The following is a 72,089-nucleotide window of genomic DNA, read 5'->3' on the forward strand; positions in this document are numbered from 1 at the left end:
GAAAATAATGTATATATTTCAATAATATAGAACCTTCATAAATGAATACAAGCCACGTGACCGCTGAGCTTAGGCAACCAACTCTACACAGCTGGTACTGTCAACAAAAAATCCCTAGATTTTAGCATCATCGATATTGACGACTCGTTTACAATGAACAATGACAAACCGTTACGTTTACGCTCGAGTTAATGTGATCGCTGATTGGTTGAATAGAATCTTGTGGAAAATTACACTAATCACCAGACGGTAAAACAGAATGTTGTGTTTTAATGTGATCATTGTTTTAATAATTTTTAATTTCACCGAAATTCAAGGAAATTGAGGAAATAAAATTATTATTCCAAGCAAAATTACTGGTCACGTGGCTTGTAATCATTTACAAAAGCTATTTATTTTATGCACAACAGTTTTATACTTCAATCGATAAAGGGATTAAAAATCTTGAATTCCTTCCTTCTAAAATATGGACAGAAAATTATATATTTCTGAAAAAAAATTACGCTAACTTAATACCCCCATTTAGAATATATAATAATCCAAGTAGGTCCTGAAAATTTTAATAATTTATTATTAAAAAATCAATCCTTTCTTATTCATCTTTTATTTAAACATTATAAAATAGAAATATATACAGTTTTTTTATAAAAATATTGTTGGTATATCTTGATAAATAGTACTAAAAGCAAAACAGTTAACAATTACTTTTGGCTAAGCGTTTAATAATTTTTACACTTTAACAACTAAAACAAAAACAAAATATTAAATTAAATTGTGCAATATATACAGAAATCTTTTAGCTACAAGCTACTATCATGTTAGTAAGTTAATTTTGATATTTATAAGACTGAAAAATGGCAAAATAAAAGCAGGGCTATTCTGTTAAAATGAAAAAAAGGTGAGAAATTAAATAAACAACAACAAAAACGTGCAAGTGTCAAACTGCCACCACATAAAGCTAAAATTATTGAGGTACTCACCGTAGGTTTTTAAAATAATTTTACATATACCTAAGTACTGAAATTAAAACGTAATTTAATTTAAATATATCACAAAAATATAAAATGTCATTTAATAAGGAACATATACAACAGTTTCTGTTAATTTAGAGAGTTTTTGAATGTTTATTTTTCAAAGTCAGTTAAAGTTTTTCAAACTCCGTACATTCTTGTCGTTAGGTATGTTAAGAGAACACAGAATAGCCCTGAAAATAAAATTGTGTATTAGTATATACATCACGGCATATTGTATTCTACAATGGAATCCCAACCTTGTAAATTATGTATTTATTCTTTATAAAAATGACACAATGTAGTCACACAATGAGGAGTTTTATGTGGTTATTTATCGATGACGCATTTTGCTTTTTCTCAAAAGGAAGTATTACAATTTAAGGGAACAACTGCTTTTACGTTCTTCGAAAAGTAACTATGAATTTTATGAAACAATGATTAAGCAAATTGCACGTGTTTTTTTTAATAGTATTCTATGTTCATGGTTTACCAATATAGTCAATAGTCTCCCAAATAAAATACAAGTCAGTGATTTCATTCAAGAATACAATTGTATACATCACTAAAATACAGTAAATTATGTTACTGGATACTTATACTACTTTTTTAACAAGATCTTTTTGAGGTTCATATAATTTAAATAGATGTTGATTGACAGACGCTTTTTATACGAATTCATCAATAATTGTATATCAACTTTAATGAAAGTGTATATTATTGGTTCATAAATTTTATTTTACTAAAAATCATCAGTGGATATTGGCAAATTACTAAGACCTAATCAATTTAAAAAATTACATATTAAAAAATATGTCAAATTTACTAAAGTAACTAGTTAACTAATAAGTATAAAATATATTTGACCTACAATATTTATTATGTCATGCATAATTTATTTAAAAAAATGGAATAAATTTCTTGAAACATAATCTGGAGCTATTAATTCCAATATCACTATCATTTATGGCATCATAATCATCATATATCTCTTATTATTTAACATATTATGCAATTTTCTGAAGATAAGCAAATGTTAATTGCCTTGTTAGGGGAAACAATATGATAAATAATTATCCTAAATTTCTGAGTATTTTTTGGTATTACTACAGTTTACAAACTTGTTTATTCATATGTGCATATTCAGTAACAGTTTTAATTGCTAATATTGTCTTTTGTAACACTGAACACAATACCAGAACGAAAATTGAGGATTCTTAAATTTACTGCAACAACTGTTAACTTGACAAGTGGTACATTTTTTTTGGTCAAAATAATAATTATTGGCAAGATTTCGACAGGTAATATCACAATTTAGTTCCTATTTCCCGACAAGATCTTTCCTAACGCGTTTTTCAAAGCATCAGTACCTATGGATTTGAGACTGTTGGATATCGTGTCGGAAAATGATGACCCAGTGGACTGCTGCCCATATCTGTTGTTGTATCCTTGCTGATGTCCTCCTTGCTGATAGCCCCCATATCCCGGATGAGGTTGGTAACCGCCTTGGCCTTGGTAACCACCTTTAAAGTTTGGTTGAATTAGATGTCTTGGAAATTAGAAGCTACTATTAGCGAAATATACAGGAAGTTTTAAATATGAATCAATATGTCCAGAAAATTCATCTATGAAGCTTAGTAGCTGGCTCAAAATAAGTCAATTTATATCATACGACGATTGTTTTTTCTACATAATTTTAAAACTGTTTCCGTAGGATTTTACAATTTCTCCATTGTTTGCAATTAGTTATAAACAAAAAGCATAGGAAAACCCTGACTTTTCCCATAAAAATTGTTCTATGCGTAGTGATTATAAAATCTAAACACATTCATCTTTCTGAGCCTGTTGATTACGATCTCGGTGTCGATAAGCTGTTTTGATAACTGCCAACGGTCAAAATAATTCAACAGGTGGGAAATGCCATGTAAATGATATTCCAACATCAGAATATATTTTATCTGCTTCCACTATAGTAAATAGACTATTAATTGTTTAGACATTGTTTTTAAGGAGGTAAGTGGATTTTACCGAAGAAGTAGAAGTTGCTATGCATATTTTATGAACAAATAAATAGAAATATTTGATGAACATTACATTTTATTAATTATTGTGAATGAATATTTATAGTAATTGTGCAGTTATTACATTCAGTAACATTTATAAAATCTGGATAATTATTCCTCTCGCGTTTACTAATTGGCACATTTTTCTTAAAATAATTTGACCGCTCCATTTTAGTCACCGGGGGCTCAATATTGTCTGACTGATCCATTAAAACAGCATGATGCGATGTACTGCTAGAACCTGGATTGTAAAGAATCCTGTTAGTTATTTCATTTTTGATACTTAAACTCTCAGCAACATGTCTCTTGATTGCTAATACATCAACTCCTGTATTAGCCAGTAACGTTTGCCGACGTAACGTTTGTTCTTTGGAATGAATGCCCTGTATACAGGGTGATTCAAAAAACCGCTGACAGACTTCTAGGGTAGATAATACATAAAAAATTAAGACGAAAAGTTTTAATAAACATAGGGTCGCAGATGCCTCCTTAACGAGATACAGGGCGTCAAAGTTTCTGTAAAATTAAACATTGTCTGCAATAATTCCAAAATGCCTGAACATTTCTATTTCAAATTTGCTATGCGTAGTTAGCACCTTAAGACCAATGTTTGATGTACTGCTCAAAATTTTATGAGCAGCAGTGTCGTAGAGACGGGGTCAACGTGACCCTTTTTTAAAAATATTTTCTACGCCACTGCTAATTTTGTCAAACGGGCACTATTTTCGTGTAAAGTGTTCAATTGTCTATCGAATTGGTCTCTTGCAAAATTTGGATTAAAGCAACCATTTTTAAGAGAAACACCTTTGTAGAAAATTTGTAAATCCAATTTTATTTTCATTCATTTTAGTTTCGCATAGTAGGCTTGTGCTATTCAAAATAAAATTAAACATCGCCTGTCACTAATGTCAATGTGTACAAGTGAGTTAAGTAAACTAGATTATAAGCTTCTTTTTGTCATTTTTACGCTTTAATTTTACAGAAACTTTGACGCCCTGTATCTCGTTAAGGAGGCATTTGCGACCCTATGTTTATTAAGACTTTTCGTCTTAATTTTTCATGTATTACTTACCCTAGAAGTCTGTCAGCGGTTTTTTGAATCACCCTGTATATTTCAGGATGCTCTAGTTTCAAAAAATGTGCAATCTTATTAGGAATCATAGAAAGGTATTCTTGCCGACTGGTTGGTTGTAACATCTACCTACGCATAAAAAAGCGTGAAATTTCAGTTTTAATTTTCAATTTAATCTTGATATACCTATTTCTTGAGAAATTCTAGGTGAGAAACAAAACCTATACGAATTGTAAACGTACGTAACATACCATCATTAGAATCTGGAACTGTAACTAAAATGTCATCAAAATATTTGAAATTGACGTTGTCCAAAGTAAGTTGGCATAAGTCAGCAGGACGGCATGCTCCTGCAATACCTAAGACCGTCACTTATTCTCTTGTAAAAACGTTTGACTTTTTAGGTGTATAGCCGTCGTTCTTACGTTTCAAAAATGCTCTCAGCTTAGGGTATTTTGATATATTCACGTTTTTCTCTTTGAAAATAGTTAACTTAATCATTGAGTATTCACTTCACAAACTCGCCGCATAGTGGGAAATATTGGACAAAATTCTCGCCACTCGCCAATTTTCATCGTCTCGTCGTGATTTATTTTTTAATAATCTCGTGGTAATCTGAATCTTCATATTCCGGGGAGGTTTTTTCGAAAAACCCTTTTTTTATTGCTTAGGGAGCGCCACAACCTCAATGTCGAAGAAATTTTTTTTAAATAGGTACTCGAGGTTCAGTTATAGAAAAAAATGTTTAAAAAGTATCTGCTATTAATAAATTTGATTATTATGACTTTTGATGATATATCTGATGTTTTTTCTTCAAAAACTTAACCTCAAGATTATTAATTCTAACCTAAAAGCCTTAAATGAAATTTACATTGGGAAACAAGTTTTTTACATGCCAAAAGTACGAAATAGATTAAGTAGAACCATACGTAACATGTTATATCCAAACCATGAATTTGAATCTAAAAAAACTAACCTCAAAACGAACATTAACTAAGTTTAAACTCACTAAATTAAGGATTTTCCGAAAGCACACACCTTGTGCCATACTGTACCCAAATCTGACACCTTAACCCAAGAACCTAACCTCAAAACTGGAAAGATTGTCAAATCAAATCATTAGAGTGAAAAAAATTGTCACAAAATTATTTTCTTTAACAAAAAGTATAAATGTATTTTTGTTGAGTGTTCATCATCGCGATCGCCAAAACCTTTAGTCAAAACTGAAAATTTAACCTAAAGACCCTGAAATTTTGTTTAACTCGAATTTTTTGCTAGAAAAATTCCATAAAAACATCTACATAGCAATAAAACGTTTGTAAAACATTATTGCGGCGTATTATTACTAACCATTTATTAAATTTGCAATGAAGCCTGATAGACTAACCTAACCTCAAATTCAGGAGTTAGGAGAATCAAATATTATCTAAAAAAATTAAAAAAAATTCAATAGATTTGATATGCAGTCATTCTAAATACACATTCCTGGTTAGGTTTTTGAAGAAAAAACATCAGATATATCATCAAAGGTCATAATAATCAATTTTATTAATAGCAGATACTTTTTAAACATTTTTTTCTACAATTGAACATCGAGTACCTATTTAAAAATTTTTTCTTCGACATTGAGGTTGGGGCGCTCCCTAAGCATTAAAAAAAGGTTTTTCAAAAAAACCTCACCGGAATATGAAAATTCAGATTACCACGAGATTATTAAAAAAAAATCACGACGAGACGATGAAAACTGGCGAGTGGCGAGAATTTTGTCCAACATTTCCCACTGTGCGTCGGTGACTTTAAAGTTCTTGACTTCTCCATGACATATGCAAGCTGTGACATTTCAGAAACACCAGTATTTTTATTCTGGCACCATTCTTTGAAATTTCTATATACTCGTCCGTAGCGCACTTTCAACTTCTCGGGCAATAAAAATTCGCAGGCAGCATTTGCTTCACTTTCTATTTGAAAATCACTCATTTAGAAATAATAATTCAAAACCAACAACATTGCAACTTTATTTATAAACAGTTTAGAAACGACAAAATCCAAACAACCAAGGTGACTGGCCAGATTTCGAATAATATCAAAATGAATTGATTAAGAAATGTCAAAAAATAAAACCTAATATTTATTTCATGAACCATAAAGAACTGTGGGAGCAGATAAAATGTTATACACCACGCAGCAGTGAAGTAAAATTTAATAAGAACCACTTCTTATTTGTGGAAGGGCGAAATGGGCGGTGACTATTAGACGCCTTCATTATAGCCATCTGTCTCTATCACACGGATTTCTATGACTTACTTTATCGCTCTCACGTAACGGCCGATGAACCATGGGGACTTTCCGACCCTGTATATGGCTGTACACGGAAGTCCATCAAAAACGAATTAGATACAGGATATAGTTGTTATTCAAGTTCTGGCGGACAGCGAACTAGCGTTGCACAACCACCAGATAACAACGTAATCCGAATCTACGATCTCTTAGTACGTGTAGCGTGTGCGAAGATTTACTTTGCAATAATAATATAGTTAAATGTATAGGGTGAAGGATTATCATGGGAAATGCGTTTTTCTTCAAAATGATTGAAGAAAAATAAATTATGACAACAGTGTTATGTTTATAGTGGTTGTCAGTCAAATGTAGGATTAGTATCGTTGTGGTAATTTTTGATAAATACCTACACGCAAGTACATTTTTTAATTAAAAAATAAATTAGTGTAAAATTTTTTAGAATATATCTTCTTCTATTTCTTGTTATTCAATTAACAGAGCAGCGAGTTACGGTTAGACGAAATGGAGCGCTATATGACGGATGATTGTGAAAATTCATTACAAGTACGGAGAGTGTGTAGCAGAGGCTGTGCACAAATTGAGTGGAATTTTCGGTAAAGGGACCGCTCCGAATGAAACAACTATGAAAAGATTAGTTGCCAAATTTGAACAAACAGGTTCTGTTGCGGAAAATAAAAAAAACGGGTTGGTCTCGTACTCGCCTTTCAGCCGAAAATATTGCTACGGTGAGTGAAATGTGACGCAAATTTCCGTAACCTCAGTGCGTTGTCGGTCAGTGCAATTAAATATTTCAAAAAGCACATTGCAGCGGATTTTAGCAATAGATCTGCATGTGCATCAATTCAAGATTCAGCTAATAGTCCAACCAAATTACACTTAGAGAAAAAAAAATGTTACTTAGACTTTTATAAGTGGAAATGGTGAAGGGGCTTATAAGAAACGTAAAAAAATAAATGCGTGACCAGGGGAGGGGGAGGGTTGATTTGGAGGGTTGAAAAGTTGAGAAAAATTGTATCATTGGGATTTTTGGCAAAAGTTGACGTCAAAGAGAAAAGTATTCAATACAAATGTTGTAGATCATGCAAAAGTGTACAACTTTTGTAGAGGTCACTTTTTAAAATAACCTCAAAATTTCCGAGAAAAATGCGAAAACTTTTTTTTCTTATTTTTCGTTTTTTATTTCTCATTTCCGCAAAAATAATTTAATTTTGACGAAACTAGGTGAAAGTATACCTTTCCGAGATATTCATTTTTTCCGGTCTGAAACACTTTTTTTCAAAGAAACATTCTACTTAGAAAAATCATAGTCTACCGGTGATAATTTTTTTCGTTTTTACATATATGTACTTTTTGGGTGAAATAAAAAAATATGTAATCACAGTTCAAAAACATACTCAAAAATGTAAAAAAAATAAAAAATTACTTGAAACAATAAATTTTTCAGTAAGTTTAAATTAAAAAAAAAATTCAAGAACTGATTACACCATTCAATTGTACGGAAAAAAATACAAAAGAAATTGTTTCATTGTTTGACACAAAACTTTATTTCTGTATCTACAGTATTGCTATAAACATCTAAGTCGAATAGTGAATAAATAAATCTAAACAAATTTGTGGTTATTTAAGATACAGAAAGGTATATATTTTCACCAAGTTTCGTTAAAATTAAATTATTTTTGCGGGAATAAGAAATAAAAAACGAAAAATAAGAAAAAAACCGTTTTTCGCAATTTTTTCGGAAATTTTGAGGTTCTCTTAAAAAGTGACTTCTACAAAAGTTGTACATTTTTGCATGATCGACAACTTTTGTATTGAATACTTTTTTGTTTGGCGTCAACTTTCGCCAGAAATCCCAATGATACAATTTTCTGAACCCCTCAAATTAACCCTCCGCCACCCCTGCTCACGAATTTATTTTTTTACGTTTATTATAAGTCCCTTTTCAAATTCCACTTACAAAAGTCCAGGTAACAATTTTTTCCCCTCTAAATGAGTTATTTCAATCATAACTCAGAAACCAAACCCAATCAACAAGTGGACGGTGATTTTGTAAGAAAATCATCTCTATCCACTAGGTGCATTTCCATCTTATTGGGTATGTGAACAAGCAAAACTGTCATATTTAGAGAACGACCACTGTATGCCCAAAGAGTGACAGTGTGGTGTGAATTTTACACTGGTGAGGTGATTGGTCTGTTTATTTTCGTAATGAATTTTCACAATCTTCACTCGCTCATTCGTCGTATATCCATTTTGTCTACATTCATTCCGACTAGTGCTTTTATATTTTTTTTATCTCAGAGATGCAATTTTGTATTGGTGCCGCTGGAAATAACTTTTTCAGTTTAGTTTTCTTCGCTTTGTGATATTAACAGATGAAAATCACTTTCCTCAAATTAGCAGCATTGATATATGAAAAGCGGAGGTTTCTTCGAACTTTTTGCTTCAAAAAGCATGTAAAGTTATTTGTGAGTATAAAGATAATTTATGAACATCATTGATATTGCAAATCTTGTGCCAATTATAAAAATGTTTATAAATCATTCATCATAAATTTGATTCAAGCAAACAGTTCCACTTTTTTTCTTACCGGTATCTTACATTTTGTTTGAAATACGAGCCGTTTTGGAATCCTTAAATAGTATTTGTTAAAAATACTATTTAAGGATTTTTTGCTAATCTATTTTGTAATAATAAAAAAACTCTTTTTGTCCACGCGACTCATTTTACCGTTAGCTATTGTAGGCGAAATACAAAACATGCAGCGCTGAATTCCAGTAATCTTGAAGGATCAAAGAATAAAAAAAAATAAAAGACTACCTTGTGGATAACCCTGTGGGTAGTAACCTGGATAATAACCTTGTGGGTATCCGCCTTGTGGATATCCGCCTTGTTGTGGGTATCCGCCTTGTTGTGGGTATCCGCCTTGTTGAGGATAACCACCTTGCTGTTGAGGGTATCCTCCGGGATAACCACCCTGTTGTCCACCTTGACCTGGATATCCTGATCCTACGCGTCCTCCCTGATAACCTCCACCCTGACCCGATTGTTGTTGATGTATGTTAGGTCTCGGTGTAGTTTCACCTCTGTTCAATGTTGGGTACAGGTTCCCGCTGGGAGGGGCACTTGGTTGGTTATGTTGGCCCATGGTGTTCTGATTCTGGGTGTTGTATCCGACATGGCCAACTGGAACATAATAGTTTGTCTTTCACTGAATGCTACAGATTTAGTAGAAGTACAAATTCTGTACCCATACATACATACAGGCAAACGTTGCAATGTTAGTGTTTTTTTTTGTCAAAGAAGAAGGGAGAATTAACAAATTCATGATATATTCCATAAAAATTACTTATATTGCCTAGTTATTTGTATAGGAACGACTGTAAGTGTTACTTGAAACAAACATGAAACAATGAAGGTAACAACTAAGTTATATTAAAAATTATTGAATACTGAAATACTACTCAGACGAATAGAAGTATAACTCATCGATGCATCTTTCAAGAAGCAGCAAATAAAGTCATCATTGTCTCAAAAGAATTTATACGTTACTTATTAATAATTGAATACCTACTGGTGGAACAAGGTATGTCAGAAACATCCAGTTAAATATGCTCATACTTTTTGTATGGGAAACATAATTACTACCTACAACTTAACTGAACTCATTTTGTCTGCGAGATGTGTGGATCAAGAGAGTTCGCAGTAGAAATGACAAAGACAGGTGACCTTCATAGATGGGCAGTTTCCCATTCCTAACTTCTACGCCACTGGCGGAATTTTTATTTTGGTATAATTTTTCAATTCTTCAATACCTTCTATGCAATTAACCTACTAACCTTCATAGCGGTAAAGTCATTATTTCTTGAGATTTTTAAAGTTAAACATAGGCAGCACAATCATTATTATTTTATTATGTAGTTTATTTGTCATATTATTATCAGTCAAGTCGGTCACGGCAGTCAAGGGAATGAATTGAATTAGGTTTTACATTTGAGTACAGTTTTAGTAATGGACAAAAATCATTTAAAATTTTTTAAATAAAATACCCTGCAACTCCGTAAGGAGCCATATTTTATCTAAGCGTTATGTGTCAATTCACATATTTTCAGCCCAGGATTGTCCAGTTAGCGTACGTACAATTATTAATGAATCACCCTGTATATCGTTTATGCCTTCTGTTGTAATGATTATTTACTTAGACCAAATGCAGTTAGTCCTATTTTATTAACAAAAATAATAAGGTATTTTATAATAAGGCGGTTAAGGACACTTTTTTTTACTTTTTACGGTCCGTTACAACACTTTGAAGCGTTGTATTCAGATCGAAGAACAATTGATAATATTTTTTATTTTATTAACAAAAAACATTATACAATAGTACATTATTAATGTAATTTTTACTTTTTTTAAAGTCTGTTACAGTGCATCTTGACATGTTATACAACAAACGACGCCATTAGTTAAACGTATAATTGCAATTCTTTTCCAATTAGCTAATTCAAGGACAAATTATTTATATGTGAAGAGCGTGCTTAATAATATTTATAAGAAAATGTTTCATAATTTTTTCTTCATGTGTTGGTGACAGAAGTAAAAAAAGTATACAGGGTGAGTTTTTTTCGATGTTTAGTGTAGGGATCTGGGAAAGTAGCAGAGATACAAAAAAGCTTAAATGAGGAAAGATGTGCAGTTTTATGATCCTTATTAAATGTTACTTTTATTTTTTGAAAAAACGTCATGGCTGACTAGATATTTGGAAAAATCCGAATTCGGCCAATTCTTTCAGATGCGTATAGCTTCGTTGTTATTTATTTTACAAAAAAAAATTAAATTACAAAGTTTCAGGTTTTCAGATAGGTTGATCAAATTGTTCATGTACACTTTCGTTTCCAAGCTATAAATAAAAAATCTTTTAAATGTAAACTATAGTTAGCTGTGGGCTAGAAAAAATTGTCTTTTTTATGCTTTCCAACGATATAATATTCGGTATTGTTATTTTGAAAAATGGGAAAACTGTAGCTGTTTTTAATTTTTAAATTGCTCCCTGACGTAGATTTTTTTAAGAATTGGCCGAATTAGGATTTTTTCTAAATATCTAGTCAGCCATGACGTTTATTTAAGAAATAAAAGTAACATTTAATAATGATCATAAAACTACATCTTTCCTCATTTAAGCTTTTTTTATCTCTGCTACTTTCCCAGATCCCTTCACTAAACATCGAATAAAACTCACCTTGTATAATTTTAACCTAACCTCTAACCTGACTTCTTCTTTAAAAATAAAAAAAGTCATATATATTTTACAGATCTTTCTATAAATATCTTATACATTTAGTTAGTAGCTGATATATTAAATGGCATTTGTAAAAATAATTAACAAGTGCGATAAATTATTTCTTAATCTATAAACCCAAATGGATTACGTTATTATTTTTTGATTATCCCGCAGTTATTATAGAAAGTGTACAGTATCTAAATAATGAAAATTGACGTAATCTCAAAAAAACCTGACTATACAGGGTGATTCACAACTTATCCAAAAAATATTGGGATTAGATGCGATATGAGAAATGAAGTCATAGTAAAAAACATTTTTGTAAAATGCTTATAGTTTCCGAGCAAAAGTAATTGAAGTTATAATACTTTCAACCATTACATAACTGGACAACTGTAGTCTCTAGCGTCATTCGTAATAAGCCTGGAGAGCCGCGTGCCGCAGCGACTTCGAATACTAAATCCGAATTTATAGTCGTCGTTGCCATAGTGTTTACAATAGTTTTTTAGTAGTTTGTGTCAAAAATTGCTTGCGTGTATAGCAGCTCGGAATTGATGGATATCGTTTTAATTTATGACGAAGCAAGAAAACATTTGCATTATGGTGAAGCATTTGTGTTAGTTCGTAGAAACTGAGTAAGACGGGCCCAAAAGTTTTGAACAATTATTGTAACATCGGGTATTTCAAATTATTTTATTATTTAAAACCACAAATTAATTTAATTAATTAATAATAATAACAATAGCGACAAAAGCAGTTGAATCTGCTGATATATAATAGGTGTTATAAAATTCAATTTTCTATTTATATTGCTTTCCTTGCCAAATTTTTGTCCAGTGCCGTGCAGAAGTGTATTTTTAAATCATTTTCGAACTGCCCTTTTTGATACTTTCTTTACAAAATTGTATTTGTAAGAGTCCCCTGTACATCCAGATTTTTTTTTTTTGATAAGTTCTGAATCACCCTGTATAGTTATGCTTGTCACATATCAATAAAACAAAAACGATAAATGTAACTTTATTTACTTACTACACGTACAAAGTGTAGTACGTGATTTATATGAGATTATTTGTTAGTTGATAAATAATGTTTCGTCATAGAATAAAATATAATTAGCTTTTAGTTAAAGTACTAGAGAATTATTACTGATAACTTCTTACCCTGGCTGTGATCATCCACACATTTTGGGGTATCACCATCCATCTTACAAACTTTTGATGGAGGACATACATATGTAGCGCAGGTTCTTTGGGAATTGCCAGTCTTTTTGCATGTTGGATATCTAGAAAACGTAGACTTCATATAATCTATTTTCAAAATACTTTATTCTACTTTATACTTACGATCCACATTCACCCTGCCTCTGATAATAACTACAAGGGTCATTTTCCATTACACAAACTTCATTGCTTGGGCAACCTATGTCTTTACAGCTACGTCCATATTCTGAAAAAAAAAAATGTGTTCAGTTTCTACAATTGCTTACCATTATGGTATCTTGATGAAAGTATAATCGTACTAAAAAGGACTTCCCATTTTCTGGAGTTTCGTGAAACAATATTTTTTTATACAATTAGAGGCTTGTTAGTTGAAGTGGTATTTATATTTATGTATGAAACTGGTATATCTTCAAGCTGTTATTTATTAACCTCTTGATAGCCCGATTCATTTAGATACTTGGAATAGATAAATACAAGAAATAGAAGACTGTTTAAAAATATGTAGAGATATTTGAATTTGATTTTACAATAATAATAACTTATCCGAAAACGTATTTGTATTCACTCCAAATTCATGATAAATATCAAAACTTCATAAGAGGCCATAAACCTGAACATACCTTTCTGTTAGAAAATATAAATTAGATAGTTATCGGCGTTCGCATATAAAAGTTTTAAGGTGAAAATGAAAGAAAAATCGGAGGGAAAGAATAATACAGTATGTTATTTTCTTACATATTCAGAAATATTTCACTATAATGAACAAAGACTTTTATCAAATAAAATGTCCCTAACTAAAAGAGTTTTAGATTACATACATTGCATATTAAAAGTCGACATATCTCGAAAATAAGTAAACATAGGGAAAAACTTTATATTACAAATATTACTCAACATTTAACGATCTTTCAGATGGACTATATTTCCACGTTCTAGGGAACAAAAAATTTTTTAGTATCGCCACGCCATCTATACAGAAAGATTTGAACTAACAGTTCTAACTTCAATTTGGAGCTATCCGAGGAACCTAACAACCCCAGTTTCTGAAACTAAAATAAATTTCTTCATATCGGAGATATTGGCAGCGGGAATGTTAAATGGCACACCCGTGTAAATTGGAAAATTGCATTTAATTTTGGTTAGTATTTCTAACACAAACGGGTATTATATTTTATTTGAAAAACAAACCATTTTTGAGACAACAAAAATTTCATACAAATATTATTTGTGAAATGAATAGTTTTGAAGTTATTCTCGATTTATTCAAATATTTGTTGGAAATATTAACCAAAAGTAAATAAAATATCCAAAATGCGCAATGGTATTGATATGTTAAATATATTTTTATTGATATTTCTTATATGTATTTAGTTAGATCATTAGTTCAAGTTCGTATCTTCAAATTGAGACGTTCTACGACTTATATCTATGTGATCTTTTTATAATGAGGTTTCTATCGGTTAAAGGTTAAACTATCACCCTGTATATGTTTTACTTAATTCATTATATTTTTACTTATAATTTGATTGTAGGTACTTTGCTATTGTCTCCAATTGTAATTGTTTAGTCCTTACGGGATTAAGTAGTTTTTCTTTAGGTTTTACAAATCCTACAATACAATCAATAATTGTTACGTTTCAATTGTCATTACATTTAAGAGTACATTTAATACAGGGTGTGGCGTGTGTAATCTATAAAAATTAAACTACAGCTTCCTAGCGATATTTGTAATAGAAAAGTCTTATACGAAAAAGTTCCATTTTTGCGTTTTTTTTTCGTAAATTAAAGTTCAATTATGAATCAAAATATTTTCTCTGGAACGGTCCTGTCCGTATTCTGTACGATGAGTTACGTGCGGTAGACCAGCCGCGTAAACAAATCGTCGGTGAAAGATAGAAAGATACTTCTCAATTTTTGGGGAATTTTTCAGTGCAAAAGTTCAAACTAAGAAAAATAGATATAAAAAAAACAGATATTTTCTTATTATAACAATTAATAGTAATTACTATCTTAAATGCATTCTTGTTACTGCAAGAGTTCACAAACAAAACTACATCCGTAAGCATCTGTAGTTGCCAACTATGTGCACTAAACAAACTCCATTAAAATATGGAACAAAATGAAATAAAACTTTTCTTTTCTGGAGAAAATGTTGAAATTGATCCCCATTAGCGCGGATACAAGCATGGTACCGACGCACCCAATTTTGGCGAATATTTTCCCAAATTCCAGGTATTCCCCCAATTGTTGAACTGGTTGCAGATGATAGGGGTGCAACAGCTGGCGCCTTAAGATGCGATGTACGGTACGAGATGAGATTCCTACTTGCTGTGCGAGTCACCGAGTACTAATTGTACACTGCATCTTCAACATTAAGATTCACTTGCTACCACGTCCTTCCCACATCTCGCAGCCGTTGAACGCACTGTAGGATTGTATTTGCAATGGGAGGTGACGTTGTGGCCATCGTTCGCAGTACAACCTAGTCGCCGCGAGCGCATTTTCTCCGGCTGCACCATACACTAACACCATATCGACACGTTCGGAAATAGTAAATGCATTCTTTTCTCGGTTCATTGTAAAACCAGTTTGTTTACAAACTAAAAAATTAAGCAAATTAAGATATAAGAATGTCGTTTTTAATGTAATCGCCACGCTATTCTTATTTTTTACTTCTTTATAAAAATTACACTGTCACTATCGTAGAATTACAAAATAAAAAGTTTGGTCTGGAATCTTTCACTTTTTAACACTGATGAGTCGATGGACGATGCTTAATATTTAATAATTAAGTGAATAATGAATTCAATACAAATACAAAATCAGTTGACTGCACAATTTTTTTGATAATGTAACCTAACCTTCTTTTAGTATTACTAGTATTAGATTATACCGGCTTAAATTATAAAGTTGCATCTCAGGTCGCAAAAAACATTTCCAAAGTTATTAATAAATAACACAGGGTCGACCTTCAATTTTGTTGAATAAAGGAACTCTAATTTACAAAAAAAAACGTAAAAATAGAACTTTTTCGTATAAGAGTTTTCTATTACAAATATCATCAGGAAGCTGTAGTTTAATTTTTATAGATTATCACGCCACACCCTGTATATTTTGAGTAAAACGATAACATTTTATACGTACATCTGTCTGTAGGTATAAAAGTAAGCCATTGTTTAATTTCCCGAATGTATATGTATAATATACATCCTCAAGCAGTTTTCAAATCTCATTTCCATATCCATATTGATATTACATCTATACAGATACCGCTTTCTGTTTATTTTCAATATGAAGTACATGAAATTGCATTTGAAATCGAATACAATTAAAATGTGCAATACAGCTACGCCACATACAATCCAAATGGAAGAATAATATTCTCTACAATATTACTGTGTTATTAAAATATATATTTCAAATACCGCTTTTTTCTTCTAGGAATTCTAATATATCCTGGCATAAATTTCAATATCCATAAACTAGAGCGTTTATGAACGTGGATAGAGTGAAAGGTTCATTATATAATTCACGATTCTATAAACATCAGCGCGCATCTTCGTTAAATTAGCAATAATAACAGTGCGTTGAGGCGGTTTAATTGTTTTAATTACAAGGAACAAGTTAAAGCGATAAATAAGGGGTGATTTACTACTACACTAATTGCCTGTGCGATATTTACGCAGAAAGAAAATACAGTTTACATGATTTTCGTCTGCTTGCATGTAGGTTACATTATCTGTGAGGTAGTTGGTAGCGTTACGCTTAGAATTATTAAAACAACGATGAATATGAAGAATGCAATTTTTCTTAATAAAAATATGTAGAACTGTTGAACAGGCAGTCTGTTCAGAAAATAACCGAACTATATTTTTGTAAACTTTATTATTAATTTTATAAATTGTTGGTCCGGATAGCTTCATTTGAAAAGATCCTTAACGTCTGTGACAAATTTGCTTTGATGTCACCAATAGTCACAAAACGGCGTCCTGTCAGCAATGATTTACATTTCGGAAATAAGAAAAATCGCAAGGAGCCAGGTCTGGCGAGTAAGGAGGGAGAGGGAGGACAGTATTCTAATTCTTGGCACAAAATTGACGAAAATCGTCACTAACACAAACACGTTGCACTCAAATAACAATATCACACAAACTAAATGAGATATCAGCAATCTAAGAACATGTAGTTACAACGCAATGCTGCCAACCGCATATCACTAAATATATCCATTGCCGCGTAATTAAAAAAAATATTTTCTGAACAGAACTTATATACCAGGTTCGGTCGCTGACGCAGCAACTCGGCATTGAAATATTTAAAAAGTTGTTCCCATATTTATTTAGCCATACTCATATACAGGTCTGGTCACCCAGTTGAAGAATGAGCGCTCGGGCAAACGCGGCACAAACACAGCCATACTGGGCGACATAGCCATAAATTCAGTTGTCGACAAATGGCCTAGCAGTGCAGTGCAGCAATACGGACTTTGGTGTGATTAAGGTAATTTTAATTTATTATAGGCACCTTCTATTAATAATTCATTTTAGAATTGCGAAACAACAACAAATAATAATTAATTAATAATAATAATTTTTTTACCTTTAGCAGAAAACTTTTTTAGTGCGTTTTCATACATGTTCGACCGACGGAAATACTATACAAATATCCTAATTTTTTAGAAAATGCACGTTTTTGTCATAATAATTGCCTTACAAACTAAACCATAAAAAATTCGTCTAAAGTATAATAACAACTTTCGGGTAAAAAACCTTTTAGCACATTTTTAAAAACTTTTAAACTTTTAGCATGCTTTATGTGATCACTTAAATGATTAAAAATTTTAAGACCAAGACATGTCGGTGAATTCAATGAAATTTTATATTTATAAAAATTTATATGATATTTATCATTTTGCCTTATATTAATGCAGTGAATATCCCTCTTCTTAAAAAATTTATATTTATTTATATACACATGTACAGATAATTCATAAATCCACAGACAACATACAGTTAAAATTCGAAAATCCTTAAATATATTCCTACACGAACCAGTATTCGGAACACCTGCCATACATCTTAATATTATCTTTTGAACAATAAAAATAACTGAAAATAAAGTTGAACCACCCCATAAACACAAACCATACCTCAACCTAGACTCGACTAAAGCGTAATATATTTTAAGTAGTTGTTCTTTAGTTAAAACAGACTTTACATTCAGAATTGAATGTCACAGAAATTAACTTAATATTCAATTGTTCACAATGTAATTTCCAATTTAGACCTTCGTCAATAGCAATTCCCAAAAACTTAATAGCATTATTACTAACCAAATTGTGCTTTCCAATTTTTAAATTCAATGAATTACAAATTACGTATCAGTTATCCTATTGCATTTATATTCTACATCATTATCAGATTTAGCTGAAATAATAACAGATTGATCATTGGCATACATAGAAAGAAACATTTCTGGTATTAAAGTATCCAATTCATTGATGCATAAAATAAACAGTATTGGGCCCAGAACTGAACCTTGAGGAACTCCTATTTCAACTGCTTTACTCTCCGAGTTAAAAATTTTGTGCAAACCACCGTGTTCATCACAATGCTGAGTCAAACTTACATATTGTCTCCTATCTTTCAAAAACGAGGTGTTACAATCTAAAGGTACACCCCTTATACCATATGCATCCAAAAATACGAAACAAATTCATATAAACATACGCCCTAACTGATTCGTCCTCGAAATAGAGGATATCAAAAAAAATAAATAAAAAAATATGTTTTTTTATTGATAATTTCTAAATTTTTCACTAGAAATCGAATTTGGGTCAATATATTATAATACTTAGATTATAATTTGGTATAATCGATTGCATTTCAGACCCTTCAGCGGCGTAGGTATGGGGGAGTATCTATTGATTTTTGCCCAGAAAAGTTACGTCAGTGGTTTTTACTTTATTTTTAGAGACCTCATTTATTAAAAAAGCTCTATTTTTTCTAATAAACTCTTAATAGAGAAATGCTTCTGTATTACTTCCCGTTTAAAAATTATAAGCAATATCGTTCTAAAGAGTCTCAAAAGAAATACCACCTAAAAATCACATTAGCGGTGGAAGGATCAACTGCATAAATGTCACAAAATACTTGTCATTACTCAATCAATACGAATGCCAAACGTATAACTTTTGTGCTTACAAAATGTTTTCTCATTCAGAAAAAGTTGATATATTGCTATTTTACAGCGAGTCACAATTCAAGAAGAGCTGTAGAGTTATATCGAGAAAGGTATCCAGAGCGCCACATTCCTGATCATACAGGGTAGCCCATCGAAAACGTACCGCAAGGCATTACAGGGTAGTAAAGAACTTTTCGGCAAAATCCAAAAACAGGTCAAATTTGTTTCTGAGGGGGACAACTTTTGGCTCAAAAAGCATACCAAAATCTTCAACCCCCTAAGTGGGGGTGCTATCCCCTAAATTTTTTCAAATGGGAATGGGGGTCAAGTGGGGGGTCATTAGAAAGGGCTTTTAATTCTCTATACATCGATTCTTACTTTTTGAAAATCGATTCATTATTTTAGAAAATATGCAGCTTTGAAAATACGAACAATATTTTTGACGAGAAATGCGAAAATCGATTTAATTTTACTTCAAAACTTACGGTATTAGTCAAGTAAATGCTGAAAATGTTGTCCGCCAACTTGCATACAATGATACAGGTTGTCTTCAAACCGTTGTCGAACATTCTGGAGCACTTGCGGTGTTACTTCGCGACATACATTAATGATTCGTCCTCGCAGATCTTCCAAGGTATCAGGTGGAGTGCTGTAAACTTTGCTTTTAATGTGCCCCCAGAGAAAGAAATCTAAAGGATTTAAGTCGGGTGACCGAGGGGGCCACTCAATTGCACCTCTTCGTCCTATCCAGCGTCCTGGAAACGTCTCATTTAGGTAATTGCGCACATTGAGCGAGTAATGTGGAGGAGCTCCGTCTTGCTGGAAAATCAGTTCGTGTTCATTGTAAGCAGGGTCGTCCTCTATGATATTTGTTAGAGCTGGGTCGATGACATTTTGTAGTAAATCCAAGTACATATCGCCTGTCAAATTTCCAGGAAGGAAAAAAGGACCTACAATGGAATTTCCAAAAATACCTGCCCATACATTCAACTTCTGGGGGTGTTGGGAGTGTGTCTCATGGAAAATCCTTGGATTGGTATCAGCCCAGTAACGACAATTATGGCGATTCACTAAACCATTCAAGAAGAACGTACACTCGTCCGAAAAACACACATTAAAGAGGAAATTATCGTTTATCGCTCGTTCAGTCATTATTTCGCAAAATTGCAAACGACGATCAAAATCGTCTTCATTTAGCTCTTGCACTAGCCGAATCTTATAAGGATGGAATTTGTATTTTTTTAATATTCGTTGGACACTTGTACGACTCACTCCTGTCGCAGTAGCCAATTGCATTGTACTCAGCGTACTATCCATTGCCACTTGCCCCAATACCGCTATTTCCGTAGGTTCATTTAGTACCGGATTTTCAACCTGCCTCTTTTTGTTATGAACGGAGCCAGTTTCGCGAAATTTGGCCACCAATTCGCGAACAATTTTTCCAGACGCATGTTTCTCAGGATGCCGTTGGTTGAACAGTTCGGCGACCCGATTTCCGCATTCATTGTTTTTGAAAAAAAGCTCAATAATTTCTACTCTTTCTGGAATTGAGTACACCATAATTAATCAATTTAAAAGACTCGGCAGTATTGGTACTCTTCAACTACAAGTCACAAGACAGTTATCTAGCAACTTCTTGTGGCCTATCTAAATACGAAACAAAAAGCGGACAATTTTTTGCTCACCAAAATCAGGCTAAAGAATTCGCAAATCAGAAAAAAAACAGCGAATTCTTTTGAAGGAATTTACCAAGCTAATACCGTAAGTTTTGAAGTAAAATTAAATCGATTTTCGCATTTCTCGTCAAAAATATTGTTCGTATTTTCAAAGCTGCATATTTTCTAAAATAATGGATCGATTTTCAAAAAGTAAGAATCGATGTATAGAGAATTAAAAGCCCTTTCTAATGACCCCCCACTTGACCCCCATTCCCATTTAAAAAAATTTGGGGGATGGCACCCCCACTTAGGGGGTTGAAGATTTTGCTATGCTTTTTGCGCCAAAAGTTGTCCCCCTCAGAAGCAAACTTTACCTGTTTTTGGATTTTGCCGAAAAGTTCATTACTACCCTGTAATGCCTTGCGGTACGTTTTCGATGGGCTACCCTGTATAACCTTTACAAGGTTGGATTCGACCTTGCGACGATATTGCTTATTACTTGTAAACGGGAAGTAATACAGAAAAAAATCTCTTATAAAAGTTTTCCTTTTGAACATCTTATGTCTCTAAAATGAATCGCTTCCGTTCACATATTTACAGTAACTTTTTTAAATTAATTTAGAACATAGAATCTGCCAATAAAGCTTGGTCAATAGAAGGCCAAGCATTTTTCTGAATATTAAATAGATTCATATTTTTTTTATTAATTTATGATGTGCCACAAAAGCGCACTAGAATTAAGGCTCTTAAGAATTGTGACACAATAAGATATTTTCGATAAAACGGTATTAAACTCAGTCTATTCTACTGATCCTATCGATCATTTGACTGTTGTCTTCGAGATACCCTGTACGCAAGCAAATAAGTACTCTTTGTTTTTTATTGCGCAAATTGCAATTCAATGCAGACAATGTGAAAAATCAATATTTGGTGCGGACGGGCAAAGTCTCTAATAGACAAATTCCAAAGCCCTAAGCACAATCCTGCAGTGCAAAACTGAAGCGGAAATAGTTTCAACTTTAAAGCACTTCTCAGAGTAAACATAAGTTTACAATAAATCTAGGAGTAGATCAGTCTCGCAAATATTCCTAATGTGTAACTAGAACTCCGAGATTGAAACTGAATCACGTCGTTACCAATTCTGTCTTTAAATTGTTGAATACATTAATTTGAATTATGCGCAGCCTTCGCTTAAGGTAGGAAGCTTTTGTTTTCCCAGTTTTAATAAATTGAAAATGACACTGGAAGGCTGAACGTGACCTGACTCGAAAACGATACTTATATAGGCAAATGAAACAGTTAATGCTTACTTGTATATGCATCTCCAAAAGTTAGATAGCTTAGAACGAGGGCGACTGACAGGAGCTTCATTTTTGATGTCTGAAACAAAAACAAATCAATTAAATATAGTAACAACAACAATAAGTCGCATTACAAGATCCGAAAGTGGTGTTTTGCAGGCCGAGCTAAGTAGATTGGAGAGACCTGCAAAACACGGTTTCAGTAATATACAGTACAATACTTTTTTGGATGAAATAAATTCTCTAAATACCGAATTTGAAACGCTCACGTAAAAAATCTCGCGCGCGACGAGAGCGGTACTCACGCGCCTGCGCGAGCTCGGCGCTCCTTCTCCCGTGTGCAGGCCGTTCATTAACGTGACCATCAATGTAAAACTTTCTGAAAATAAAAGTTTAACCGTAATCTTTAAATGTCTCTAAAATCCCGGTCCGATACGTCCAATAGTTAATTAACAATTAACGTTATAAAAAAAATATCTTGGAAACAAAGAGGCGTAATGTAACACTTGTTTATTTTTAACGTATTGTAAATATAGGAAAAAATATATATTTTATTTTATAATGAAAACTATCGTGGTTGCTTTGAATTAAACCTCNACTTCTTTCGAACGTCTTGAGCGGTGCACTTGCAGCAAACTTTGTTAACAATATTCTGAATTCGAAAAAGTTTATCGATAAAAAATATAACAAAAAACTAGTCATTAATAGGTAGAAACAAATAAGGTTGGTAGGTACTAATCCATACTTGTCAGTTATTGTAAAAGGTAATAACAAACAAAATAAGAACGAAAATATGGAACTTACAAGAACACATTTATAAACATTTTAGGAGTTCTTGCCTTTAAGCGAATATTGCAAGGATTAATTGGAGAATTATATGTAGAAAATGGATCGTTTTATTTCGAGAGGTCTATGAGCACAAAAAAATAAAAGATAAGGCTGACAACTATCGAAGTTTGTCAGGTTACCCACGATAATGTTCATAGGTACATTGTGATTCACTATATTTTGACCCCCCCTTTAACTTTTTTGTTTTAAGTGTTATAAAAAAATGTGAAACACAAAAGTTGCACGACTTTTTATGAAGTTTTAAAAAATGTTGGTAGAAAAACAAATGAAGTTCAAACAAAATGGCCGCGGATGTTAGCTTTGTTAATTTAAATGGAACACCCTCTACATTTTTACATATTTGGATAGAACGTTCCTTGTCAAGCATATCCATATAAGGTTTGTTGGGTCCATCTCTAACAATAAGTGAGATAATATTAATTAAAAAAACGAAAAGATGTTTTTTTATTAAGAAAATAATACATCTTGTAATTGTTAAATCTCTTTTAGCCATTTCTGTCTTTCTCCAATTACGTAGGGATTTAGATTTAGATTTAGTTGTAATATATTTTGACATATCAGACATTGATATATAATAGTCCAAAATTCGTATAGGTATTTTAACTAAATCGCAATAAATAGACCGCGTGAGGCCAATTACTCATGGACAATGTTATATGGTAGGTCGTGACAGTAACAGGTAGTAATATCAGATAACATTGTTATTTTTTGACAGTTTATATAATTATTTAATTAAAATGGGTTACACAGAAATAGAAAATTGAAATATTATTAGGAATTAAAATAAAGTATGGAGAATATCTTAACTACTCTATCTTAATTCCTATAATANTTTTTGGATGAAATAAATTCTCTAAATACCGAATTTGAAACGCTCACGTAAAAAATCTCGCGCGCGACGAGAGCGGTACTCACGCGCCTGCGCGAGCTCGGCGCTCCTTCTCCCGTGTGCAGGCCGTTCATTAACGTGACCATCAATGTAAAACTTTCTGAAAATAAAAGTTTAACCGTAATCTTTAAATGTCTCTAAAATCCCGGTCCGATACGTCCAATAGTTAATTAACAATTAACGTTATAAAAAAAATATCTTGGAAACAAAGAGGCGTAATGTAACACTTGTTTATTTTTAACGTATTGTAAATATAGGAAAAAATATATATTTTATTTTATAATGAAAACTATCGTGGTTGCTTTGAATTAAACCTCAGTTGTTCACACGGAATGCGCCAGCCAAGTGTTTATTTGCTCTTGAGATAATGTAATTTATGAGTACCAAAATGTAGCCCGGGATGCCGAAACTAGGAAAGGGTGTTCTTTGCCTGACCAGCGCCCGAATAAGGTTGATTATTATTATGTGTGTGATGGCTTGAATACATTTGTTTAACAAATTATGAATTTGTGAGTAATATGCTCTTTTATGTTTATGAAAACCCTCTAGGGCGCGCCACGTGTTCCCGGTTTTACTGGCTGTGGTTCCTTCGAAGTGTGCCTTGTAAGTTCTACGGGGGAGTATAACCCCTCGGTAAGATACCTATTTATTTGTTTTTTTTTTATTGACAGAACAGTAACTTTGATATTTGTTTCATATACCTTCTTAATTTCTGGCGAATGACCCAGCTGTTGTCGAGATAAACTGCTTTGTGATCACCCATGTATAAACAGTGAAAATACCAACAATAACATTTATTTTACAGTAGGTGACTTCTCTTTTTTTAAATTAAAGTAAAATTAAGCTCTATTTAATGCAAAAAGAGCAAATTCCCGAGCGGCTTTTGCCTGAGTCAGGGGACAATTTGTTTATAACGCTGTTGTGCACGTCCTACTTTGTTAGTTGTAAAGGGCTACCTACTTAATTTCAACTTTTTGAAATGTTTCTTTATTGATATGTTTTTCTGAATCAATTAGAGAACCTGTATCTACGATAAAAACTTCATAAATTAACGTTTAGTCATTAAACAATTAGTTGCAATAACACGAACGAAATTAATTATCAAATACCAGGTGCAACAATTTCACGGTCAATCTAATCGGTCTTTGACACACATGTTGGTCTTTGGATTGACCGTCTTTTTCATAAATTTCATCAACATCCATCGCTTTTTGCAATAATAATGCGCAATTTTCGAAAACTGATTTTTCCGCATTCGACCTCTGTTTTACAGCTATCAAATTGGTGGTTACTTCTTTCGAACGTCTTGAGCGGTGCACTTGCAGCAAACTTTGTTAACAATATTCTGAATTCGAAAAAGTTTATCGATAAAAAATATAACATAAAAAACTAGTCATTAATAGGTAGAAACAAATAAGGTTGGTAGGTACTAATCCATACTTGTCAGTTATTGTAAAAGGTAATAACAAACAAAATAAGAACGAAAATATGGAACTTACAAGAACACATTTATAAACATTTTAGGAGTTCTTGCCTTTAAGCGAATATTGCAAGGATTAATTGGAGAATTATATATAGAAAATGGATCGTTTTATGTCGAGAGGTCTATGGGCACAAAAAAAATAAAAGATAAGGCTGACAACTATCGAAGTTTGTTAGGTTACCCACAATAATGTTCATATGTACAGGATGATTCACTATATTTTGACCCCCCTTTAACTTTTTTGTTTTAAGATTTATAAAAAATGTGAAATACAAAAGTTGCACGACTTTTTATGACGTTTTAAAAAATGATGGCAGATAAACAAATGAAGTTCAAACAAAATGGCCGCGGATGTTAACTTTGTTAATTTAAATTTAACACCCTCTATATTTTTACATATTTGGATAGAACGTTCCTTGTCGAGCATATCCATATAGGTTTTGTTGAGTCCATCTCTAACAATAAGCGAGATAATATTAATTAAAAAACAAAAAGATGTTTTTTTATTAAGAAAATAGTACATCTTGTAATTGTTAAATCTCTTTCAGCCATTTCTGTCTCTCCAATTACGTAAAAATTTTTTTGTAACTTTGGTATTACCTACCCTAGATATTTTTTCAAATTTGGTACACGCCTTCTATTCATCGAGATGCATTTTATGATGTACAAACAATTTTATTATTTTAGTCAGTGGCGTCTGTACAGATTTTGTATCCAATATTTTTGAAGAAAAATATGTTACGCCACTACTTTTTCTATTAGTAAAAATCATTTTTGAAATCCTCATTCCTTTCTGAGCAAATGTGGTGTCTTCAATTTTTTTCGTTTGTTGTGCGGTTTCCGCATAAAAAAATAAAATTCATTCATTTGCATCTTATTGGACCTCTTACGAGAGAAAAAAATTGTGTAACTTTGAACAATAATTTATTTAAGATAATAACTTTTAAACACTGAAATTATGAAAGTACAGTAATCTACATACATTTTGGAATGGCAAAAGAAAATTACCCTGGCGTAACAAATTTTTCTTCAAAAATATTCAATACAAAACCTGTACAGACGCCACTGGCAAAAATAATACAATTGTTTGTACGTCAGAAAATGCATCTCGATGAATAGAAGGCGTGTACCAAATTTGAAAAAATATCTAGGGTAATACCAAAGTTATCATAAAAAAAGTTTTTTCATAAAACTTTAGCACCCTGTAGTTTAAAAGTTAAGACTTTTAGGACATATGTTCATATGAAGTTTTTTTCTTAAAATGGACCCAAGAATAACCTCCATAAATATTAGCACGTTATTAAGAAACACAATGTATAATAGTCCAAAATGCGTATGGGTATTTTAACTAAATCGCAATAATTAGACGTGAGGCCAATTACTCATGGACAATGTTATATGGTATGTCGTGACAGTAACAGGTAGTAATGTCAGATAACATTGTTATAGTTTGACAGTTTGTATAATTATTTAATTAAAATGGGTTACACAGAAATAGAAAATAGAAATATTATTAGGAATTAAAATAAAGTATGGAGAATATCTTAACTACTCTCTTAATTCCTATAATATTTAAATTTTCTACTTCTGTGTAACCCATTTTAATTAAATAATAATACAAACTGTCAAACAATAACAATGTTGTCATAATATTACCTGTCACTGTCATGGCCTACTTTATAACATTGTCCATGAGTAAATAGGCCTCTCACGGCCTAATTAGTGAGATTTAGTTAAAATACTTATACCCATTTTGGACTATATTAATGTTCGATATGTTAAAATATATTACAAATAAATCTAAATCCCTACGTAATTGGAGAAAAGGCAGAAATGTCTGAAAATATCTTATTTTCTTAATAAAAAAACCTTCCTTTCGTTTTTTAATATATCTCGCTTAATGTTAGATATATACCCAACAAACCATATATCACTGTGCTCGGCAGAGAACGTTCTATCCAAATAAGTAATAATATACAGAGTATTCCATTTAAGTTAACAAAATTAACATCCGCGGCCATTTTGTTTGAACTTCATTTGTTTTTCTACTATCATTTTCGAAAACTTCGTAAAAATCGTGCAACTTTTGTATTTCATATTTTTTTATAACTCTCAACACAAAAAAGTTAAAGAGGGGGTTAAAATATAGTGAATCGCCCTGTACATTATTTATAAAAAATTTTAATTTTCTCTTCTGAAAACGATATAACGATACTGCTACAAAGACTCGAGTACACAATTAATCCCTTTTTAAAACTATTCACTTACAGCTCTTTCAATGAAATAAAAGTAAATACACATAAAAAAAATTAAGGTACTGTTCTATTTATTACTTTGATGTATTCGATTTCTTATAGTGAGGTCAGCAAAAGTAGCTGTATATGAGGCGTTTTAATATTATTCATAAGAAATACTACACAAATGTGTACATCCAGTGAACAACTACTACATGATACGTATTTATTTACTTTACTTATATCACTTTCAAAGAAAATTTCGTCGCAAAGATGACATTAAAACAGAGAAACGCCCAGGAAAAGAAAAATAAGGGTTTTTAAAGAATTTAATTTTCCTAGCAACCGATGAAAATTACTGTAAAATTAAAGGCATTATCCAAGAGCGCTTAAGTTTTCGATAATTTAAAAAACTTTGTTCCCATTTCCGATATTTCCATGACGAGCATCCTTAAATAAATCACTCTGTATAATGATTTATTTTCTGCTAATTCAGATTAAATGTTTTGTTTTTATTTCCAGTTCTGGAAAACTGATTATGACTCAGATAATATTAATAGTGTATAGTTAATTGCGCTTTGTTAAGTCTAATGTAACCTTTGATTCTTCAGATGACATTATTATCCTAAAACCGGCAATTTAAAATTCTAAAATACTTGAAAATGCACGGAATACGTTTCTCATAAATGTGTACAAAAGCAATTGAACGAATATTAAATTTAATAGCTTTTTTTAAACAGTTTGAGATATTTATTCAACAATTTTATTTCTGTTTGTGCAAAATTTTACGATTTCTACAACAAATAATTAACAAAGCGGTCCACAGATATTCAGAGTGATTTTAACCTACACCTGTAAACTTGAGAATAATTCTATGCATGAAAATATGAAAAAATTTCATATAAAATATGTTATAAGAGAGCTATGACTTTTCAAAGATGGCAGATATTTTTGTTTTATATCTCTTGATCCTCTATAGTTGGATATAAATTTTGAAACATAAATTACTGTCAATATAAACTATTTTTCGAAATAAATAATTATTTTCCAGTCTAGTCGCAGAATCACTTACAAAGATATAAAACACAAATCCATTTTGAGCGGCCATATTTGAATTTTTTGTGTGAATAGGCTGAAAATCACCCTGTAGAGAGTGTAACTGAAGCATGTAAAAATATTTAAGGAGGTGATTTATTGGGTCATTTTAAGAAGAAACATTTATATGTACACATGTTTTAAACAGCTTAGTTTTGGAGACACAGGGTGTTAAATTTTAAAAAAATATATTAAATTATTTAAATATCTCCAAAGATAAACTTAACTAATTATAGGTAAAAATTCAATGAATTTGTTGATAATCATGTTAACCAGTGGCGGAGATATTGGGAGACACTGTCACTAAGAACCCCAGAATTTCGACACGAGAGTGTTAAGGAAATTTGATTGGTGCATTTGACTCAAGAAGAAAAAATATATATTTCATTTTATTCTAAATACTAGTAATTTTTAAGATATTTTTTAGTCCAAAATAAAATTATCACGTAGTAAAAGTAATCTACTACACCTTTCACAGAAATAGTCCAATTTTTTTTTGTAAATATGATTTTAAATAGTCATCCTTAAAATGTTCCTAAAAATCAAAATTTCTGCGTCAACGATTTTTAGATTTTTGAGGATTACAATGATTAAAATAGCGAGTTTCATAACAAAAATTCTACAGATTTTTTCTTCTGTGAGATTTTATAACAAAAGAAAATAATAATTAAAAAATTGCTACTTTTTTAATTTACTTATTTTGGCATTTTGCCAAAAAGTTTAAAAAATATAAAATAAATTAATAAACAAAACTAAAACTATAACCACCCGTAAAAACTTCAGACAATATAAAAAATTACTGATATTTGGAATAAAATGGTAGACAATTTTTTCTATTAAAAAAAACTATAAAAAATTGAATGTACCTCTTTAAATCGTCATTTATACACTATTTTTATTATTATTAATATTATTATACTAAGTTACACCCTGTGTTTCATTATAAAACAATGGTTATTTAGAACATTTATGTGTGGCAAAATAAACAAACAGGGAAGAAAGTAACATTATGCCACAAAAAATAACTTTAGGCAACATTTATATTTATGTGTTCAGTTCTCTTAGTAAACATCTATATCTAAACACTGCAGTATATCTTGCAACATCTGTAAATTGAGTTCAGCAGTTTTACCCCAGTTTGGTTTTGCAATAGTTTGCGCAAATTACGGATATCCTTTATTGTTGTGTTAACTCGGACTAGTCAATTGGTAATTTGTATACAGCATGCACATTACATTTTGGTAAGTACACGAAATCCAAGTTTGAAACTCAACAAGAATTCAGTATCAACACATTTTGAGTATCTTATGTGCCTCTTGTTATCCTCTTCAATAATATTATTCCGAGTAGAAAAATTGCTGGCGCGTTGTTTTGAAAGTTAGAAGTATTATTTCTACCGCCCTCTACAAACATTTGGTAGCTTCTTTCAATGAATTCATTCGGAATTCATTTGAGTCGACTTTCATTTTGTCGCAAAAATTTTCACAATAGATTTCCCTATTTCCTTTTTCCTTTTCTTTTTCTTTTTCTTTTTCTTTTTCTTTTTCTTTTTCTTTTTCTTTTTCTTTTTCTTTTTCTTTTTCTTTTTCTTTTTCTTTCCTTTTTCTTTTTCAAAAGTTGTATGTGAAATCATTCATCATTCATCTTCAAAATTTGATTTGTAGGAACAAACGAATCGTCTCTATCAACTACTGAACATTTACCAGAGACGTCAGATGTCACAGTATAGTCCAGACAGACAGAGAGACGAGCGAAAGTTTGTTTAGAAAAACTATTTGGAAATTACATACCACAGTCCACAGTAAATACTTTCTAATAAGAATATTAAGCTTTTGTTGCTTAGGTTCATTATAATCTTCATAATTTTGATCCAGTGTAACTATTTTTATTATTTTAATTATTTAGATAACAAATAAATTGTCGTACCATGGATGGGAAAATTAACGAGTAAAAAAAATGTTTCGAAATATATTTCATCCTTTAGTCGAAAAACAGAATATTAAAAATAAAAATTATGCAGAAGAATTAATTAAAAATTGAACACAAAGATAAGAAAGCTAAGGTGTTCATCTGTCAAAATTATCCACATAATGAACAAATTTTAAGTAAAAAATTATTTATTTGTGAAAGGACTGTATATTTCCAATTTGGAGAATTGAAATAAAAAATTATCCTACTTAATTAGGTAGTATTTTGCAATATTTTTTAACAAATCAATTATTGAAATTCACAAACTCGGAAAAATTTTAAAACTGGAAAAAAGTTGTGTAAGGAACATGCGTTTTTGTGCAATAGTTACCTCGTTTTAATCAATTTTGTACAATTTGTACCAATTTTGGGAACGATTCAGAGTATATCTGTGTATGTCTTTTAGGAAGAACAGAGGGAAATATTTACGGTTAAAATCACTCCAAAGCCACCTAACTTTGTTGTAGGTACAGGTACTCCTAAGGTCTTGCTAAAAACGTTATAATTACTGCCAAAAAGTTTCGGTGTTCATCACTTCTTGGTCTGGCGAAGTTTCAGTTAGGAAATAATAAATCCGTAGTAACGTAATTAAGTTTAGTTGAAATTCGTTTGTTTTAGTTCTGTGTTTTAGGTACAGAAATTTAATAAACTTCTAGTTAAAATTAGTTTCGTGGCCAGTGTATATTTGCGTTGACGTTCTTTTAAGCAAGTTTGAATATCCAAATGCAGTATGTTTATTTCAGTATTACTGTGACAAATAAAATTTTTAAAATGTTCAATATAAAAAGAAAAAATATTATTTCTACGTTAAATCTCTGAATATCTGCTTTATTATTCAAAGGTAATTTGTGTTGTAATACTAGTCCTAATTTAGAAAGACATATTTCAGCTTAATTATTCCCTGTTAAAAAAAATATGGTTCATGTTTGCAACAATGTTTTTTTTTTAAATTATTAAAATTTGAATTATTATTTTTTTATCATTATCGAAAGAAAAATGTATTCTGTTAGAATTATCATACGTAACTACACCCTATTACTAATTTTGTAGTTTGAACTTTTTAAACTTGCGGTACCCTATAAACATGTTTATATTCTTTTAAGATATTCCCCAGATTAATTTTTCGTTTTTTTTTAATTGCTGTTCATATTTAATTAAATGAATTACACAGCTAGGAGCGAATTAATCTTAATGAATTTAAAATTATGCAAATGGTAAATACAAGTTTTCAAGGTTCTTCAGATGGTTAGAAACGTCAAATAGTTTGCTTTTGGGTAGTTATAGTAAATAATAATATACCATACGTCAATAATAGGAGTATGAAGAAGATATAGGTATATCTAGATCATTAAATTCTCGTTTTACTATCAGTAGCGAAGAAAAAGTATTTTCACATAAAATATATTACAGACACTAAAATTCAACTGTTTTCAGTCTCACTTTATTTATTTCTTTTTATATAAAAATTTACATAAGGGTCTAGAGAATGTATTTCGTTTAGTTTTTAGGTAAATAAAAATTAATTCATAAAATATGTAATTCTTATGTTATTATTAATACATTGGTAAAGTACAATCATAGATTACAAAGAATGACTAATTTCGTCGAGTTGCCTCCAAATCGTAAAACAAGTAAGGGGTCTAAACAGGTGTATATTGAATTGTATACCAGGAATTTGAACTTTATTAATTTAATTCAGCTTCACTATCAGTGACAGTACCTACGTTGATAACAAATTTCTCTGTCATATTCGTAATATGAATGTTAAGCCTTTTAATATATTCAACAAAATTGTGTGTCTTGCTTTTAGTTAAACTTTGAAGAAGTACCCTTTTTTGTTGTCAATTGCGATATATTATTATATCTAATATCAGATTTTAGTTGATACCATACGTGTTGTAAGGAACGGGAAATAAGTGATATGGCGAAACTTCTTTCTTTTGTTAATATAATTATATTAAATAAAAAACGGATTTCGTTCTAAAAATAGATACAATAAGATTTTTTATACAACCAATTTTTTATTTTAAATGAAATTCCTATTTTTCTGCTCCAATTTTGGTAAAACATACATAACAGGCGTATAAGTAAATACACGAATACGAATGTATTAATGTGAAATGATTTTTTTTTTACATTTACGTCCTAAGTAAATATTCCTCTTTTAACTGAGTACGACAAAATGTTTCTCTTTGTCAGACCTATATGTGTGCGATATAAATATACAACAAGAAGAAACGCCCTCAATGGTGAAAGAGGTTATATTGTGTGAATATGGATTTTCGAATTATTACACAGTAACTACTCACATTTTAAATTTCTAGACACCTTTAAAAATTAATGGTGGTAGAAGATTATTTTTTAGAAAAGCTAATAGAAAGTAATTCACAGGAAAGTTGAATGGATTAAAAATAAAGTTTAAAATGCTAAATAGCACTTTTTATCACATTGTTATTTCAATAAGAATGGATTTTAATTTTTTTAATGATTTTTTTACTTTAAACATATATTGTATACCAGCAAATTTTGATGCAAAAGTTTTTTCTATCTTTAATTATTAAACCTAAGTGGATGTCAAAATAGAAAAAATACCCTGTACCTACAGTCTGCGACGTACTAATAACCCACCTTGTATATTAAATAAATTTATCATCATCATAAGTATTAAAGAAATTATATTACAAGCTGTTTAAAATATCATTACCAATTTTGTTTGGAAATATATTTTCTGCAGTGTTTCAATACAAAAAAATTAAAATAATAGCTAATTAACGAAATTATAATTAAATAACCTAACTTTGACACCGCTGTAGAATATCTACATCATACATTTCAGTAAATACAGTGACGCAAAAAACAGATATTTATCAAAAGTGTACAAAGTAAATCCATAAGTACGCCTGGCAACATTGCCAACGTGTAGTTTATATGTTGCTAGGATACGCGTAGGAATGCGGGCCGCTGCATTAGGTTCTTCCTAAAATTCTGCTGGTGATGTACTCTATCGGCAATTCGGAAATTTAAAACTGCTGGCTTAGTCCAGTAGCGGTCTGTGGCGATAGCTATTTTGTCTGTGACCTGATACAAATTTGTTATGCTTTAGAAAATTTCGTGTAACTTTTACGTTTAAAATATGTTTAAGTATATCTTTTACAGTCTATACCATAATATGACAAATTACATTTTTCATTTCAGTGCATGTCAGGTACTCACTTAGCTTTTACGTAATTAAGTAAGACCGAAAATAAGCCGGTGTAACATCAAGGGGTGCTTAAACATCATAACGCAGTCAGTGACGGAGTAATATTGCAGCGAATAATTAAACAAAGCACGAAATTCAACGTTAATGCAGCCTGTAAATTCCATAAAGGATATTGCATTTAGTTTCAATTAAAGTGAGATGATAGCTTTTAATTAACTTGTCAGCAAAAGCAGGGCATATTTTTACAAAAATCTGATAAATGAATTATGAACGATTAGGCAACAGGCATTGTAATTATTATACATTATATAAAAGTAAACATATAAGTAGGCCTTGTGTGTTTATTTTCATCATATCAGGAACTAATTTTGAGGAGAGAGAATGAAAAAGATATTGTCTGAAAGAAACAAAAACACAGGGTGTGGTGTGTATAATCTATAAAAATTAAACTACAGCTTCCTGATGATATTTGTAATAGAAAAGTCTTATACGAAAAAGTTCTATTTACGCGTTTTTTTTTTGTAAATTAAAGTTCATTTATTCAACGAAAATGAAGGCCGACCCTGTGTTATTTATTAAAAAGTTTGGAAATGTTTTTCCGAGCCCGAGAGAAGCCTTATAATTTAAGTCGGTATAATCTAATACTAGTAATACTAAAAGAAGGTTAGGTTACATTTTCAAAAAATTTGTGCAGTCAACTGATTTTGTATTTTGTATTGAATTCATTATTAAACATTAAGCATCGTCCATCGACCCATCAGTGTTAAAAAGTTTAAGATTCCAGATAAAATTGTTATTTTGTAATTCCACGATAGTGACAGTGTAATTTTTATAAAGAAATAAAAAAATAAGAATAGTGTGCCGATTACATTAAAAACGATATTCTTATTTCTTTCTTTCCTTAATTTTTTAGCTTGTGTACAAAATAGTTTTACAATGAACCGAGATAACAATGCATTTACCATTTCCGAACGTGTCGATGGTGTTAGTGTATGGTGCAGCCGGAGAAAATGCGATCGCGGCGACTAGGTTGTACCGGGAACGATGGCCACAACGTTACCTCCCATGTGCAAATAAAATCCTACTGTGCGTTCAGCGGCTGTGAGATATGGGAAGTGTTATTCTTCGAGGAGAAGGACGTGGTTAGCAAGTGAACCTTAATGTTGAAGATGCAGTGATGGAAAATCTTGACGAAGACCCCACAATTAGTATTGGACGACTCGCACAGCAAGTAGGAACCTCATCTCGTACCGTACATCGCATCTTAAGGCGCCAGCTGTTGCACCCCTATCATCTGCAATCAGTTCAAAATATTTTACCTCCAAATTGTGATCAACGAAAGCATTTTTGCAGATGGTTTTTACGGCAATCAAGTAGACTTTCCTGCTTATGTTTGTGTAACAGATGAGGCGATATTTACCCGCGATGAAGTGAATTTCCATAATTTGCACATATGGCCGAGGAAAATCCTCACGCGATTAGGGAAACTCATCTTCAACATCGGTTCTCGGTAAATGTTTGGGCTGGCATAATAGGCGATGTACTTGTGGGTCCGTATTTCTTTAAAGGACGACTAAATGGACCAACACATGCTGACTTTTTGGAGAACCGGTTGCCTGAATTATTGGACGATGTGGCATTACAAGTTCGGGCACACATGTTTTGTCTTCAAGATGGGGCTCCTCCACACAGTACTCGAGAAGTAACGACACTTTCGAATGAAATGTTTCCTCAGCGTTAGATTGGACACTTTGGTCCTGTGCCGTGGCCACCTCGGTCACCCGATCTAACTCTAATAGATTTTTATCTTTGGCGTCACTTGAAGTCATTGGTTTACAATGCTCCAATTGCTACGGTGGAAGAATTGCGAAACCGTATACTTGAAGCTGCTGACCCAATTAGGGGAATACCTGGAATTTGGGAAAATATTCGCCAAAATTGGGTGCGTCGGTGCCATGTCTGTATCCGCGCTAATGGGGATCAATTTCAACATTTTCTTTAGAAATGGTAAGTTTTATTTCATTTTGTTCCATATTTTAATGGAGTTTGTTTAGTGCACGCAGTTGGCAACTACAGATGCTTACGGAAGTGGTTTTGTTTGCGAACTCTTGCAGTAACAACAATGCATTTAAGGTAGTTATTATTATTAGTTATTATAATAAAAAAATATTAGTTTTTTTTTAATATCTATTTGTACTTTTGCAATGAAAAATTCTCAAGTGTTTTTCTATCTTTCAACGACGATTTGCTTACGCGGCACGTAACTCATCACAGCACACGGACAGAACCGTTCCAGAGAAAATATTTTGATCCATAATTGAACTTTAATTTACGAAAAAAAAGAATGTAAAAGACTTTTCTATTACAAATGTCGTTAGGAAGCTGTAGTTTAATTTTTAAAAGTAAAGAAAGCGAAACTTAAATCTGCCCAGTCAACAAATTCTGTGGATCTGTATCGAAGTATTTCTTTTTTTGTTGAGTGTTTTGCCACCGATGAAAATAAATTTAATAATGAATTAAACTCACCTTAAGACTAGCGTTTTAGAGCTAAAAACACGGACTTTTAGTAAGACAATGATAGAACAAGAAAATCCATCTAAAATATAAAAAGGTTGAAATACAAAAATTCTTTTAATTTCTCGCAGTGAAAGATCACATAAATCATAGATACACATGAAAACATAGGAATACCTTTTCAGTTTTGTCGAGAATTTTGTAAAAATACTCAATAATTATGATTAATTAATTTGTTAATAGTTTCATAAAACCATTCTACGGGGTGTTTTACTGTGTATAGTATCGTACGCGATTTTCAGGTGTAAAGTGAAGGAAATGTAATGATAAACATAATAAGAAGTAAAAATATGCTATGTGAAGAGATATTACTTCTAAAACCCTCGTCAAACGACTGCTGAAGTTCACTGAAAACTACGCATAAAAACGACTCCCTTAGTCCAGGGGATTAGTCAAGAGATGTTTTAACATAATGATATTTTCCTAAGCTCAAATCTCACACTGAGGATATACAAATTAAAATAAAATCTTGTTTCTGTTTTAAAAAATAAATCCTGTTGTCGCGAGGAATTAATTTATTCTTTTTCACAGAAATACTAGATACACAGGAAAACGACAGTATGACAAATAAATAGTTTTGCATAATATTTTTGCTACTTAGATTTGTTAAAAAATTATAAAACAATAGGGAAACAGTATCGGAGATAAAATCAAATCTTAGTTAAATCATAACCAGTTCATCGACTTCCTCGCATTTCGGGAACGCTTAAGAAATTCCATATATCGCTGTAGATATTCAAATAACGGGAAACTTAATTATAAGATGTTTTGCATTGACTGAAAATTAATGCTTAAATATTTCATTAATAAACTTCCTCGACCATTTTACTCCATTGTAGGAAGTACAACTCATATTTCTTAAGGAAATATAAATCAAAATTAATTCAAGTTGTACATTTTAATTTTATACTTATCAAGGAATATTTTAATTAATAAGAATAACTGTTTCTACGGCAATGTAATTACAATGAGGCCTTAATAATTCCCTATGGTGAACTGTAGATATTGAATGTTAATTGTACAGGGTTGCTCACTGAAAATAATCACCGCGGTAATGGACCAGGAAATCTGGCCCGAAAATTACCAATTCATGCATACTTCTTCGATCAGGCTGATTTTTTGTGAGCAGATAATAAAAATTGTGTAGAATAATATGTACCGTATCCGCACGCTGAAAAAGGCAGACGACATTGTTTAAATGTTGATCAAACATTAAAAATTCACGTTTTTCGACTGTAACTTTCTTTTGACGGTTCTACAGAGAAATGGTAAAATACTTTCTTGTTCGTCATTAAACACTTTATTTATTCAACAATAGACCGTCAACTTTGAAAGCCCATAACTCCGCTGTTTATTAACGAATCGTGACGAAAAGAAAGTTTTTTTATGCTCTTTTAGTACATGTAATAAAATACTAAGAATTATAAATTAAAGGTGTATTTAATTTTGCAACTAAGGAAATTTTTTAAGTAATTTCCCTTCGCTATAAAAATGCATTTTGTTGAGAAAAAACAATGGAACTAGATAGTTTTTTGCTAAATCTACCAATAAAAAAAATTGGCCCGACTTCGAGTACCGCTCAGATTTATACAGATCGTTAATTAGTTAATTTGTTTATAAGGCCATAATTTGCGAAATAATCCACTTACGGATTCCGACCTTCGCATTAATTATTTGTCTGCAGTGAAGAATGATTGAGTGTTACCCGAAGGAGCCTCGCGATTTATTATTGTTTATTTAAAATGGCATATTTGTCGGTTTTTTTGCAAGTAAATTTTGACCGGATTGATATTTTTTGACGTCGTTTTGTAGATCTTTTATAGACGAACAAAAAAGTATTTTACCATTTCTCTGTGGAACCGTCAGAAAAAAAAGTTACAGTAGAAAAACGCAAATTTCTAATGTTTAATCAACCTTTAAACAATTTTTTTACTATCAGCTCACAAAAAATCAGTCTGACCGAAGAATTATGCTTGCATATTCCCCTATATTTCCTGGTCTATAACAATTATATTCTTTGCTTTAGAAAAAAGTTCACATTTAGAAAATACATTCGAACATTGTATATGTGACTTCTAGATGTGTTATGTTTTTTACTAAAAACAAAAATGTTTTTGGTTTTTATTCCAGTTTTTATGCTTTATTTATTTTACAGAGGATTTAAAAGTAGTTCCTTCAAATTTTATACATACTATACTTTTCAAGAGACCCAACCAAATAAGTAGCTTACTTTCCAAGCTTTTGTGGTAGTTGTCAATGATAGTTGTGGTTGTTGTCAATTTTTGAGTTGGTTTTAGACTTTTTAATGTTTCGAGCATATTGCTATCTTCTTAAATCCAACTTTAAACAAAAACTCTACAGAATTATCAACGTAATATAGGGTGTCAAAAAATTCACGCAAGTAGTAATTTTGATAGAAAACACAGGTTTTTAATAAAAGCTTGTACATTTTTTATAGATTCATAAAGTATGAGGTATAGGGCTTTGTATGGAATAGCATATCGGGTAAATGGCCTCCATGGCTGTACTGGCACATAAGCACTCTTTTGTCGACATTTTCGATGACCGTTTTGCATAAATGCGGCAGAATTTCGTTGGTAAAGAACTTAATTTTCTCAATCAAGGCGTGGGTCGTCGTGGGCCTCTATAAACCTTAGACTTTAAAAAACCCGATGAAAAAAGTCCAACGGTGTTAAACCACATGATCTGGGCGGCCAATTCTGATTACCAAATTGGGAAATTACATGATCAGGAAATAACCATATGTCGTCTACATCCATATCTTGCAATTTAAGCAGAAAAAAACTGGATTATCATGGCGCGATAGCGAGCACGATTAACTGTTATTGCCTGACCAGCCGCAATTTCGAACAAAAATAGTCCGAAGGCATTTCCAGCCCAAAATCCTCACTAAACAGTGAGTGACACTTATGTGTTTCTCAACAATCACTCGTGGATTTTCTGAACACCAAACGCTACAATTTTGTCGACTAACAAAGCCATCAAGATGAAAATGAGCCTCATCGTTGAATTCGCAAAATCAGCTTGCATTTGATGTTCCATAACCCAATCAACGAACTCTCTTCCCTCTGCGTGGTCAATAGGCTTCAGTTCCTGAATCAATTGAAGTTTGTAAGCATAGTCCATAGAGTAGTTGTTTCCCGAAATACATATCAGCAGTTAGGAGTCCTGTTTCTAGAGTTAGATGCATTTTACATACCTCTATACGTGAATATCGAAAAACATTGTTTGACTTTATTTGATAAGATTTTCTAAATTTATTTAATGTTTAAATTAGTTTAATTCCTTTAACACAGAGCATAAAAAAATAAGTAAGAGATAAATAAGGCTATAAATTTATATAGAATAGAAATTTCTCAAAACTTTGTGTGCAACAATAATCAAAGTTATGACTTTACATTAATACCAAATTAACTATCGTTTATTTTCAGCCATTTTCAGTCCAATCACCTTTTATTGAGAATATAATATTAGATACTGAACGTCAATGGAAGTTTTTGCAACGAATACATATCGTATTTCGCGTGAAACTGAAACACATACGTTTTTCAGTTAACTTGTTTACATAGAAATGCTCTTCAGTGGATGTCGATATATTTTTTTAATTGACGTGTCTATATTGAATTTAAACTTTCCATTTTAGTTGGATAGATAAAAATTGTGCCCGGAATACAACAATTTGGGAAAATTGATTGGAAAATTTTGCCACATTTTTTCACTTATTTAAAGATGGGAACTTAATATAAAAATACGACTGACATAGTTACCAGGCCCTTGAATATGCGCTGTTAGGGTTTGAAGCATACTTTCAGCATAAAAAAGATAAAAGATCTTGTGGGAGCAGACCTTCTATGAACAATTACTGGCCTGATTCCTTAAGGGCGCCACATCCTTTAAATAGTGTTTTCCACAAAGACAAATCATTTCAAACATTTAATAACTGAATAATATAAAGCTTATCAAATAATAGGAATGTTATGTCATGCCATCTGGGCATTTTCAAAGACGCCGCAGTAAAACGAATAAACAGGTGCAAAAAACGATCAAACCATCAAGGTTTTCGGTACTGAAATCTACGAAAATACTAACTATTTTATATACAACTCCACATGTAAATATTCTTATAACATTTACTTGCTTAGTCCTACATATAAAATTGTTTACTTTTATTTATAAGTACGTGAAAATAATTCTTAAAATGTGGAGTTAGTATAACAGCAAACGCATGTTTTACAAATGCTTTTTTTTAAGTTATTATTTTATTTAAGTAAATTTAAATAACAACAATGAATAAACAGAACATCAAGGATTTTATTTTTGTGCTTACTTTTGTTCTACATGTTTTACTTTTCAGGATTTGAGTACCTAAAAACGCCAGAAATTTGACTATTTCTCGGCCAGCTTCACGAAAAATAAATTAATAAATTGTTACTTTATCATAGTTTCTGATTTCTCTACTATAACACCCATTTGAGTAAATGAAATTTGCTGCTGTGTAATAATATACAGGATGTTGTAATATTCTCTTGATAAAATTACGCAAGTGATTATAGCATCAAAAATAAGATATAACTTATGTTCTTCATTTGAAATTATTAAAAAATCTCACTTTTTGTTTCAATTTTATAAGTTCATCCTTTTTATCTCATCGCCGTTGTTCTATATGGTTCTTTAAAGTTTAGAGAATTAACTGGTTTTCATTTCTTCCTCTCCTTAGTAAGTACTTAATTATAGTTTTTATAAATCATGTGTGTATTCAAAGAACCACTTCCAAGAATCTCAACTTTAACATACCATATGGTATATCGGAAACAAAACAAATCGCGAGCCATGTTTATTGAAACTTTTTTACATTTTAGGAGATAGATAGAGCTAAAGTATCACTTCATTCAGAATTGAACTATTCATAATTATACCGAATTTTCAACTTGAAAAAAAAATCGAGTTTGTGTACATTCAAAATTAATATTCTGAGAAAATTCAATGAAATACATTCAGATGAAATATGTTGACGTACGTTCAATGAAATTCCAAATGAGATTTCTGGAGTTTTGTAATTAATACAGAAAAACAATGAACAAATCAAAATCGAATATAAACGCAGAATAAAGAACAACACTTCGATACTGGCTTTTCAACTTGAAATATAAACTTGTGCAAGTAAAACTAACTGTGATTTTCAGTAAAATAACTGTGAATTTGGATATGAACGAACGAACTTTTAGTTGTTGACTGTTAAACATTCATTAATATTTATAACGTGAAATATTGAATTGAATCATTCGCACTTATCCAGTATTGAATATTGTATGTAGTTAATTTTAATTGAAAAAATGACTTGATTTTGTTAATGATATTTTATAATTCTTTTTGTCTGTTAATATGTGTATTATTATATTTCAAGGCCGATTTCAATGGTTTGCAGCTTCTGGATATAATTAAAAAGTTGTTATACATTGACGTAGCACCTTGCATATACCAGCTTGTCTTGAAATATTTGCAGAATTATTAGTTTAAAGAATTGTAAAAGTTTCCTTCTTTAGTCACATTAGTGCTGATATCGCTAAATATAGGTAGCTAGAACAAACAACGTACTTGCCAATGATTTACATATAAATATTTACATTTCAGTTAATTAACTAACGGGAATTTACAGAGATAATAGTTGTCTTTTGAACATGTTGAATCACTTCTATTTTTGTTTGTTATTCATAAGGTTTCATAAAGGAAGTGATGGAATAGTTGTCCATTGAGTGTTGATCATGAATTTTTATCTATTCATTTAGTTTAATAGGTGCCAACTCCAGATATTTGTAAGGTACGTTCGTATGTTCTCCTTTTAAGTAATTTTTATTTAGTGTAAATAATACTTACATAATGTTTCGATAGTAGCATGTATAGAATGTCCTGATATTCCAGACCGAATATTTGTTTCTAAATGAGAATAAATATAGTACCAGTAAGTCGCTGTTGTGTGAACTGGAATCTGTCGTTCTTATTCAAAGTACTGATATTTTGTTCTTTTGAACCTAAGGATCTAAGTATTTCATGATATTTTAGAATTATGTAGGTAAAAAACTTCTAAATTGGTGATTAGATAAATCAAACATTTCGTTTCCGAGATACAGGCTGTTCAAATTTTCGTAAAAAGGCTATTTTTGTTGATATCTTCCAAACAGGTTGAGCAAATCGATTCAAATTTGACACAGGATATTACCTAATCAGTCAGTATGATTTGAATGTAATTCAGAGGTGCAGATTTAGGGACATCGCTATCTATTTTGAGCAGTAGATAATTCTACGTCATCGAAATGTTTAGCAAAAATAGTAACATTTTCTGATAGAGCAGATTTTAGAACCCTTCTGGACGGTATACACATGACAACAAAATGTGTTAGGTTAGTTTTAAATGTGATAACTAATAAGATGAAAAGGAAGTTTCTTAAAAACTAAAAACAAGGTTCAACTTTTTTTAAATATTTCAACATTTGATTTATTAGAGGTGTTCAAACTATCTTTCTTGCATGTCAATGTAGGTTCTATATCTTTTTCCCTTCAAATAAAGGCCTATAGCATATTCTAGTCCAACCTGCATGTCTGACGGTTTGAAATAATTTCTCTTGAAATTCGAGGAGCTGAGAGAAGTGTCGGCACGGAAGCTTTTGGACTTGGTAAAAAGAACAAAACTACAGACTGAATCGGACAGAACATGTAGGATGCCCAATAGGCCTGATAAGACCACGGCGCTGTGGGACTTGGACAGAACCAAACGACAAGTAATAGAAGAAGAAGAAGAAGAAGAAGAAGAAGAAGAAGAAGAAGAAGAAGAAGAAGAAGAAGAAGAAGAAGAAGGTAATATATAATAGATCCTACAGGGTTTTTACTAAATTTTCCACTCTCCTAAAGCCTCTGATGAGTATTCGAGCAGAAGGAAGTCAAGTCCGTTACCATGGCACATTCTTAAACAAAATGCATGTCTGCCATTTCTGTATTGGTACACAATGGCATTATTTGTGTATTACGAGTATAGATGAATATTGGAGCAGAAGGAAATGGATGACGAGGATAAGCTTTAGCATACGGATGTCGAGCTTAAAGACCATTACCATTGGCACATCCATAAACAAAATTCCTGTTTGCTATTTCTATATTGATGTGCAGTGGCAGTATTATTATTAACATAAAATGGCTTTGCAATACAACCAATAGAAATTAAAGTGTATCTAACCTTTAGAATTAATTTCAATTTATTTGAACAGAAAATAAAAGGGTTTTCATTCATATAAACATAAATAACATACTTTTTTCTAAGAATATGCTATAAAGAATTAATTCACATTTTTGTAAAATTTGGAAATATCACTTTTCGGAAGAAGGGTGTTAAAGTAGCATTTTATAATTTTTCTACCCTTATATCGCCAGATATCGATCTCCCTCAAACATCTCCCTCTAATTATTTTTCTTCTTAATCAAATTAATAGTTAAGTTATAATTCAATTTTTAAACTGCATTTAAACTTTTCTGTACGCTGCCACTGGACAGCACCTGGACAGGAGTTGTGTCAGTATTCCCAGTTTTAACTTTAATACGAACAATGTGCCAAACATTAAAAGAAAAATTACGAGATTCATTTAGTATTAACTATTGTTGGTATGTGAATAAGCATACCTCACTAATTGTAAACAATACTAATTTATGTTTTAAGGTAATTATTTTCATTGTTTTATAAAATGTCTATAATCAAAATACTTACTGATTGCACAGATCTTTTAAAATAATTTCAAGTACCTAACAAAACGTAAATAAAAACGTATTTGTGTATTTTCTTTAAAGTACTGCGTTTAGTTTATGAATCTCTTCTGGGTTAAGTATGTTTATACTGATATTGAAATAAAAATTGTACTGGACTTTGTGTTTTATTAAGTTTATTTTATAGTAAAATGTATAGTAGTATTTAGTAGAGCATCTTTGTATACTCTTCACTACTAAGTTTATGTGATACTTGCTATATAAATAAAACATATACAATTCAAGAAATATGATATTTTACAACTATTCGTGCGTAGCTCACGCTGGTTGCTACAGCAAGCAGTTGTTTAAGGTTATGCGATCCTATCCAGCTGCGAGGTATGAAAACTACAAAAAAAAATGTTTTAAAAAATGATTTTGACGACGGAATTTGAGAAAAAAAACGTACGATATGTATTTCAAAAATCAAAAGCAGCCTCCATATAAATATTACTCCCATTCGCAAGGTTACGCACTATGTGTGTTTATGTCAATATTAAAAGTTTCGGTGTATGCAAACCTTAAGGACATTTTAAATAACAAAGACTGAAGTATCAGCAGAACTAAATCCTGGAGGTCCTGTCTAGTTATAAAATTTTTCTCGCATCATTTTAAATTCTCTGATTCGGAAGAAATTATTATTTTATCCAAAGAAACGATATTATATTTGATCCTCTTTCTGCAACTAATTTCAGGAAAGGCGTGGATGCAAATGGCCATATAGTGTTGGGAGTGAATTAACAAATCCTAATCAAGCTAATGCTTGAGGATAATGAATTCTGTCACAAACTCCGCCATTCGTAATTTAATTACGAAAAACGCGAGAACGGTTTCAGCAAGGTCGCCTCAGTTTAGGAATAATTATGCCGCTGGAAAAAGTGAATATATACCTATAACATATTTTAGAGGAAGAATTTCAGGGCCTAAGCATCTTTTACATTTGATGTTTCTAAAATAAGCCTTCAGAGCCTTGCTTTTCAATTAAGTGAATATATTTAGATAATTGTTTCATTCTCACTGAATTATGAAACATGCTTAATGACTTCATTATAGTTAAATTATATGATAATTAATAACCAGTTATTTCAGTTAGGAATTATACATTTTTTATCAAATATTCCACATGAGTGACTAGTGTCTTTCGTGAACAACACATTTGCAAGAACAGGACTTCACTTCAGAACAAAATGAATCGAATCGCAGAAAACAGGAGAATTGGTTCATAGACTTTCGTCTCAGTGAGCTACTCTGAGTAGCTCTTATTTAGTCGTCATTATTTAGAGCCTCAGTCAGTCATTTATTTTGCAGAAATGAATGTAATTACTTTGTAGGGCTATTTATAACTGTTTAGTAATTTTCCGCGCTCTAAATAAATAGCATGATCAGAAAAATAACAACAGAGTATGTTTCTTGTTGCAGTTAAACAAATAAGTTTTTCGATTGTTATGATGCAGCAATACGAGAATCGAGAATTAAAAAAGAAACGACACCGACATCCGAGAAATAATATGACAGGATTTGTCATCAATTTGTTCGATTTCCCAATATCCACTTCTAGTTCTGAGGTGCTCCATATTCTTTGGTTTTACTTGAATTATTATTACAAATAGTAAACTGAACAACTGCTGTCAATGGGACATAGATGACACCACCAAAATTGTTTCAATAAATGGTAATTTAGTAAATTTGAGATAAGCATTTCTAAAAATAGGTATATTAAAAAATATAACAATATAAATTCTATGAACTTTTATAAATTAACCAAAACTTATTCTTGTGTAAACTTAAATTTTTATGAGGTATAATTTTTGTAACTATAGACAAATTATGTACAAACTAATTATTAATTGATCTCGATTAAGATGGAATGTATAGGTACAATCAAGTTATTACAGGTAAGTAAATATAATTAAATAGATAACAAGATGTTTTGAAAAAGGTGGCAAACATGAAGAAGACGAAAGAACATCAAAAATATTGCTTTATTTATAGGCTATGGGTTTACTGTCTTTTGTTTTTGAGATACAGAGCATCAAATTCACCAAACTTTGGTTTTATCTTTTTCAAAAGATAATATATCGCATTGATATTTGAAACAACTAAATGCAATATATTAGTTTCCGACTATGGCCAATCACTTTTAATAGCAACATTTTAGTATATAACTCTTTTGAGGTTAGGTTTCTTGTATTATAAGATACAAGCTATATATCTCTCTAATAGACAAATTGATTTCCTTATCTCAAACTTCTGTCAATCTCATAAAGTTCGTTATACTTTAATTATCACTGACGATAAATCTGTTATATGTTCGTAGGTGTAACGGGTGTAAACCAATGCTGTACGTGCCTGAAGTTCTCAGAGTAGTTGTTTGTATAAGTATCTTAGATTTTCTTGATCAAAATAGAATTCTATTGTATCAAACCATAGTGAAACATATGAACGATACATAAAAGAACTGCTTCTGCCAAAACCGCAACTTTATGGAGTAGCTGCTTTTTAAATACTAGTTTTACATTTAATTTAATAAAAGGACTACCTAATTTTTTCTTTACTTTAGCAGAAAATCAAGTTTCGCTCGGAAACATTTTCAGCTATTTTAGAAAGAATTTTTAAAATGATTTTATATTATACCTACATGCAATGCAGGTAGTTTTGCCTTAAAAAGTTTTATTATAAAATGTCACTGGAAAAGATTGTAGATAGCGACCTTAACAATACTCTCTTTTCTTTTTATCCTGAAAAAAATACGTATACGGATTTAAATATTATATATTAAAAACAAAAGAGAATAGACCGCATTTTATAGTCTTATTTTTTATTCATTTTTTTATCGGCTTCTGTTTATACAGAACAAAACATCCTGTATAGTAAATTTATGGATACACATGGTGTAACTTTAAATGGTTATATTTATGCTACTTTTAACGTTTGGAAACATATAAAACTATTTTCTCAAATTCAGTTGTTGAAACTGTTTCTTTTTTTAACTTTGTTTCCGTAATTTTTCATACCCCACCACTGGACAGGCTAGTGTAATACTAGAGGAAGGAAATCCTAGGCTAGAAAAAGTTTTGATTTAGTTGAATTAGCTTAAAAACTTTAAAATAAAGTAAAAACCTGCCTCCAAGTCATTTAAAAGGAATGCCACTATGTTATTTTCATATAGTAGGTATAAAATGTAACAATTGGCAACACTGGTACAACTCCCGACCGAATGAAGTCCAGTGGCGGCAGTTTAAAAACGAAATGTAACAATTTATTTGATTAACGATTAATAATAATAATATCAGATGTAGTATTCAGAACACCCATAAAAAGCTAACCCTCTTAATATTATACCCTGTATAATTATTAATTTATGTTCAGGTCATTTTATTCAACCGTTTCTCTTAGTGTACTTGTACCCACATTGAAAAAGTCAAATGTCAAAGGTATGTTTAAGCGAATTTAAGTAGAAATGAAACAAGAGACGGAAGAAATCGATAAAAATCTAATTACACGTTTGATTTCAAAAGCGTCGTTTTGAAGATGCGCTAGAAGAAGAAATATCCATTACTATAATTTGATTAAATTATTTTTATATAAATAAAAAGAGTGGTAGCTGCAATATACGGCGTTTGTTGTTGGGGTAGGTTGTTCTTAAAACCCCATTTTTATTATGCCGTTACCTGAGTATTATTTAAAATAATAGCTACAGGTGGTGCATCTATACCGTATTCTTATTAACATCAGTTTTATGATGTAAACAGTGATTGCCGATTGCATTAAAATATTCCACGAACAGCAAATTTGTTCATTTACATTTATGAAACTATGATTTATTTCACTAATAATTTATACATAATGCATATTGCGCGAGCTGCAGTACATGAAATATCAATGAGACAAATTGTTTCCACTTAACCAAATGTGTTTAAAATAATTGTTTTTGAATTCGGTTAGCCAGTATTATTTTTAGATTTGTTAATTTCGGTATCACAATTAGTATTTACATTTGAGCGTTTTGTCAATTGACGGATACATGTTAGAAATTAAAATATTATTTTAAAATGTTATTTCTACATGCAAAAAAATTCTTGCTTCAAATGTACATTTGATTTTAAGCACGTTTATGTATACGCAAGAAAATATTTTCTTCTTTCAAGAAAATTATTTATTTATTTAAATACATTAAATTTCTACCCAGAAATATAATTCCTGACTTTAGAAATAGGCAGCATCATAGATTTTATAGAAACAGATTTTGTATTGTATATTAATGTATCGTTTGTCTAGTACAAAATTGAATAGTTTTGGTCAAATGATTGTATTTTAAGAATATATTTGGATATAAATATTTTTCAGTAATAAAAAATATTTTGTTTCAAACTCACAACATCTAGTACAACAGCTGGGATCGTTTGTAAGTTTAATCAACTAAACATAGGTCGGTTTAGGACTTTTTTGGGACTTATTGATGATCCTCATCATTACGTCCTTAGAACGATCCAGCAGCTTTAGTGTCGTTACTCACAAGGATATGTGTATACACAGAGCGAAAGTGGCTCCATCTATCGTGCCACTTCCCACCTAAGCCATTCTTTGACCTGCTACAATTTTCTTTCAAGAAAACCTAAATTTGATTATAATGTGTTACATTTATCTTAAATAATTCTCACATTAATACTAAATTTTAAATATTATATATTTTAAGGAAGTGGTAGTTTTGAAACAAATATGTAAACTGCAGTTTATGATGAAATGTAAGAGATATTGTAGCTAAAGTCAGAGATAATAAATTTCAAAGCTATAAATTAAATTATATATATTTACAAATAATATAGATTCTAAAAAAATATAGATTACAGTAAATATTTCACATAGTTTGACAAAAGTATATACATTTGAATAGAATAAAATAACAATTACGGCTACATTTAAAACTATCTGCTCATTGGATTAAAATACTTTTTTTCAGTGTAGTATCAACTCAAGCGTAAAGGGCCAGATTTTACGCAAAAAGAACTTTGTGATATTTTGAGGAAAAAGTCTCCATATTATGTCTACACAAATAAACTTATATTGCTAATAGAAAAATATAAAATAAAGAAAAATATAAAACAAATATTGTAAATATTTAAGAAATAAGTAGTGTAACGGTAGATGTTATGAAAGTATGTACGTGTTCAGGGAGGTATAAATTTGTGTAACAAATGTTGGGTCGGAATCGCTGGGCGAAGGGGTGGTCCGATCGGAGTGATTTTGTGTCGTTGTGTAGGTTGGGCCCTTCTGCGTCGAATAGAAGTGGTCCGCGCATTTCACGATTACGAGGGTAGCAATGGAGAGGAAGATATTGAACCTCTACATTTTGATTATCTTTATAACAATCTATCTATGTTTAAGTACAGTATAAGTGAACTTAGCATGAAACAGTTTTCCGAGGCACATAGGTTAGAGAGTGTATTTGTGTGTAGCAGCGGCAAATCAATAATATACTTTTCAAAGGCAAAAGACCTGGTAGGTCGTTGCTAATATGTTCGTCTTCTTTGGATGATGACAATTTTTCGTCATTCCATTACTGCCGAGGCTTTGAAGTTTGTACCGATGACCGACAACAATTTTGAGAATGTTTTACATCTTTAAAAATGTATTATTTTTTTATTATTCCGTGCTTTACACTTCTGCATTTGTGCTTACTTATACTAAATTGTCAGTTAAGTTGTCATTTGTCAGTACATATTTATATAAATACATAAATAAATTCATTTAATACTAGTGATGATAAGGTATTTTTCTTACCCTTGATATGTTCATTTTCAACGTGTCGGAAGATTTCTTTGTTGTGAATTCTGCAATTTTTTTTAAACAAAATGGAATAATAAAATTTTATAAGAAAGCATGACGGATAGTAAAAAATAATATAATAAAAACAAACTTTTTGTCTAGAATTAAAGGACCAATATGATTTTTTCATAGAAATTACTAAGAATTGCAGCTAACAAATAAGTATCTAAATGTACTTAAAAATTATATAAAAAAATGAAATAAAATTTGTGATACTCTTCAACTTATTTTTCTTTAATAACTGATAATCATTATTATAGTAACTTCTGTTGAGTAAAAGTTAAATGTATCTATAATTCACCTCGATATAACGATAATATTTTGACCTTTCAATAAGCGATAGTCAATAAAATAAAAATAAACACACAGACGTATTTAGGATACATCAATACGCTGTTATTAACTTAAAGGACATTCAATAGAATATGTTTGCTATTCGTAAAATAAATGTTATAAGTAATATAAGTAATAGAACATGTATGTAATCAAGAAAAAATGTAGTTATTATTTCAATTTATTACTAAAATGCAGTTATTTTGTCATACATAGAGTTTTAGTGACAACAAAAAATCGCAATGATTNTTTTTTAATAAAAAAAATGGTATGCCACTGACTTTTTCCGGTTTTGATATTTCTTTAGAAATTCGCCATCAATTCTGAATGAAATTGGCCTCTTCGATAGTCAATAAAATAAAAATAAACACAGACGTATTTAGGATACATCAATACGCTGTTATTAACTTAAAGGACATTTAATAGAATATGTTTGCTATTCGTAAAATAAATGTTATAAGTAATATAAGTAATAGAACATGTATGTAATCAAGAAAAAATGTAGTTATTATTTCAATTTATTACTAAAATGCAGTTATTTTGTCATACATAGAGTTTTAGTGACAACAAAAAATCGCAATGATTTAAAATAATCGCATTAAAGTTGAAATACTTGTATTTATAATAAAATAAGTAATGGCAATGTTTAAAATAAGTAAATAAATTATGGAGTTATGGAGAAGGTTCAACATGAGTTTTAAAAAATTTTGTTAATAACAATTAATTATATTTTTCTTAATTTGATCAGTTTTTACGATAACAATAATAATAATAATAATAATATATCATTTATGTGTATAGAACATACATATTTATGCAGCGCATTATTTCCGTCTTGTTTAAGTAGAAATGTAAGGACGAAATCATGTCAAGAGCACACCTTTGACTTTGAAATAAATTAAATATATTATTATATTTTCTCACGTACACCTAAGGTTTTTCAGATACATATTTTATTTTTAAACAAAAAAAGGCCGGGACAAAAACCCCCTCAAAAAATTATAATTTAAAAAAATATAAATTATTTTAATGTGGTGAGTTTGGTTACACTTATTTAAAAAGTATTAGCTGACCAAAGTTCTTTGTTAAAATCATCTGTTTGTCTCATAAGTTGATCTTTGACCGGCTTATGTTGGTCTCGGGCTAGGTTCTGTGAGGGTGGATCGGCTATCAGAGCCTCTAAGCCCGCTCTATGTTCATTTCTGCTCTTATTGAGAGTTCTAAGGTCTTCACCTACTTTACTTCTAGTAGATAGAAATTCATTGAATCTATTCCTAACCAAAATATTGGCCAGAAAAATGCTAACAAAGACATCTATATTTCAAAATCACGAAACACGTAAAATAATTTTATCATCAGTCTTGGAAGCCATCGATCATGTTCATGTATGAAACTAGAAATGGCAGACGAAAAACAATCAGAATGTGTATGTTTTAAAGAAAGAAAAAACCTCGAAAAACACGATACACTAAAATAAATTATAAAATAATGTAAATTTCGTTTAATAAAAACATCATGTTTTAAAATAGGAAATTTTATAAAAAAATCTAATTAAGTCCTTGGCTTTTTTCCAAAATTCTGTTGTTTCCTTGTTTTTGCGAAATATTCTTTGATAGTAGGTAATAGTTCACTGAAACAGTATTTATCTTTTCAGAACCTCTATACTAACATTAAATATTTTATTTTTATGTCTGATTATGAGTATACTATTTTTATAAGAGGAAAATTTTGGCACCATTTAGTGAATTTACATGTTTTTAGTTCCTGGTTGAAGTGAAGGTTTAGTGACTTTTAGATTTATGATTAAGCTATTCATTTACACGATAAATATGTGTTTCACGAATATTTCGCGTTAATCTTCAACAGCAGAGAAAGAAGATATTTTAGTGAGATTCATAAGAAACTATTTCTTGAACCATTTAAAAATTTTATGAAACATCTAGTAAACTACACACTGAGTGGATTTTTTACTTAAAGTAAATCTAATTTGATATCGTTGACAACAAAATTAGTTTAACCAAAATACATTGTTTATTCGCAATAATTATATTTCTGGTGCTAATAAGTATAATGTCTATTTCATAAATAGGTACAGAGTATTTTTTAAATATGATGCCAAACTGAGTCAGGAGATAGAAAATGTCATTTCAAGAAAACGATGTCTATGAACATGGGTTCGAAAATGTTTAGTAAAAAAGTTACCGGGTGATAAAAGTGCAGTGCCGAAAATAAATGTCATCAAATAGATCCAAAATAACAAATAACTAATCAAATTCAAACGAGGGTAGTTATTATAGATTGTAATCTCATCTTTTTCTTTCAAAGAGCGTCACAAAAACAGTTTTTCGAGAAAATTAACGATAAACTTTGGTGATAATGTGCTAAAATCACTAATCACTAAGGCTGTCAGAGACAGCCGCAATTCAATGGCGTGCCAAGCGGGTCAACCGAGACATGCGTGAGCCGCTGCCTCCGAATGCTTTTCACGTTCACATCATGTTGGTATACTGTTGCTTTGATATCGTGCGTATGTTGTGTGATTAATTCCTATCCGTTGCTGTTTATGGTAGTGTATTCTATACAATTTAATATGTTGCTTTTTAATAAGTAATGGGTACGCCTATGTCCCGCGGCTCAGTTCTGACAGCTCTACTAAGTACTAATTTTCCTACTAACTTTTTTCTTATGGTAAAATGGGTCGGCAAAATTTGGAAGTTCGGACAGTGCATAGAAACGTTTATTGCCATTTTTTTTAAATCTAGCATATTATAGATATGTAAATTAAAAATTCTAGAAAAAGAAAATCGGAAAAATTGAAAAAATAAACTTGGAATAAGAACAGTTGAAAAAATACTAAATTATTTTTCGAGATATATTTTGGTGGGATGAATATTAATAAGTAGATATGAAAATAACATGATTTAATAACATTTATAAAAATTTATACAGGGTGTTTGTAAATAAGTGCGAAATAATTTAGGGGGTGGTTGCGAAGTTATTTTGTGAAAAAAAGTTCGTATAAATGTAGTTCGAGATATGCTTTGTTTCCGGGATGTTTAAAGAGAGTGTTTAAATTTTGATTTTTTATTTATTTTTATTAATTATTACAGTTTTAAAGATATTGGTTTACTCGAAATTTGAAAAACGCTTTGGAGTGCTAAATGTGCGTTTTTGGGGTGATCCAAATATTTCTACATGCACCAGTGGCGTTCGTGTGAGACTGCCACAAACTTTTTTAATAAAAAAAATGGTATGCCACTGACTTTTTCCGGTTTTGATATTTCTTTAGAAATTCGCCATCAATTATGAATGAAATTGGCCTCTTCAATTTTTTTCGTAGTATGCACCGTTTTTGAGGAAAAAAATAAGACATATTTTATTGCTAGAAATAATTAATAAAAATAAATAAAAAATGAAAATTTAAACACTGTATCTCGGAAACGAAGCATATTTCGACCTACGTTTATAGAAACTTTTTTTCACAAAATAACTTCGGCAACCACCCCCTAAAATATCTCGCACTTATTTACAAACACCCTGTATATTTATTTATTTATTCAGCCTCACCCTGTACAGTTCTTGAAGTTGAAAATCTATTTTTCATTACAACTTTTTTGTTTTTCCTCATTATGTTATTTGAAATTATTTCCACTTCTCTGTTCAATTCCGGCAGAGTTCCTCAGCAATCTTGCCCCCCTCCCACAAAAAAAAAATATAATTGCATCTCCATTTCTAAGATTGTCTTACCTTTTCTATGTGAAAAAAAGTGTACGTGTTTGATATCGACACCACGAACAACCGTATTCAAGATAAACGCAATTAACATTAAAACAAAACTAATCGTTTATGCAACAAAATAAATTATATTAAATGTCGTTTGACTTTATACATTTACATATTTTGTTACTTAAAGAATCAAGAGTACTTTTATTACTTTTATTATTAGTTTTTATTATTGTTCAGATATGTGGAAAATAATATGGTATCTGTATCATTAAACAGGTTTATCTCGAAAATGGTGCGTTGAATCGACACCAAACAAACATATCTTTTTCACAAATAAAAATGTAAAAATGACTATTAAAATTAAAAAAGTTTAAAAAATATTTTTGAGTGCCAAAACTGCTTTACCTTCAAGCTTCCAAAGTAGTCATGTAAATTGAATGCATTTGCAGAAATAGCTTCAAATAATGCAGCTTTTACCCAAAAATTAGTAACAATAAAAAATCGATTTCCAAATTTTAACTTTAAGAACTAACAAAGATATCCGAAATAAAAACGTTGTATGACGTTATTTTTCCATATCCCTCTATATTTGGGATCGGGATGCCTTCAAGTTTTAAATTAGTAGAAAGTAAATATAATACACAAAACAGAGAAGAACAAGAACATCAATAACAAACAAAATTTCAGTCTTTATAACTAAAAATAATAATATTCAAAGCGTTTGTTTACAATATTTCAAATAAAAGCACACTAGAAAACCGAGCTCAGATGAAAAACATTATTTTACAAATGTGCTTAAAGAAAGATGTTCAGATTCGATATATGTATGATACTTCTGATACTGAAAAAATTGGTTTATTTTACTTGGAACACACCACGGATTTTTTTTATATGGAAAAACCCTAATACCCTGTGTTTCGATGACACCATGTATGAGTAAAAAACCGATCCTCTATGAGATTATTGTAATCGATGGTTTAAAGACATCGGCTAAGTTCTATTTGCATTTTTGATCACACCATAAACGGCTAAAACAAGAGAACTACTGTTTAAGGTTATTAGTTATTTGACAATAATAATAATTACAACCAAATAGTTTAACAAATAAAATTTATCTATTATTAGGTGTTGGCGGTGTTGTGTATTTTCCCAAATAGCAATATTTCAATATTTTCTATTCGTTACAGGATATTTTCCGTAAAATCTCTACGATTTGCAGTGGAAATCAATAACGCCAAACGAGCGAAATGAATGTTATTAGATTTGAATTCAACACGCCGCCGTTGGCAAAACTTTACCGCCGCTAAATTTAAAGTTCATAAAATTTAATATTCCATAACGTAAATGTGACCCAGCAAAAATGTACCCACAGCAAATTTTACGACGTTTACAATTATACATAAGTAATAACGATCCATTAACTTCTCTATGTCCCGAATAAAGCGAATGAAACCTGTTTCAAGGATATTATTCCCTGCAGAAAAACGAAAAATAGAATGGAGCAACTGCGCCCTTTCCTACCTGCGTAATCCGATTTATCTCAGATCCGGGAAAATATGAAATGCAATTGAAAAATGTCACAATTCACAGCACAGCACAAAGATCCGCGACACAGCGGTAGTATTAGGTTTAGCTTTAATTTTGTTCTACAGAACTACAGCGCATTTTAGACACGATAGCCGTGGATGACGTCACTATATCATAAGCGGTGCCAGAAAGAACCTTGGAGTATATACGGCACAGTTCGCGAAAATCGGGAACGGAAACTTGCCTCACGCATTGTTTTCTGTCATGGAGTTTGTCACATTTTTACGTCAAGTTGGTTCCATTTTATTTTATAAAATGTTTTATAGTTGCATGAAAGACTTTATTTTATACGGTGTTCATAAAACTCCTATTCATATTTCATATTTGAATAGAATACTCAGACGTTATAGTCATTCCGAAGTCAGTCGAACATGTATAAAAACGCCTAGCAATAAAATTTATATATAATAAATTTGTATATAATGTGTAGAAAAATTCTATTGTTTTATTTGGCCAACATATTTTAATTTTGTTCCGTTTCAAAAGGTCTCCAAAATGCCATGTTGTAATAATATTAGTGAACAAAATATCCCTCTTATTTCTCCCTTTCGCAATAATTGTAATATGAATGATTAATAGAAGGTGCCTAAAATAAATTAAAATTTCCTGAACACACCAAATTCCGCATTGCTGCACTGCACTACTAGGCAATTTGTCAATCACTTGTCAACAACTGAGATTCATTGTTCAGTCACCCAGTGCGGCTGTGTTATACACCATTTGTTCGCATTGTTCAACTGGCTTATACACTTCTACCACCTCCACATTTAGTTCGACTAGACCTGTATATGGGTATGGCTAAATAAATATGGGAACAAGTTTTTCAAATATTTAAATGCCGAGTTGCCGTGACAGCGACCGACCTTTACAAAAACATGCTTCTGTTTTCCAATAATTTGTGATGTATCTTCAATCCGTTGTACTGGTTCTCCAATATCAATGACTTCTCTGTAATATATTACATTTTTTAAATATCCCAAAAATAAAAGTCTAGAAGACTTAAATTCAGAGAATCTATCAGCAAATTTAGCATTCAAACATTTCTGTACATCATGTGAGTAATGAAGTCGAATTCTATCAAGTAGGCTGACATACATCAAAAGGTATTTCTTCAAGAACTAGTAGTTATTTTAATGTCTATTTATAAAAGGGTTATACAATGTTTTATTTTTGAATACCTGTATGCATTCCATAGTTACCTATAGGTTATGAAGGTCGGAAAGTCCAAAAATACAACACTTACAAATCTAGTTCTCCCCAGACTTAGGGAAAGTTTGACGGATATGGCAACGCAGCCTTCGAAAATCTCGGATACAATAACTACTTAGTTGCATCCTCTAGGGTTTAAAATATTCGATATATACCCTTATCCCTTATAATTACATATTTCATTTGACGCATCTATGTAAATTCACACAGGTACAACTATTTTAAGTTGAGCAATAATAGAGCATTTTGTAAAAGAATTTATTTTTTGAACCTCTAAATTATAAAGTAAAATGTCCTTGTGGAAATTGAGACTTATGAAGAACTTCATAAAAGTTATGGACAATTAAAATGGTAGCTTCACGTACCTAAAGACAGTCTTTTTTTCAATTAAGTAACGCGAATCTGAAAGAGAGCATCTTTATTGAACCTCAAATAAGATCGTCTTTTTAAAGAGAATTCAGGATCCTCTTTTTAAAGAGATTACAGAGATGCAGTTAAAGATGAACAAGGAAAAGCTGATTACTAAGAAAGAGCTTTCATTTTTTGATCAGTGTAAAAATAGTTGCACAAGTCTACACGCAGAGAATAATCTTGAATCAAATTTTTAGGCAACTTTTACTAGGGCAAATTTTTAACAATCTACTTATTTATTTAAACTTCCATTAAACATAAATCTGCAAGTTCATAAACATCGCATTCCAATGGACTAAAATGCATTTATTAAAAATGGATTCTAAAGGTTTAGGATTCTACAAAACTCTACAATAAAATTTGAGATATAAGATGATAAGAATTCATTATTTAAGTTATTTTCACTTGGACTGCACTTTTGCTGACAGATGAATTGGTACCGATGATTCTATTCGCTAGCCAGTTGGGTTATCAGACTTGAAATCATAGTAGGTAGAGGTTTACTTATAGGTAATTAAACATCATAAAAATGTGACTATCATCAACTATTATCGTGGCGAATATCATCCAAGAAGTTAAAAATATTAAAAAATAAAACCAAAAAGTTAAATAATAGAATAGAAACGCTGTTTTATTTTCAAATGAAAGATTAAATAGTGTCAAAAAAGTTTGGTGGTGGCGGTGGTGGTTCCACGAGAAATATCACCCATAGATTATTTTAAACGATAATTCGATATTGCTCAAAAAGGTATTGAACATACTAAATTTGAGGAAACTATCTTAAAACAGTTTAATTCAAATTAATGTAGAAAAAAATTATGAACCTTTGTTTTTGGATGTTTTGCCACATGTGAAAAAAAGATTAGTTAAATAAACCCTTGCGCCTAATGGGCCAAGAGTTATTTTTATGAAAATAGTTTTGCCTAATCAACAAGTCTCAAATCTCACAAAGTGCGCGACATTAAGTGATGTACTTTTGTATTTTTTATTTGTCTGCATTTTTCTGTGTGCGATTTTTTTGTTAGGTTAAGTTTCATAAAAATACCTTTGACTTGATCCATTTGGCGCAAGAGTACTAATTTTGTTAATTTTTTTAACAAGTGGCGAACAACCTCAAAAAAAAATAAAGAAATAAACCAAATCTATGCCAGAAATAAATAACTTCTTTGTCAAATTCTCTCTCGAGAACGAAACATTAGTACAGTTCTGTTTTTATGAACTATTTTTCTTATGTTTGGCCAAAGAAACATCTACGCTAACTATTTGGACAACTAGAGCATAGATGTTCGAAGGTATCGAATGGACTGGAGTAGGGAATTCCCTCCTTGACGAAATTAACATTGAGAGAGAGATTCTAAAATGGAAAGTCGAAACGTACCAGTGTTTATACGATGCCTTGAACATAAACAATTAGCTTAATATTGTTGTGTAGGCAACCAACAATTTACTTACACAAATTAAGGGATAAATCAAGGTCCTATCTGGGATTATATTCGCAGGAGAATTGCGTTTCTTCGTGTTTCTCTGCCTCGCTGTATCGATTTGGGTACTAAAAGTTATCTGGTGAAGTCAGCTTGACGGGATAATATTTCAATAGGTACACTGAGAGAAAGAATCTGTTAAAAAGTACAAAATTTAAGAAATGCTAATAATCGTTTCACCTGTACCAAGAGATGTAAAAATTATTGTAAAAATTAATATAAAAGCTATAAGTACAAAAGATACTCCAACATTTTTTTCGCTCAATACATATATTTTTAATTTAATTAAGTACTTTCCTCACAACTGTAACTGTACATTACTTGATGCTTCTTTTGAAATATTTTTTTTACATGTGGTATATAGGGTGTAAATAAATAAGAGCGAAACAATTTAGGATGTGATTGCTCAGCGGGGTTTTCATGTAGAAACGAAAAGAGAGAAAAATAGTTTTATTTTTTTTTCTTTAATATGGAAAGTTACAAAAATTAAATAATGTAAACTTTTATTACTATTCAAGAGGCATTTACTGGATATTCTTCTTTTTTCCCTCCAGTTACAAGGAGTAGAATAACAACTTAAAATTTCAGTTATAATGTCACTACCTTTAATCACGTATTCCGAAGGCCATATAAAGCCAGAAAATTGCAAAAAGAAATAACTTTTTAAAATAAGCAACCCTTAATTTTTGACAGGGAACGTTAGAACGTTGAAGAGAAATAGCTGATTTCCCCAATCGTGTTGAATTTTGCAATTAGTTTCAAAAGTGCAGCGGATTCCTATTTTATTAACAGAGTACCGTTTTTTTAGCCGTACTCGCATTTTAAATAAGTAGGTACCATACTACTCTTTGAAGCAATATAATACAATAATACTAAAAACTCATATTCAATTACAAAACATAGTGAAAACGTTAACAATATTGAAAATATTAAATCGTAATAACAGAAAACAATTATTATCGTTATACCTTCATTTCTATTAACAAACAAATAGTGCTTATTGTTTAGAATGTATTATTCATTCATGGGACTAGGTAAAAAGATCTGTTTTTTCCTTATCTTTCACTAAGGATTAAAAATGCAGTAAAAGCTAGATTAATGATCGAATACACGGTAGGTCAGGATTCACTCTCGATAAAGGTTTTTGGGTTGACAATTTTTTTCAGTGTAAATATGCATTTAAAAGTTTTTTTAATCGCTTTTTCGGATTCTATTAATTTTCCCTATCCTCATTTAAAATTAATGACATTATGACTCAATCACCTTGTATACATGGTAAAAATAAATTAAATAATTCTTAAAAAATATATTAGGGTAATATTTATATGAAATAGTTTTACTTCCTTATTGCTTCTATAACAGTGCTAAAAAATTGTTTAGGTGTAATATTCTCACTGAATTATTGATTAATAGGTTCATTTACCCTTTTCGTAATAAATAATTTAGACACGCTAGAACACACTTTCTGAAAGTTGATAAATCAAGAAATAAGTTATTTTGAATTTGGGGTCGTTTACCTAAAAGTATTTATTTTATATGAACATAATGAAATGAAAGTTTTAGGTTTCGTTTTTGTTATCTAGCTAGGAGTATACATTATTCAAATTGTTCTCAAATAGAGACTTAATAATGACCATCCCATTAGAAAAAAATCAGAATCAGAATCAGAAAAAAAAAGAGAAAACTGGGAAAATTAATATTTCTTTTTGCAATTGAACTATAAAAATGCACAAGCAAATATGAAGAATACCTTAATTTGCATCTACATATATGATTACTCCAGAAATCAAGTTATCTCTGAATGAAATAGAGAACATCTACTAGAATATTGTTTATACAGGATGACCAAAACTCATTGTTAACAGATTTACATACCCTCAAAGTTAGTTTTTATATTAAACCGGACCTATGAAAAAAATATCAATTCAAAGCTTTAAGTGTCTAAATAACCCTTATTAAGTAAAAAAATTGTTAAAATCTTTTATTTGCCCTACTTCAAACAACTTCAAAGATTGAAATCTGTTTTCGAATAAAAACGTTTTGTACGTTTTGAGACACCCTTAAATACTTTAAAAATATATATATTTCATTATTAGCTCTCGCATCTTTTTGCTCTATTGTAAAAACATTAAACTAATTCAAATGAATTCCTAAGAAATTCTATCAGATGAATTTAAACTGTGTTATTTGATAGCAGAAATCTAGGTATGCAAAGATATTTCTACCTTAACGAAGAAGATTTCTAACTGCTGATACTGCAGGAATCAACTACTCTATGGGCTACTACGATAAAATGTGAAAATGTCAAGATCTTTCTATAGTAGCTATTTTACGTGTTGGATGATGTTACAACAAAAACAATATTTCTCTTAAAATAATCGCATTACTTATAATTTCACGACGTCAGGTATGTATTTTTAGACATCATTTTTTATTTTTTTTATGTTTGCTGATCTAGTTCAATGCTAATTGGGGCATGTAAATCATAGTGTAGTTTTTTCCTGCAATATTAACTAGTAGCAACATTATCTGTGAGGTTAGATATTTCTTATAGCAAGGTTTTTGATTTCAAAAAATTTTCTGAATGTTTTTAAATAGCTTGAATACCTTTATAATCTCTTTAATGCCTTAATTAATGTTATATTTTGAAAACTAAGGTGTTTTATCGTTAGTTATCATTTAAATCAACTAGCTCGAACAGTATTGACGCCTAACGAAACAATTCAAACAAAATAATGTTTCAAGCAAACATTGTTTGTTTTTTCCACAGGATTCTCCTCGAAAAAATGTAGGTTTAAAAGATTATAAACTACCTTTAGAATGACATTGAGAATGTCAATGAAATCAAATGGTTCTGAAATATTCATCATGTTTTTTTAAGTTATGTGATACCATATACTCAGGCCTACACAGCTGTCTATATTCAAATGAAACAGTATAAGTAACACACGATGTTTCTGGTAAGAGTGACATCTAAGGGGTAATAGAGAACGTAAAAATAAACAGTTTTCATTAGCATTTTTCTTCGAGGATGCCACCCCCTCGATCAACTGATCAATTGTAACTAGATCAAGTTTAGTGTGGTTATTTGCACGGCGCGGGCGCGCACCTGTTTTGCTTACCCTCGCCGACTGTAGATTGATTTTAATAATAAACAGAATAATGTATGTTCTATTTATTATTATTCAAGCCAAGAAATTACATTTTACAGCTTGACAAAGAAAACCAGAGCCGCAGTACTCGCGATATTGAACGAAATACATTGTGTGGCGGATGGTAATTACTGCACCCCTCTCATATACAAGGTGTGCAGACTGTAAATGATATTCAGCTGTGTGTAAAATTTTATCGTTGGTTTTGGCAGTAAGTGGCACAACAAACAAATTATTTCAACACAGCACTTATTTAAAGTACAACGGTTTTACGGGTTGGTATTCCGTGGTCGATATCAGTTAAACACATAGTTGTATTTGCTTAGCATTAGCTAGGAATATTTGAACATCCTTTGTTGTTCTCGGGCTAGGATTTGAGGGCGGACTCACTTAGACCCGTCCTGACTTTTATTTTGATTCTTGTTCGTTTTAAAGCTGGTACGGATAGATTCTTTCCTGCTTCTTCTTCTTTAGTGGTTGGTTCTAATCAAGTCCCATAGCACCGCAGCCTTATCAAGCCTATCGTGCGCCCCACTACACAGTTCTGTTCAGCTAGTAGTCTTGTCCATTTTACAAAAACGCTTGGATTCCAGATAGGGTTTCCGCAAGAGCGTCATTTTACTACGAGCAAATCCTGGGCACTCGCCCAGGATATGTAGAGAAGCCGAGTCACACCCTCAGCAGACCAGAGGTAACCTCTCCTTAGGCAGTGGTGATCCTTTGAGACTTTCCCTAGCTGCCTCTGTAACTGGTTATATCCAATGCTTTCAAATACAATTAGGATCATTAACAATTCTCACCTATAAGTTAATTGAAAATTGATGATAGAAATTCGTCCTTCGAATCTCATGCAGGTTTCCATGGACGATATTATGAATCTTGTTTACTCCATTCCATGTAAATGTTGCTTCGTTGGTCACTAACACACATTTACTGGAATTTTCATACTGATTATTCTGTTCTACTAATAATAAAAGTGAACCCTGGCAGGATGCATTAAACTCACGAGAAATTTATGTGTTGGTAATCGCAGGTTGTTCTTCGACAATGTCCTTAATTTGTCGAGCTCGTCTGACATATCTTCCAAAATTTTCTTATTATAGATTTCCATTATAATAGACTTACTGAAAGAGGTAAATAAATCTTCATCGTTTGGGATGTATACTATTAGGATAGCGCTCTACATTGAGCTGATATGCTTATACAGCATTTTGACTAAATCATGTTCAAGTTCGTTATTATCGTATGTGCCGTTTTTCCTGATTCACCAAGCTTCTCGGGTTTAAATATTATTTACAAAATGTTGAGTGCATTAGAATTAAACAACCAATAGAAGAATTGGGAACAATGGCTGAGTCAGTCTCTCAATTTGTAGAGAGAGTAAGTGAGATGGACATAGTGCAGGGGTTACTTCAATATGTATATGATTTGCAACTGGACTCTTCATTGGTTTTAAATCTACTGACATGTAATTAATTCAAATTATATTTATAAATTTTGTTCTATGAAATGAGTTAAACGAATATTAATTTGTACCAAAGGTATCTGTTAAAAAAATATGTATCCAAATAAAGTAATGTCCTATGTCCATACATATTTATCTTTCAAAATACTTATCGTTGAAATGTTTGTTGTTTCTCTAAAAAAGTAAAAAAATACATAGAAAGATTAACAATTTTTGTAATTATATCAATAATATCACCAATATTCCTACACTACGACCCAAATTAACACCAACCCACAAAAACTCAAACCAAAAGTGTAAGAAGTGCTGTATGATGACTTTTATGACTTTAACATCAGCTATAATCCCTTAAAATTTAAATCCCCCTTTTCAAAATACCCTGTACTCTCTTCTAGAAATTTATTTGAAACGTAAACTCGTTCATAGGGAACGACGAAAACGTTAATTAATAATTCTCTTAGCAAGCGAACCTACTAAACCGATTCTTCATAAAAAAATGTCCAAAAAATATTCCCTCCATTAAGGATTCACTTCAGTTAACTGCTACTCCGACGCCTCCGGGAAATCACTCACTAACAACAGGGCTAAGCAGAGGTGATATTACCGTTATGAATCATTCTCGCCGCTTGTTTTTCAGCGGTCAAAACTTACGCTCCCGACGTCGCATCTCGCTCGGCGACAAATACTTTTGAACCGTTTTCTGGGGTTAATTTATTCGAATAAGTTTCCGGATGGAAACCACGGTAAGAAAACGCCTCGGCCTATTCGAGCTTTTCCGAGCGGTGGAGGTTGTCTGTGTCGCGAATTGTTCTGACAGCTTTCCATGATGTTCGTTCTCTGCAAGAGGTCGAGATTGTTGGTAAATTTATTTGAAAATCGTTAATTTTTCTTTCATTTTACTTACATACAAAGCAGGATAAGTTCATACTAAATTTGATATATAATGCATTTATATGTGATTAGTCAGACGGCATTTTCAGGAACTCAATGCTACCTATTCTCCCAATCCAATTCCGTAGAAAACGTTGGTCCAAATACTGACAGACAATTAACGCATAATGTGGAGGAGCACCGTGCTGTTGAAAAATTAAATGATATTCATCATACTCTGGAACATTTTCAATAATATCAGTCAAGGCAGGGTCAATAGCGTCTTCCAGTAATTGCAAATACATTTGGCCAGTCAAATTACCAGGTAGAAATAAAGGATCCACCAGCCGGTCACCGAAAATTCCAGTCCATACATTTAATTTTTCCGATTGCACCTCGTGAAAACCTCTTGGGTTTGAATCGGACCAATAGCGGCAATTGTGACAATTTACCGTCCGGTTCAAGAAAAAACTGCTTTCATCAGAAAAACAGAAAAGGAACTGTGGATAGTTCCCTGCTCGCTCACTCGTTATTTCGCAAAATTACAAACGGCGGTCATAATCATCCTCATGAAGTTCCTGGACTAAATGTATTTTGTATGGATGGAATTTATTCTTCTTCAAAATGGTTTCTATGCTAGTTCCATTGATCCCAGACACAGATGCCAGCTGCCTCGTACTTAATGTAGGATCAAGATGAACTTGTCCCAAAACTACAACTTCACTAGCTTCATTAACTATAGGTTTTTCAATTTCTCGTTTTTTTTTGGCTACGTTCCCTGTCTCTTGAAATTTTTTTACTAACTCTAAAACAAAACATACTTCCTCCTAACATGTCGATCTTGATGTTGTTCATTAAACAGCTGAACTGTTCTATTCGCACATTTATTGTTCATAAAGTAAAGCGAAATGATGCCCTTTCCGCAATGGAATAAATCATAGTATTTAATTTTCAAAAACACAATTAATAAACTACCAACCAACACTTCCAAATAATACTAGAAAATAATTAGGAATCCACTAATTTTACATTCATTGTGTGTGTATAGCATTCATTTCTGTTTTCTACAATTGTGTTTTTTTTTCGAAAGTGATAACAAATCGCCAAAAACCAATGTAACGCAAGAAATACTAAATTTATACCATTGGCGTACTGAACTCGAATGACTGACATTTTTACCGTCGTTTGTACTTTAAAATCAAAATTCTTAATAAGTATTGGTCGGAATTATAAAATTTAAAGTCTGTTGTAAAGAGAATTGTAAGAGCTTTCAAAAGAAATATTACTCAACCCCCAATGCCATTTAAATATTTTGGAGTGATACTTACCCTTGCTTGGGGTGAAAGTGGCGGAGTCAAAAATACCAGCAAAGAATGTCCCCCTTTAATCTAAAATCGAGGGTCCGAGCGTTTTTCTACAATCTTGACGCAGTTCCTGAAAATGTCTGTTTCGTTTTCATTTGGCCACCCTGTGTATCTCGCTTTCTTAGTATAAAAATCAATTAATTGATGATTGTTTCTTTTTTAATTTATCTCGAAACAGCCATTTTGCATTTCAGAAATAAAAATATAGTTATATATGTATTTTCAGTGCTAAGTGGGTTCCCATTATCCTCTTCGACATTCGATATTCGGATTCTCATTTTTTGCTTCAATTTTCTGACAGTACCTAGATCCTTGTACAGGATTTAAAAATTAAAATTAAATTACTCAAAAATTACCATTATTTATAAATTGGAAAGAAAAATTCAAGTGTGAAAAAAAATCAATTTTGACCATGCAATTCCTAAAAGTTGAGTTAACGCTATTAAATCAAATATTATTGTAAAGTTTCTCGCATGTCTGTGCAAGTACTTAAACCAAGGCATAACCAAAATATACAAATTGTTTACTTTCAATTTTAAACAATTTCAGTTTGTTTTGATACGAAAATTAGAATTAATTCTTTATGTACTGAATAATGCGATGAATATAAAGTTTTTTTTCATACACTCCTTTTCAAGTTATAAAATATTACCAAATTTTCAATCTTTTTTTTACCTTCTAGGCCCTGTTAGTAAACAAACAAAACTTTCAGTTTGGTGTAACAGTAATTTGCTTTTTTCCTTCATCCTAAGGGTAAGTAAAAAGTTTATGAGAATTTTATAGATTGTTTTACGTTCATATATCGCCCACTTTTCAATTTCACATTATTGTGTCACATAAATCAAAAAAGCCTTGACTTGAAAAAGCTTGGGATATAATGATGAGATATTTTACATCTTTAGGATAACAGTGTACTCAAAGCTAAATTGTTATACGGGAGTGAGGATTCATCGAGTATAAGATGTTTTACTTTGCTGAAAAGGGGAAAGATCTGAAATGTAAGTAAAAGCAAATAAAACCCTTACAACGAGGTCGTACGTTGACACCGCCTTTGGTGATTTAAAGATAAGCGATTTCCCAGTTCACTCTGAAAGGTTCAATGCCTTCTTGCATGATTGAGTTTAATGCCTTCGAACGACACTATGTCGACTTGAGAGCAATATTCTAGTTTTAGTTTTTTTTTCAGCAAATACAGGGTGTAGCAGATAAGTTTTTATATTTTATTGCTGACAGCCGTGCAAATATAAAATAATAAAATTTCAATCACTTTAACTAATTTTTTTAGGTACTAGTGAATGTAGTATAATTTAAATAAAGAAAATAATATTAAATAATTAACTATTTATTATTGTTTACATTAAAATGAAAAGTTGCAGTAACTTTCATCCTCTTTTTACATTTCAAATGCCGTACACCCCTATAGTAGAATTTTCCGTATATAAGAGTGGTTTTTCGATTATTTAAAAAAAACTGAAAACTGGCTTAGCGTGTACATATAAGAATGGTCCTGCAGTCAGTTTTAGTAGGCTACAATTATGTCTAATGCTGATTTCAAAGCGAGATTTTCGGCATTTTCTGTATTTAAGAGCGGTTTCTAGCGATTAAAAAAAAATAAGGGTGATAGATTAATTCTGCCCCGAATTTGGATTCAGCGCGTCAAAATACATAAAGATTCATAGGGCTAGTCTTTAGAACATACCACTTTTCTTTTTTTGTGGATTTGTCTATTATTGTTTTGAAGATCCACAAATACAACTTTCACAAATTTAGTTTTCCCCAGATTTAGAGAAATTTTGAAAAATGTGGCAACATTGCCTTGTAGCGTCTCGGGGATATATCCGTAGTTATAGAGTTTCCATCTTCTAGGACTTAAAATATTCGATATACAGGGTGTTAAAAAAAGAGTGTAAAATATTTAAGGAGGTAATAGTATGAACCAAAATAAGCAGAAAAGTCTCAATAAACATGGGTCCGCAAAGTAACGGTTGCGGAGATATGTAATGTTTTCTGTTTTTTAGCCCCTTTTTTATTTTGCAAAAACGTTGTGTATTTTCTTATAATAGTTGGTTGATGTTTAGTGAAATAAACAGTACGTATTTGACAGTTGTTCTCATTGCGCAAGTTTTATTTCGCTATGGCTGGTTACTCTAACGCAGAATTAACAGACATGCATTTCATGTATGGTCATGCTAATGGGAACGCCACCGAAGCGCGACGTCTTTATGTTGACACTTATCCAAATCGCCAGATTCCTTCACAACGCATGTTTGGAAGAATTCACCAAAGATTGCGTGATACCGGTAAATAGCCTGGAAGAGCTGCAGCTACGGATTAATCAAAAGTGTCAATAAGTCCAAACCAAGGAGGGTGTTTTCGAAAGAGTTCGAATATCGTTGAGACGAAGATGTCGTGCCTGATTGGAAATGGACGGAGGGCACTTTGAACATCTTCTGTAACTTTGTTTTTTGTTTGTTAAAAGCTTCCTTTGTCGGTTTATTCCTAATAAAATAAAATGTTTGAAAAACGAATAGTGGTCCATATCTCCGCAACCGTTACTTTGCGGACCCATGTTTATTAAGACTTTTCTGCTTATTTTGGTTCATACTATTACCTCTTGAAATATTTTACACTCTTTTTTTAACACCCTGTAGATCCTTTGCCCCAGATAAATACATGTTTTAACTTTAACTTCAATTAGGACATTTTCAGAGTTTAGCAATAAAATTTTGCAAAATTATAATCGCAGTGATCCGAAAATGTCATTTTTTATATTAAAATATAAATAGCTCGGGAACGGCTGATTTTTAACACTTCGTACCTATTACGAGAAAGTCGCATAATTCCATGTAAAATATAAATATCCACTCAGATACAGGGTGTTCCATTTCAAAAAATACAACTCTGGTCAGCCCTCCGAAAACGAATTATCCTGTATAAGTCAAATTATTTTTACAGTGTGCATTTCTTGACCTCACCCCTCCCCCCCACACGAACCTATTTTGAAATATTTTGCCTCAATTATGTTCTAGCGATAAATCAACTTTGCCACAGCGTTGACTCAACCTGCACATCATGTACAGGCTTTGACTGTGAACGATTTTCTGCCGCGTGTAGAATTTTGTCGTAGTTTTGATAGCAAGTGACACAACAATCGAATTATATAAACTTACAACTGTTCACAGTCGAATGCTGTCTTATTGGCCAGTGCAAAGTCCCGATCTGAATTATCCAGTTTTTTTCATTTCGTGATATATGAAATAAAGTTTACACCAAACATACTTTGTCGACAACGTCGATTTATAATTATTTTGTCGCAGCTGATGAAGCTAACATATGCTTGAAGTAATGGTACGTTTGCAATATAATTTTCACGCTGCTTAGAAGCATGAAACGCCAATTAAATATTAAAACTGAGGAGAAAACGGATATCAACCCATTGAAGATTATTAGATTGGTCTCATAAATAAAAATAAAAATATTTTGTACTAGAATTTTAATAATTCGTGATTTCTGCTTAAAAACAAATCAGGCACCATTTAGTGTAAGTTAATGTAATTCTGGGGCTTATAAACCTCAGGGAGAGTGTATCAAAATATTTAACCAATAATTTCGCCAATAAATTATACTTTGTTCCTCCTCAGTGTCAGCAATCATCTTCATCAATGTAAAGTTCCCCTCAACTTTCAACATATTAATAATTTCAGCAGATATTTAAGGCCTCATTTCAAAAGGCCACGTGTACATTGATTCTATTGCTTCCAATACCTGATGCTTATAAATGATAAATATTACTGAAATGATAAAAACATCAATTTCTATACACAAGAAATTATTTGACGTAACTTGATACCTCTTTAGGTAGCGTATCATATTATGGCAATTTTAAAAGTTATATTTATATAATCAACGTAAAATAAACTTTTGAATGATTCCTTTGTAAAAGTTATGATATTTTATATAGGTACTTAAAATAGGTAGTTATATTTTATTTGAAACTTTTATGACTGTACAAATTTCAGACAGAATTACTAATTGCTGCAAAAGGAAAATAAATTAACATTAGTTCGTATGTACGTTAAACTAAGTGGAAATAAAAAATAACACATCGCGTTTCTTGCTGTTGCACGATATAAAATGTGATATAGAAACACTTTACTAAAAATAATATGTTCCCAGGTAAAAGGCTGAAATAAGGGAAATTTAAAGTATTTACTCTTATATTTTGTACGCTGTATAGCTACAGGCAAATGCAGCATGGCTAAAATTTTATCATATTTACAAGAGGTGAATTTGAATTTTAAGGTAACAATAAGGCATCCGTAATACGCTACTTTTATTACTGAAAGCTGGAAAAATGTACAACTTCCTTGTTATAAAGGGCTTAATAATTTACGTTTTATTTCAATTTTTTTATAATACTGAAGAATATATAATTTCTAAACGTGGTCTTGTCCTTGTTTTTTTATTTTTGTGATTTATCCATGGGACAAAAAAATGTTTTATTTTTGTGTCGTTTCTTTTCTGTTTTTCTCTTATTACTTTGTATGATTATTTTTTAATACGATTTTCATAAGATTAAAGGCGGAAATACACATACCAGTAAAACAGGTAAGTAACTTGCATACTAAGAAATGGCATATGCCGGCGGATGGCACACTGCTGATACATTTGCAAAAAAAATGGAATGCCTCGTTAGTATATGGCTTATTGGCATGTCAGTAGGTAGCAAGTGGAGAACACATGCCCGTTTTTCAGTGATCATAGAGTTTTCAAGACGGAAAATAATAGGTTAACTATGGAAAATGTGCGAAATAAATTAAACAATATTATCCAAATACTTGCACCTCAATTGGTACTTAAAAATATTAAGCAACAGAGGATCAGAAGAAAGAAACGAGATATTTGGGTAAAAGACTGGATTAACAGAAGGGAAGAATACGGAGCAAGCAGTTGTTTGCTTACAGAAATGCGGCTAGAAGATATAAATGGCTACAGAAATCATTTGAGAATGCTTCCTGAAAAATTTTATGAACTGTTATTGAAAACTGGAAACAAAATTCAGAAAAAAGATACCCATACAGTCATCCAAAGTAGAAAACAAAATCGCTTATAGTGGTGATAGCTACTGGAGTGCCAGCAACTAGTAGACACGTTCCGACATGCTGCTTGAACTCCCCCGAAACCCCCTGCCTCACATTGTATGCCAAAAAATCAAAATAAATGATGTGCAATTTACTTGCGCGCCTTCTACAGGCATGCCTTTTAATAAATACACATACCAGGAGCTATCTCCTGCAAGCTACTTGCATGCTATTGTGCAAGCAAGAGCCATGTGTATTTCTGCCTTAACGTTGACTATACGGGAGTGGCGACTGGTTATTTCAAGTAACGTTGAATAACACAGGGCAATAAAATTTTTCGAAAGGTCACACCAAAAACCAGACCTCACTTCCCGAAGATTTTTGGTGCGTAGAATCCGAATCTGGCGTCAAAATTGATATCCTAACCTAAAAGTGCAAAAAACACGATTTTTTGTTATATTTGAGCTTATATCACGAGCGAATTTTTTTTTTTCTAAAAACGAATTATGCCCTCTAAAACTACTACTCCTACCCTTCAAAACGCTTTTTTCAGATTTGAAAAATCTTTTTTATTCGCGGAGATATCATTGAATGAAGTTATGTACTTTAGCGTTTTCATAACAGTGGTACTCAAATCGAAAAAAGATCTTCAGAAAGCGGATATTTACATGTTTTTTTGGGTCGCTCAATTCGAATCTGACTTCCAAATTATTCTATCACTTTCGGATTCTGAGATTCCTTAACCTAAAACTGCAAAATCATTCTATCTGGTTAATACCGATAGTTCATCCTAAAATTATTGATTTTGCAGTTTTAGTTTAAGAAATCTCAGAATCCTAAAATGATAGAATAATTTGGAGGTCAGATTCAGATTGGGCGATCCAAAAAACATGTAAATATATTACCTCCGCTTTCTGAAGAACCACTGTTATAAAAACGCTAAAGTACCTTCAATCAATGATATCTCCGCGAATAAAAAAGATTTTTCAAATCCGAAAAAAGCGTTTTGAAAGGTAAGAGTGGTAGTTTAAGAGGGCATGATTCGTTTTTAGAAAATTTTTCGCTCTGTGACATAGACTCAAATATAGCAAAAAAACGTGTTTTTCGGCACTTTTAGGTTAGGATATCTCGGAAACATGACGTATATGAGCAATTCTGACAACAGATTCGAATTCTACGCACCAAAAACCTTCGGGCAAGTGAGATCTGGTTTTTTGGGTGTGAAAATTGTTGCCCTGTGTAATCATTATTTAAATTTAACATTTTTTTTCTCGTATTCTGTTAGGAATAGAACAAAATGGACCTCTAAAATAAAAAACGAATTTTTCAGTTATTTTTTTGAATATTTTTCAAATTAGGTAGGTATCTTCTATTAAAATATTTAGCTAGTAATTTCTT

At 31.3% G+C, this 72,089-nt stretch overlaps 1 protein-coding gene across 3 annotated transcripts; it reads right to left on the reverse strand.

Annotated features, from left to right (window-relative positions):
• Window positions 1-726: 726 nt before the first annotated feature.
• Window positions 727-55,754, reverse strand: LOC108904413 (FHA domain-containing protein FhaA-like). 3 transcript variants are annotated; one of them, XM_023455287.1, is made up of 7 exons: window positions 55,593-55,753; window positions 22,093-22,162; window positions 13,065-13,167; window positions 12,882-13,003; window positions 9,264-9,629; window positions 2,381-2,533; window positions 727-1,204 (listed from the first exon to the last, which is right to left on the reverse strand). In XM_023455287.1, exons 2-7 carry the CDS (start codon window positions 22,151-22,153, stop codon window positions 1,152-1,154), a joined length of 858 nt encoding a protein of 285 aa, XP_023311055.1. In that variant the 5' UTR covers window positions 22,154-22,162; window positions 55,593-55,753; the 3' UTR covers window positions 727-1,151. The 3 variants fall into 3 exon arrangements, with proteins under 3 accessions (XP_023311055.1, XP_023311054.1, XP_023311056.1); XM_023455286.1 differs by having other exon boundaries at window positions 727-2,533; window positions 55,593-55,754; XM_023455288.1 differs by having other exon boundaries at window positions 727-2,533; window positions 9,303-9,629.
• Window positions 55,755-72,089: the final 16,335 nt, after the last annotated feature.

The sequence above is a fragment of the Anoplophora glabripennis genome, unplaced genomic scaffold (assembly GCF_000390285.2).
Source record: "Anoplophora glabripennis isolate ALB-LARVAE unplaced genomic scaffold, Agla_2.0 scaffold77, whole genome shotgun sequence".
Classification (NCBI taxonomy): Eukaryota; Metazoa; Arthropoda; class Insecta; order Coleoptera; family Cerambycidae; genus Anoplophora; species Anoplophora glabripennis.

Coding starts and splice junctions, on each gene's coding strand:
- LOC108904413 (XM_023455286.1), bottom strand. CDS start 22,153: ATGAAGCTCCTGTCAGTCGCCCTCGTTCTAAGCTATCTAACTTTTGGA. Junction 13,168..22,092: donor TTTTGGAGATGCATATACAA/GTAAGCATTAAC, acceptor TTTTTTTTTCAG/AATATGGACGTAGCTGTAAA. Junction 13,004..13,064: donor AGGCAGGGTGAATGTGGATC/GTAAGTATAAAG, acceptor TACGTTTTCTAG/ATATCCAACATGCAAAAAGA.